Genomic DNA, 72089 nt, shown 5'->3' on the forward strand with positions numbered 1-72089 from the left:
AGACTACTTTCTTGAATCCTCCAAGTATAAATATGCAGATAAGTTTTTGCCTTTGCATAATGCACCGCCATTCGGATAAACCCGCAACCTCCTAAATTACATTAAAAGAGTTCAAAAAATATAGTAATCCAAGTACAGTAAAACCTCTGTGTAGGAATACTTTATATAGGAATAATCTCTATTTTGTTATAAAAAAAACTCTATTACCAAACTCTATTTAGTAATAACCTCCCAATTGTTAGCCCGGTCCCAAGTGTATTTCTATACAGAGGTTTTAGTGTAATTTTTGAAGCTAAAACATATATATCTCACATACCATTTATGTCCACTGTAAGTCATTGTTTTCTATCACTAGCTGATGATGCTAAGTCAACAAGTCAGCATTGTAAGTCGTTGTTGTTTTCTATTACAATAATGATGTTGGGTAATCAAGTCAGCATAATTGTAAGCCAACCAGTCATCATGAGTATTTCAACAAGTCGGTATAATGCTGACTTATCAAGTCAGCATGGTACTGAGGTGTTAATACAGGTCAACATGTTCGTGCTGTGTTCAGGACAACATGGTCTTGCTGTGTTACCACTGGTCAGTAGGTCTTGCTGAGTTAGTACATTTTGAGTAAGGATATTTTGGGTATTTTCACAATCTTGTAAAGGCTATAAAAGGTCTGGGTTGGGAAGTAGTTTCATATGAGAGATTATTCTTAGACTAAGTCATTAGTGTACACTGTGATATACTGAGTTGGGGATTGGGAAAACAGAGGGTTTCTTGAGAGGAAACTGTTTCAATCTTGTTGTAATCTCCATTGATTAGTGAAGTTGCTGGATGTAGGCAGTTAAGCCGAACCAGGGTAAATTCTGTGTGTATTCTTTTGATTGTTGTTTCAAGATCCAATCTGTGATCTTTGTGAACTTTGTTTATCTGTGTGGTTGATTGATCGTTCGAAGCATAGTTCAATAATTGGTATCAGAGCTAATCAAGAACAGAGCAATGGGTTTTACAAAGATCGAGATCGAGCGTTTCAATGGTAAGGGAGATTTTGCTCTATGGAGACAAAGGATGAAAGCAATCTTGGTTCAAATGAAGGTTGCGAAGGCTCTGAAGGGCGAGAAAGAACTTCCGGCGACAATGACAAAGGAGGAGAAAGAAGATCTTCTTGAATTGGCTTACAGTATAATCGTCCTGTATCTTGGCGACAAGGTGCTGAGAGAAGTCTCGAAGGAAACCTCAGCTGCTGGGGTTTGGCTCAAGCTTGAACAGTTGTACATGACGAAGACACTCACCAATCGGGTTTATCTTAAGGGAAATCTTTTCGGCTTCAAGATGAACGAGGACAACCCAGTTGAAGACTATCTTGATGATTTCTCAAAGATCATAATTGACCTAGAGAACATAGAGGTAAAGATAGATGATGAAGATCAGGCCATAATGATCTTGAATTCTTTACCCCAGTCTTTCAGTCATTTCGTTGAAACCATGAAGTACGCTAGAGAAACACTAAGTCTGGAAGAAGTTCTTATGGCTCTAAAGTCAAAAAAGATTGAGGCCAGCACCAACACTGAAGCTGCAGAAGGATTGTTTGTTCGTGGAAGGTCTGAGAAAAAGGACTCTCACAAGCCAAAGAACAAGAACGGAAAAAAGTCCAAAACTCCATCCTCAATCAATAAAGAAGGCAAGGTCTACAAGTGTTTTCACTGCCATAAGGAAGGACATTTCAGGAAAAACTGTCCTGAGAGGAAGAAGAGTCAAGGTCAGCCTAAAGATCAAGGCGAAGCCGCTGTGGTAGAAGAAGGTTACGAGAGCGCTGAGGTCCTTGCTGTCACTGATAAAGATCCAAACACTGACTGGATCTTGGACAGCGGATGTACGTTCCATATGACTCCCAACAGGACGTAGTTCGAAGACTTTCAAGAAGAAGGTGGGAGGGTTCTTCTAGGCAACAACAAGTTGTGCAAGGTACTGGGTCAAGGCTCCATCAGGCTGAAGATGTTCGATGGTCAAGAAAGGATTATGACCGGTGTGAGGTATGTGCCAGAACTGAAAAGAAATTTAATTTCTTTGGGTACGCTTGATAAACAAGGATACAATTATAGAGCCGAAGGGGGTATCATAAGAATAGCTAGAGGATCTTTAGTTGTTATGAAAGGTACCATGAGTAATGGCCTATACACACTCTTAGGTAGTACTGTGTTAGTCTCTACAGCAAATCTCACCGAGTCTAAAACTGATAGAACCAATCTTTGGCACCTTAGACTAGGTCACGTGAGTGAAGTTGGTTTACATGAACTTAGGAAGCAGGGTTGTTTTGGTAAAGATCACATAGGAAAGATAGATTTCTGTGAGAACTGTGTCTTAGGGAAGTCTAGTAAAGTCAAGTTTCCTAAGACAGTAATACATAGAACTCAGGACATTCTTGAGTACATTCACTCTGACCTATGGGGGCCAACAAGAACTAAGTCTCATGGTGGGAGGACCTATTTTATGACCCTTATTGATGATTACTCTAGAAGAGTATGGGTTTATATTCTAGCTTATAAGAATGAGGCCTTGCAAACGTTCAAGGATTGGAAAGTGTTAGTGGAAAACCAAACAGGAAAGAAAATCAAAAGGTTGAGAACCGACAATGGTTTGGAGTTTCTTGACAAAGATTTCATCACTTTGTGCAAGAAGTCAGGTATAACCAAACATCACACCGTTCCTGGAACTCCACAGCAGAATGGCCTAGCAGAGAGGTATAATAAGACTATCCTAGAGAGAGTTAGGTGCATGTTAATCCAATCCAGTCTCCCTAAGTCTTTCTGGGTTGAAGCAGTGCAAACTGCGTGTTACCTAATCAATAGGTGCCCATCATCTGCTATAGGTTTTAAAACACCTATGCAAATGTGGTCTGATCACCCTGAGGATTATGAAAAACTTAGAGTGTTTGGTTGTTCAGCTTTTGCACACGTTAGACAGGAAAAATTAGAACCTCGGGCTCTAAGATGTGTTTTTATAGGCTACCCTATAGGAGTCAAGGGCTATAAGTTATGGTGCCTAGAACCTGGTTATAAGAAATCCATAGTCAGCAGAAATGTTGTGTTCAATGAGATGGATTTTCCTTATCAGAAAAACCAAGAGAAAACTCAGTTAGAACCGAGTAGTCCTGAGTCCATTCAAAACCTTGAGAGTGTTAAGAATGAGGTGGAGCTTGAAGAAAATAGTGAAAACACCCGTAAAACCGAGCAAGAAGTCAGTGATGGTAATTCTACTGAGTCCAGTCAAAGCTATAGACTTGTTAGAGACCGTGAAAGAAGAGTCCCTAGGGCCCCGGTTAGATATAGTTTTGAGGACCTTGTAGCTTATGCATTTAGTGTTGCTAAGGAAGTACAAGAATCTGAACCTGTAACCTATAGGGAAGCTGTGAATTCGGTTGACAAGGAACAGTGGCTTAACGCTATGAAGGATGAGATAAAATCCCTTGATAAAAATGAAACTTGGATTTTGGTAGATAAACCTCCTGATAAGAAGTTGGTCGGTTCAAGGTGGGTGTTTAAAAGAAAGGAAGGGATACCTTGTGTAGAGAAACCTAGGTTTAAAGCTAGGTTGGTGGCCAAAGGGTTTACTCAGCAGGAAGGTATAGACTTTAATAAAATCTATTCACCGGTTGTTAAACATAGGTCTATAAGGATTATTCTCTCTCTTGTAGCTCGTTTTGATCTAGAATTAGAACAGTTAGATGTCAAAACATCTTTTCTTCATGGAAACCTGGATGAGGTCATATATATGCAACAACCAGAGGGTTTTGAAATAGGAGATAAAGACCAGCGGGTATGTTTGCTTAAGAAGTCTCTATATGGTCTGAAACAGTCCCCTAGACAGTGGTACATGAAGTTCGATGAGTTTATGATAAGTCGGGATTTTCATAGGTCTAGTTATGACTGGTGTGTGTATAGTAGAGACCTTAGTGATGGCTCTAAGATTTATCTCTTGTTATATGTTGATGACATGCTTATAGCTTGTCACAACAAAGCAGCCATAAATCAGTTAAAGGCACAACTAAACACACGGTTTGAGATGAAGGATCTCGGGTCAGCACGGAAAATTTTAGGGATGCAAATTTCTCGAGACAGAGGAAGAAAGAAGTTGTTCCTAAGTCAGTCAGTTTATCTGAGCAAGGTGTTAGAACGTTTTGGTATGACGAATTCAAAGGCCGTTCTCACTCCACTTGCAAGTCACTTCAAGCTGAGCAGTAAGCAAAGTCCTCAAACTGATGAGGAAAAGGAAGACATAGAGAGGGTGCCATATTCTAGTGTTGTAGGCTGTCTAATGTACACGATGGTCTGTACACGTCCAGATTTGGCTCATGATGTGAGTCTCATTAGCAGGTTCATGGCAAATCCAGGAAGAGCACATTGGTCAGCGGTGAAGTGGGTGCTGAGGTATGTCAAAGGCTCACTGAGTAAAGGTTTGAGTTATGGTGGAGCTGAAGCCCTAGTGGATGATGTAGCAGGTTTTGTTGATTCTGATTATGCTGGTAGCATTGACACCAGAAAATCCCAAACCGGGTACGTATTCACTGTGTTTGGAACAGCAATAAGTTGGAGGGCAAGTCTATAGTCAGTTGTGACTTTGTCAACAATCGAGGTAGAGTTTATTGCCGTCACAGAGGCAGTAAAGGAAGCTATGTGGCTGAGAGGAGTCTTAATGGAACTTGGAGTGACACAGATTGATGGTTTGAAGATTTACTGTGATAGCCAAGGAGCTATACATCTGTCAAAACACCAAGTATTTCACGAGAAATCCAAACACATAGATGTGAGAATGCATTTCGTCAGGGATGTGATTAGCACTGGTACTGTTCAGGTGGTGAAAGTGGGAACTGAGGATAACCCAGCCGACATGCTGACCAAATCTGTTTCAAGTAATAAATTTGAACATTGCTTGAAACTGGTTAGGATGGTCAGTGGTCCTTGAGTGTATTTTCTTCACTAGTTGATGGAGTGATTAGAAAGACAAGGTGGAGATTGTAAGTCGTTGTTTTCTATCACTAGCTGATGATGCTGAGTCAACAAGTCAGCATTGTAAGTCGTTGTTGTTTTCTATTACAAGAATGATGCTGGGTAATCAAGTCAGCATAATTGTAAGCCAACCAGTCAGCATGAGTATTTCAACAAGTCGGTATAATGCTGACTTATCAAGTCAGCATGGCTGTGGTCAGCATGGTACTAAGGTGTTAATATAGGTCAACATGTTCGTGCTGTGTTCAGGACAACATGGTCTTGCTGTGTTACCACTGGTCAGTAGGTCTTGCTGAGTTAGTACATTTTGAGTAAGGATATTTTGGGTATTTTCACAATCTTGTAAAGGCTATAAAAGGTCTGGGTTGGGAAGTAGTTTCATATGAGAGATTATTCTTAGACTAAGTCATTAGTGTACATTGTGATATACTGAGTTGGGGATTGGGAAAACAGAGGGTTTCTTGAGAGGAAACTGTTTCAATCTTGTTGTAATCTCCATTGATTAGTGAAGTTGCTGGATGTAGGCAGTTAAGCCGAACCAGGGTAAATTCTGTGTGTATTCTTTTGATTGTTGTTTCAAGATCCAATCTGTGATCTTTGTGAACTTTGTTTATCTGTATGGTTGATTGATCGTTCGAAGCATAGTTCAACATCCACCAATATAAAAAGCCTCAGATTTATAGTGTTCGTCTTTCAGCTTTTCCAAATTCTCAATTATCCAAGTGTAGGTGTTGTTACCAAGTTCTTTCTCAATTATCCATTGAAGACATTGACTGGAAGCATTTCATTGAAACCCTAATTATCAATCTCAAATGAACAAATGTTAGAAATTGATGTTAAGAAAGTACCTAGGACAGTCAATTGTTAGAATTTGATTATTAAGAAACAGCTTAAAGTTAGGGCTGTAATCGAGCCGAGCCGAGCTTTGGCCTGTTCAAGCTCGGCTCGCTATAAAATTAACGAGCTCGAGCCGAGACGAGCTTGCTATAAAATTAACGAGCCGAGCCCGAGCTGAGCTTTGGCTTGCTCAATGAGCTTGAGCCGAGCTTCGAGCTTGTTTCGAGCCCAAAATCTTCTTTTGGACCTGGTTTATTAAGAAAATTATCTAACCATGAATTGTTTGTGAGTAAATTGTTAATTATATTTGTGAAGTTTGCTCGCAAATAACTCTTTAATTGTGTACATAAACAAGCTCACAAGCAAAGTTCGTGAATAAATAAACAAGATACTTACAAATAGTTCGTCTATTACTCATTTATTATGTTTGTGAACAAACTCATCTAATAGCAAATGAAATAATATTAAGTTTAGATATTTGTGAACTAACACAAAACTATATAGTTTTCTATAAAACTAAAATTTGTTCATAAATGTTCTAATCGAGCCTGCTCGCGAGCTTTCGCCTGCTCAAGCTTGGCTCGTTTACGAACCCGGGCAATAAATCATATTCACGAGTCGTTCGTTTACAAATCGAGCCAAGTCGAGCCGAGCTTTTATCAAGCCGATCCGCTCATGAGCGGCTCTGTTCATTTACAGCCCAGTAGACATTAACTTGTTGATAGAGAGAGATATGGCCTTTCTCAGAGAGAATTAAATAGAGAGATATATGGGCTTTCTCATTTGCTAATAATTTCCACTTTCCATTACCATAAAGATGCAATCTCAATCTCCTACACCATAATTAACAATTAAAGTTAAATTTATTTCAATCTCAATCTCCTGCACCATAAAGGGCGACCTTGTGTACTGGGGCAAGCCTTCCCTTGCCAATTTATTTGGTAAGAGGTCGCTCCTAAGACTCGAACCCGTGATCTCTTGGTCACACGACAACAACGTTTATCGTTACGCCAAGGCTCGCCCTCTAATCTCCTGCACCATAATAATATATAAAAAAAAGGAAAAAGTACCATTTGTATCCAAGGACTTCAAAATCAGTTAATCCAAAGTATGTTGTCTTTGCATTAGAGAGTTGGGTGAAGTTTTGGATTTTAAATAATTAATGAATAGGTGGAAGATCTCTTAGTTCCCTTATTACTTCTTCTTCTTCATCATCTGTGGATTATGATAATTGAGTAATTAATTAGTAAAAATTAAAACTTAGAGAGACTGAAAGCAAGAAATTGGTACCATTTTGTTCATCTTCAGGATCTTGAGCAGGAAGGAAGCATTTAGTAATTAGTGACAGGAATCGGCTCATCTATTAGCAATTAGTAATGAGGGAAACCAAATTCATAATTAAGCAAATTATTCATTAATGTGTTAATTAATAAATAAAGGTCTCCTATCCCTAGTAATTCTCTAACTACGTAGTATAGTATTGGATAATCTTGCACCAACTTAAATTTAAATTCAAGTATTTTCAAGTTTATATCAAATAAAATCCATTTAAAAATTAAGCAAATCGTGATTTAGACAAGTTTAATTATATTATTAACTTTTTTTATGTATTTAACAATAAATTTATAATTAAAGAGAAACCATCTTCTTCCAGTAAAGAAAGGTAAATAGAAAATATAATTCATTTTAACTTGTAAGTGTATTCAGGTATGATTAGGTATAAATACAGGGATAACATAGTTATGAACTATAACTGAAACTCTAAGTGATAATTATAGAGATTAATCTAACAGATAATAACAAGATATACAAAGATACAAATTCTCTTCATTCTGAAGTTTTGTTTGCTCATTTTCATTTTAGGTGTTTGGTTAGTGATCTATTATTTGCTTTTTACATTTGACAAACAACATTAGGTGTTTGCAGGGCCGTCTCCAGTATTTTGGAGGCCCTAGGTGTATTGTGCATTTTTTTTTCATATCTAAATCTAATAGTACTATTTTAGAAATAATAAATATTAAATAGTAAAATCAATAAATTATTAACTACAATTCAAGTCATATAATAATAACATAAAGCTAAGAAATTATTATTCTTCTTACTTTTGTACATGTAAAATCGAGTTTTCTTTTATATATTTAAAATAAAGTAATTTCTTCTCACCAGTCATGCGAGAAGCAAGCAGACGACAAAGTATTAATTTCTGGAAATTAATGTTAGACGGCTGAACTCGAACCTAATCGCAAGATTCTATGGAAAGAAAGAGAAGAATTTATCTTCGAGATTAAAAATTGGTTGAGTCGCGTATTTATTATGAATTATAGGCTTAAATCACTATTTGGACATCGATTGATCCAAGGAATCTTGTCATTTTGATCTATCCAAAATTTTATCACTTTGCCACTGAACTATCCCAATTGGTGAAATTTCAATCCAATTTGGATGAAAACTTAATAGAATTATTGACATATGATGATATTTTGATAACTAGACTTGATAAATTTTAGTTTAGATATTTGTTTTCTTGTTTTAATATCATTAATTATTTGGATAAATCAACTTTAAAATGTACGGCATGTCAAGCTCATATGTCAAAATATTACCACATATCATAAGAAAACAATTTTATTAAGAATTCATCAAAATTAAGTAGAATTTCATCAATTTGAATAGTATATGGTCCAAATGTGACCAAATGATAAATTAGTGGTCAAATATTAAAATTTTAAATAAATCAGAGTCTAAATAACATTTTATACCATATTACAAATTGTAATTTATAAGTGCATTTCGTATTGTAATTAAAAAAATAAAAAATTTAAAAATCACTACAATACCAAAATAATAGTTTATACATTGTTTCCAAATATGAAAAAAAATTCAGAAAAAATCAGTACATGTGTTGTCAAAAAAAAGAAAAAAAATAAGAGAAAAAATGAACCAATAAATATTCATTCAAGGAATCATCAAAATTGAGTGAAATTTCATCAATTTAAATAGTTTATGGTCTAAATGTGATCAAATAATAAATTAGTGGCTAAATATTAAAATTTTAAATAAATCTGAGTTTAAATAACATTTTGCACCAAATTACAATTTATAAGTGAATTTCATATTGTAATTTATTAAAAAATAGAAAATTTAAAAATAACTACAATAACAACGTAATAATTTATATATTCGTGTTGTCAAAGAAAGGAAGAAAAAATAAGAGATAATGTGAACAAAAATATGCTATTCCAGGGAATTCAACCATTGCCCTTGTAAACATTTCTACTATGTCATAACCATTCAGCCTAGTAGTATCTTTTGTTATGTAATTTTTTTTTTTGGTAGAAACAGGAAAGGAAAACAAACAAACAAACAAAGAACAACTATCCTGGAATCAGCCTAGGAAAGCTAACCCCAATCCTATCCTCTAAAAGAAGAGAAGAGATAAAGATAGGGGGATCAGAAAGGGTAGTAACACCTAACATCCCCTCATGGCCAGCCGCAGCCAAGCGATCCGCAACTCGGTTCTGCTCTCTGAAAATGTGACTGAACTTTAAGAAATCAAAAGAAGAGCAAAGCCTTTTAATAAGGTTGCGGCTATTAAAACAAATAACATGATTATCAGAAATCATTTTGATGGCCTCCATGTTATCAGACTCCACAGATAGCCTCTTAACACCCAGGCTTTTAGCAAGCTTGATACCAGAGAGAATACCCCAAAGCTCCGTAGAAAAGGAAGAGCCCAACCCCAGATTCTGGGTGAACCCAGAAAGCCAGGCACCCCCCGCATCTCTAAGAACACCTCCGGCAGCAACCTTACCATTGATAAGGCAGGAGCCATCCGTATTCAACTTCACAACCCCATCTCTCGGCCTGCTCCATCCCACGAGATGGACATCTCTTTTCTGGGTAGACCTGGTAAGGGAATCCCCTTTGAAACTCTCAATAATAATAGAGAGTTTTTTCGAGAAGAACTCAGCTAAGTTAGGAATAAAAACAGTTTTATTACCAAAAATCTCCTCGTTTCTCCACTTCCAAATTTGGTGACAGATGATAGCAAAGAAAATGTCACCATGCTCCATGTTAGTCAGTAAATTCCCACTAATACCATCAGAGAACCAGTCATTCTCAGAATGGGCCAGGAAGGAAGAGAGAATGTGGTGTGGGAGAATTTTCTTCCAAACCTCTTTACTCTTAGAGCAATCCCTAAGAGCATGGCACAAAGTTTCATCATGGCCTATGCATCTACTGCAAGCTCCTGAGTTCGCCAAATGTCGTCTGTGCCTATCCAAATTAGTAAGCAACATGTCCTTAACTCCCAGCCATAGGAAACTCCTAATACGGTAAGGGACTTTGAGGGCCCAAATGGATTTCCAAGTATCCGAGGGAGGATCGGACCTGTTGAGGGTAAAAGCTTCAAAGGCAGATTTGCAAGAATAAACTCCATTATTAGTCAGGGCCCAACAATGCCTATCCATGTCTTCCTCTTGATTACTAACCTTCACTCCCCGAATTCTAAAGAGAGTCTCCAGGCTAAAGAAGGTATCAAACTTTGACCAGATCCAGTCCCCCTTAGAGTCCACCATATCGGCAATCCTCCAGTTACGGATATCACTAGGCGGGGGGGGGGGGGGAGCTACACACATCTAATAACGGTTTATCACCAATCCAGGTATCATACCAGAAACTGATGGACTTACCATTACCCACCTCCAGACCAACCCCCAAGCAGAACTCTGCAAACACGGCGCTAAGCCCTTTCCAGAGGAAGGAACAATTGACAACTCTCTCCTTAGGGCCCCCGAAGATTTTGTCTTTCCGATACTTACCACAGAGAAGGCGCACCCAAAGAGAGGAGGGACATTGCCACATTCTCCAGAGAAGCTTCATTAATAAGACTTTGTTGTTGTCCTTAGCTTGTCTTATGCCAAGACCCCCCATGCTTTTGGGCTGGCAGACCTCCTTCCAAGGGACAAGGTGAATCTTCTTCCCCTCTCCAGACTCTCCCCAAAGGAAATGCCGGTTAATTTTGTCAAGCTCATTGAGAACTGGCTCAGGCAGCCTGCAGGCTTACATGATATGATTAGGAGCTGCGCAATTGACAGACTGAATTAAAGTTAGGTGGCCTGCCAGGGAAAGAGAATTGGCTTTCCAACTAGCACACAACCCATTCGTTTTATCTAGCGTCTATTTAAAGGAGGCTTTGGACACTCTGTCGCTGTGGAGGGGGACCCCAAGATACTTACCCAAAGAGTGAGTAAGAGGAATGCCAGATAAATCACTTAGCCTTTTACAAACGCCTTTATCCATGTTCTTAGAGCAAAGCATCCGAGATTTATGGATATTGATCTTCTGGCCAGAAGCAGCGCAGAAACAATTAAGGATCTCCATAACCACACCAACTTGCTCCTCATTCCCTTCCACAAAGATCATCACATCGTCAGCAAAGAACAAATGGGTAATAGGAGGGCAAAACTTGTTGATGGACACAGGATGGAAAATCCCCTTGTTCACGGCCTCTTGGATCAGGTGAGACAACCTCTCCATAGCAATAACAAAAAGGAAGGGGCTCATAGGATCCCCTTGACGGATACCCCTGGAAGGAGAGAACTCATCAGACATATCTCCATTGATCAAAACCTGGAAAACAGGAGAAGAAATGCAATCCTCAATCAATCTCCTCCAGGTATCCGGGATACCAGCTCTCTTTAAACTATCCAGAAGAAAACTCCAGTTTAAACGATCATAAGCTTTCTCCAGATCCAGCTTGAGCACCACAATCCCTTTCTTACCTTTCCTCATCTTCATGGAATGGACCACCTCCTAGGAAATCACCACATTGTCCATCATTTGCCTGCCAGGAACAAAACTACCTTGATTCTGGCTTATAATCTCTGGAAGAATACGCTGGAGTCTATTAGCCACAATTTTAGTGATAGCTTTATAAAGCACGTTGCAAAGACTGATCGGCCTCATTTGTAAAAAGGAGGAAGGTTTTTCAACTTTAGGGATCAGAACCAGGAGGGTTTTATTAACCAGCCTAATATCGTTGGATCCGTCAAAAACACCTCTAACAAAACTGTAAATGCCTTCCTTCACAGTTTCCCAGTGTTTATGGTAAAAACTAGCAGGAATACCATCGATCCCCGGAGCCTTAGTAGCTCCAATACTGGTGAAAGCCAGATCAATCTCTTTCTGGTCAATAGGATGGAAAGCTTCCTTAATAGAATCCTCCTCCAACCTAGGAAAGGAAAACCCAGAGAGGGCTTTATCCAAATCCACCTCATCCTCTTTAAAAAGGTCTTTATAGAAGTCAAGGGCCAGACGACGAATATCTTCATCCTCATAGACCTAATCACCATTGGAGTCTTTAATAGCATCGATCTGATTCCTATGTCTCCTAATAATAGTAGAAAGGTGGAAAAATCTAGTATTCCGATCTCCGTCCTTAATCCAAGCCTTTCTAGATTTCTGGAACCAAAGAAGCTCTTCCTGTCTAAGCACAGCTTCCAACTCGTTCTGGAGAGATCTAAGCTGACAATTCAAACTGTGATCGAATCGGGTCTCCAAACAACGTTGAATGCCTTCAATTATTCTTAAAAGTTTATTTTTTCTTCTGATAATGTGGCCAAAGATGTTTTTATTCCATCCCACCACATTCCTTCTAAACCCCTCCGTGGCAAGGAGAACATTATAATGAGGTTGCTAATTGTCTTTAACAAAAATTTTAAACTCAGGATGGGAATCCCAAGCAACAAGGTACCTAAAAGGTCTATTCCCTTTAAGCCTATTACCTTTAACCAGTTTAACGAGGATAGGACAGTGGTCAGAATGGCGGAAAGGGAGGTTAAGCACGTTTACCTCGGGAAATCTATAAATCGCAGCAACATTTGCGTAAACTTTGTCCAACCGAACAAACACGCTATTCCTTTTCCAAGTAAACTTGTGACCAGCGGCTCCCAAGTCAGAAAGCCCGCATAAATCCATATTCTGCTTGTGATTAAGGCACCGATTCACATAATGATTACCCCCCCTTCTGATCGCTCATAAGGGCAATATCATTAAAGTCCCCAGCCACCATCCAAGCATACACCATGCTTATACTTATATAATACAGGATCTCCCACAGCCTTTTTCGATTAGTCAAAATAGGATCGACATAAATAAAGGTGACAAAGAAAGGTTTGTTACCAGGGTAACAAACCTTACTATGAATGAATTGTTTATCCATACTGATAATATCAATATTAACACGACCTGGCTTCCAAAAAAGCCAAATCCCCCCTGCCCGACCAGTAGCCTCCGATCTGACACAACTCCAATTCTTAAACTTTCTAACCACCTCATCAGCAATGGAACCACTAACCTTGGTTTCTAGAAGAGCAAAACAAGAAGGATTAAATTGTTTAATTAAATCTTTAACATGGATGCGGCTAGCCTTGCTAGCCGCACCTCTAACATTCCAAACAAAAAAGTCCATCAGAAAGGAAGACTACTAACACAGGCCCACACCCTAGATCAGGTATTTATTCGGGGCTCTTGAGAGCCTTGAAGCGGTACCAAAAGGCCCCCTTTTATCCCAAAAATCCAAAGAACTATGGGTCTTTTTAGGGTTAGCCTTAGGTTTCTTCATATTCAACTTATTGACTCCCATAGACTTTCCAATTGGGGCATCAACAAGAGTTTTCAAATTACTAACCTCATCATCACTTTTCCTGTTGAGCCAAAGATTTGGGAGCTCCCCTTGGCAACAGCTTTGGAGTCGAAAAGAGGATTAATAGAGTCACCTAGGATGGTAGCTGGCTCGGCTGATTCCAGGCCTGGCATGCTTAGCTCCATATGCTCATTATAAAGATCTGAATCCTGACCCTCCTCAACAGTCAGGACTCTGAACCTTGACCCTGAACCGGATGCTGAATCAACACCAGCACCAGTCTTGATGTCAGGGGGCCTGACCTTGATCTCGGGAGCAATTTGGAGAGAATTCATCTCCTTGCTGATATCTAGATATTGATTCCGAGCAGCATTAGCTCGTGGCTTCCTTCTGACCGACCTTTTGGCCAGCATCCATGGGCCAAAATTCCTCCCTTCACCTTAACTCTCCTCAGCTCTACCTATGTTAGGAACCACCACCTCCTCAACCACCTTCCTTCTTTTAGGACATCCATCATAAGTATGGCCAACATGCCACACTCGATATTGTGAATTCCTTCGTATTCAATATGAAAGACCTTATTCTGAACGCTGAATTCAGACAGAAGAGGCTTAGCAAGATCAATGTCAATACAAACCCTGGCAAACTTGTCCCTCACTGCCCCAACGGTAGTTTTGTCTACATAGTGAACTTTCCCAACAAGGCCACCAATCTTATTCAGAAATCTTTCATTGTAGTATTCAATAGGCAGACCTGGAAATCTAACCCAAGTAAGGATCCTATTCACAGAGCAATCATGAGGATTAAAATTGGGGACTCATAGTCTCAAAGCCAACACATGATTGGAAATAATATAAGGACCACCATTAACGACTGCATTAAAATCTTCTGCCCTTGTAAATTTAATGACATAATAGTCATTCTCAAGGTCTGTAATGGTAACCTTCCCTTTCTTCGCCCATTGTGCCTGGATCCTTTGAGCAAAGTAATTAAAGCTAATCCTTTTCCCAAGCACAGTGACAATTAAGGATAATTTCCACTTCGATCTGAGGACGCATTTATCTTCAGAGGAAAGACGGATCACAGGACACAGCGGGTCCTCTTGTTCACCATCCTCCACATCAGAGTCGGAAAAGACTTCCTCAGACTAATCCTCGATCATGTCCTCCTCCAACATGGGTTCCTCCTCGACTACCCTAATACCTTATCCCTCCAGGATGATTTCCCCTGACCATTCTCCAAAGTGAAATTATTTACCGTATCCACAGCTTTCCATGCGCCTGGATTAACAATAGAATCTATGGAAATCTGACCCGCAACCCCCTAGGCCAAAGATCCGCCCATCAGGATTGCCTCTGCCTCAACCGCTGCCCTAGAGCAAGGGGCCACCGCCAGCTTCCGTGCCTGGGCAGCATCCACCGCTGTTGGCACTCCTGCGGCAGGAAAGCCCTGAGTCACACAAGAGGCAGGCTGCCTCTTACCAACATATCCATCTGGATCGAAGCTTTGCGAGGCGCGAGATACCTCCTCAACAGATCCCGTGCGCCTTTCACCAAACCCACCGCCTGAATCCCTAGCCAGCCCCCCTCGGCACACGCCGGCCCTCCGCTCACAGCCTCCTTCCTGTCCCCGTCTGCGTCTAACCCGCCCTCCACAGAGATATCCCACCATTCCCTAGCCTTCACCGCCCTCAAATCTCCCGCGCCTACCATCCCAGAAGCCAGATCCGGCCCCTCACCCCCCTACAAGCCGGCCTATCCCGCTCCCGTGAGCGCTCTCTCACTCTCTCCCCGCTACCACGCCTATCGCCCACAGACCTCGTCGAATCCCCATCGCCTCATGTCATCCCTCCAACCGGCCCTAGATCCGCCCCCTGCACTGCCCCAGCCGCCCATCCCGTTACTCGCCAACGTCGTCGCCCTAGCCCTGCTCTTCTCTCGTTCTTTCGCCATAATTGTCTTATTGTTATGAGTTTTTTGTTTGTTATGTAATTAAATCTATATACCTTTTAACCATAATTGTTTTAATAATTATCAAATTTTAAAAAAATTCCGATCGGAGGCCCCCGTAAGTCGGAGGACTTAGGCGGTCTCCCCCTAAAGCTGGCCCTGGGTGTTTGGTTAGTGACCTCCTGTTTGCCTTTTACACCTAAAAAGCAACCTTTTACAAAAGTAGAGAATCTCTGCTTTTTGGAAAAGCTGCTTTTTATAATAGCAAACTGTAACAGCAAACAGCAACAACAAACAGCAGGTAAAACAAATGGGTCCTCTAAAGTAATCTGCAATCGATACAAAATAGGTGCTCTATCTATCCTTTTGCAACTAATTTTTCTTTTGAAATGGGGTTTGGGTGAATGTTTGAAATGGATTAAGAGATAATCCATGTTAGCCTAAAATCTTAAGTTTGTTTTTTATTCAGACTTAGTAAACATAAAAAGTTAATCCATGTTATCAGGACTTTTAATATCTACTTTAAGAGATGATTTTCACATTATTTGCAGCCTGCTATAATGGTTAAAATTAATTCTCATTTAGGTATAACTGATGTAGAGTCACCCGGATTCAAGCAATAGATTTTTAGCTTTCCATTTTTTCCTAAATTTCTAACCTGGGTACAAGGTACAAAGTAAGTTTACGAGCAGGAAGATTGAAAAGCATTAAGAAAAGTTGAAATAAAGTCTGTCATAGTGTTCTTCTCTCTAATGAGATTTTATAGTAATGTTCATTATTGAGTAGTGTCTTATTATTGTTTATATTTAGTTATCCTTTTAATTAGGTTCTAGTTGTAATTAATGTGTATGACATGAGTTCCCAATTACACAAGATACATGAAAAACATTTGTTTTCGTGTCATCTGATTATTTTTCGTTACAGTATATTAAAATTCTATCATCTAAAAGCTTTAATTGAAAACGCATTCGATTTACATTTGTTTTCGTGTCGTCTGATTATTTCTAACACTGCGAAGCAAAATCGTGAACTGCCAACCCATGGGGTTGATAATATATTTTGGTTAAGTCATAATATATATACTAAGAGTATTTTAAGAAAGTCACAAATAAATGGTCTAGATATATAATGTGTTGGGTAATTGGTCTAAATATGTAAATAGGCCACCAATTTGATCCCGTTTTATAATTTTCCCCAATTATTAACTAATTAAATTTTAATTATTCATCCAAATTGATTTGTTGAAATTGCTTGTACATGTGAGTTGAAAATGAGAGGATATAAATCTAAATATGTGAACTGTAAGAATTATGAATGAACAATAATGTGTATACGAACTTATACTGGAGAGTCTGAATGTCTTGCTCGATCTTTCGGATTTAACTTGTAAATCCGGCGAACCCATTCTGATGCTTTTAAGTCATTGGGTGCATTAAAATTAGTAGTTTGGAGGTAGGAGTTGGGGATATTTGCCATTTACCATCTCATTGTGCTCAATTTCATCATCCGAAATACAAAAGTAATAAGCTTCTTTTTGTAGAGTGTTCTTACGAGAAAAATAGTAAGGGAGAGTTGAGGTTTGGGAAATACTACATTGCGCGTGTAAGAGTGTAATTTGAGTGTTTCAATTGTCTCCTAAATTATTATCTACCTCAAGTTTGGTATATTTGAGAGGGTCTTAATTTTTGTATTTCCACTAATATTATTAGTAGAGTTATTTTCAGTACCTCGTGGTTTTTCCCTTACAAAGGGTTTCCACGTAAATGTTTGTATTTGTGTTCTTGCTTTATTTTTATTCTGATTATTTTATTATTACTCTATTTTATTTATATACATCACCTAGTTACGAGTTTAATTTACGGGATCCTAACATAAGTCAATAGGTGCTTAGGAAGGGTTTGAAAAGTAGGACTAGTTGTAAGTTGTAGTGTTAACATAGGTATGCATGTCTATATATATAAGGCTGGACTGAATCCCTTATCTTCTAGGAATCCTTTGTGTGTTAGTATTCCTTCTCCTATTAAGAGACCGAGTCTAGGAGAAGTCCTTCATAGTGTGGAATCTTCGACCTAGCCGTGTGGAGGTTCCTTTTAGAAAGGAGATGTTCCATAGAAGCTTCACACTGAATACCTATTTTGAGACATGTGGTGGTTGATCTGGAGGCTCCTAAAATACTATAGGTATGTGTTTCATTTTATACGAAATCATGAATTAATTAATATGGATTTGTGATCTCAATTTTATCATTAAAAAAACAATGTTATTACTGATTTTCCATGAACCGTATATTCACTAATTAATGATGACAGATATTAATTAGAACAATAATATTTCTTACTAAGTTACTTTAAGAAGAAGAAAAATGTATCTTAATGATCACAAAATAGAACATGTACCAAATTCATATATAATATAAATCAAATTATAACCCTGATATATTTATATTTGGCACAAAATAGAACATGCAATAAATCAATGATAAAAGCTTGTTTCCTCTTATGTATATTTAAAATTTCTAAGGAAAAAGGTTTCAACAAAAACAATTAATGCAAAAAGTATATTAAGAAGTAAAAAAGCATTAGGGTAAATTACATCTATAGAAACTGAACTTTACTCATTTTAACATTATGGCCACTGAATTTCAATTCTTAACAGTATGACCACTGAATTTTTACACTTTTTTACACAGGTGCCACTCAACGTCTCAAAGCGACAGTTGACAGTTTCAAAATAAAAAATTTGAAGAATTAATGATATTCTAATGAACTTTAATTCTTGAAAATTTTCGTTTTGAAATTATTTAGGTGTTGTTTGGTTAGGAGAGATGATGAATTTTTAGAGAGAAAGCTCCAAAAACGTGGTTTCATGGTAAATGTCACTCTGAACAGTTTTAATTCTTGAAAATTTTCATTTTGATGTAGTTAACGGTCATTTTGAGGAGTTAGTTAAAATTAAGTGGCTACTGATGTTTAAAAGTGTAAAGTTCAGTGATCATACTGTAGTAGTAAAAATGGGTAAAATTCAATGGCCAGGTTGTAATTTATCCAAAAGCATTATGAGACTTGGTTTTGAGCTTTTTTGTCACATTAAATTTTTTCCAGATAGTTCAAGAAAAAAAAAAAAAGGAAAAACCTCTCATCTTGTTGCAGAATCAAAAATATAATCTTTTACACTACGATGACATATCTGCAACTATTCCAAGCAAGTTTTCTGTAGTTGCTTGCACTCCATATTTCTTCTAATTTAATTTTTCCCATGAGCAAGACAGCTCCAAATTTAATGTCAATTACTCCTAATTAATCTTATTTTAATCGAAATTAACATCAACTAGTCCAAATTAATCTTATTAATTATAATTTTATGAAAAACTGACACATGCTAAAATAAATTATAAAAAAAACAATATTTTAGCCTCTAAGTTGGAAGTACATTATAACAATAAGCTAATGGTTTCCATGTGCCTAATAAAATAATATTGCATAATATTCATTTCGCTCCCTAAATTAAGACTTTAAAATCAATTAAGATCTTAAAATATTAAAATCATTAATCAGATTCTTTAATCAAATAAAAATCATCAATTAATACCTCATCGAAAATCATTTAGTTGAACAGTTTCAGACCCTCTTTTCTAAATTCATTTTGAACCAATACAGATATTATTACAGTTCATGTTAAATAGTTCATGTTAAATAATTACAGTTTTTTATTTTAAGATAGGATAGGGACTCAATGAATGATTTTTACTTAGTTCAAAGATTTGATCGATAATTTTTAATAGATTAAGGTTATAATGGAAAAATATATAATTTAATTGAAAAGTTCCTCACAAAAAAATATATTTTATAATAGTGACATTATATCCCTAAAAATGATGCAAGAATCTTGGGTTGTGGGAGCCAAATATTCCCAAAAAGTACACCTTTTTACCAAATATGCAATTTTTTACCCAAAAAAAATCCAAAAAATTCTTTGGTTTCACATATAACTATTTATTATATAAACCCATATAATATGAATGAAAATATTGGCATTTTCTTCTATCAAAACCTTGACATGAAAATGAAGAAGCTAATTGGTTGTTCAATTTTGATTCTTGCATTTCTATTCCTTGAATCAGCTGTTTCCATAGTATCAGCTGTAGAGAATCAATTAGAAGAAAAATGTGATATATTCACTGGAAAATGGGTTTTGGATTATAAAAAACATCCTTTATACAAACAAGAAGAATGTGAGTTTCTTCAAGATTGGGAGAATTGCATCAAAAATGGAAGGCCTGATTCTTTATTTCAGATATGGAAGTGGAAGCCAAGAGATTGTTCTTTACCCAAGTAAGTGTCTGTCCGTTTGGTTCTCGTTTTCATATCTACTTTTAGCTTTTTTACTCTAAATAGCAGAACAATAGTGTTTAGTTATGATTGAGAAAACAATTGTTTTTAATTCTTATGAATAGAAAATTAGTCAAATTCTACCAGCTAGACTTGGTCACGGGCCTAAGTATCTGTCCAGCCCGCTTAGGTCCATGTCCTTTGAACAGAGCTAGGACAAAAATAATTAACCCTAAATCTAGTGTGGCTCAATCTCGTTAAAACCTGCCTATTTTTTTGGACAGGTTTAGGATTTATGAAAATTGTACAGGCAGGCCTTGCCCGGTTTAATATTAATTAGTAATCTATTATATGGCTGGGTTCGAGATTTAATTTTTTAACTCGAATCCAGTCCGGTCCAATAAATCTAAATTAATAGCGGAATGGGTTGAGCTGGATTTTTAACCGAGTCCGGCCTATGAATAGGTCTACTACCTGCTATCAGTAATGACTAACAATAACAATAGACCCCTAAAGCATGATTATTTGCTTTTTCAATTTGTGGGTTTTTATTAATATTATAGTGTATTAAATTGAGTTTAGTTGGAATGATTAATTAATTAATTGATAAATTAATAATAAGGTTTAAAGCAAAGAAATTGCTGAAGAAACTAAGGGGAAAGAGGCTAGTATATGTAGGAGACTCAATACATCAAAATCAATGGCAATCAATGGTTTGTATGGTTCAATCTGCTGTTCCACCAGGAAACAAGTTCATGGATTACTCTGCCTATCCTTATGTCTTCAGAATTCAGGTTTTCTTATTTCTTAATTTTATTTATAAATGGTGATTTCATAATTCTTATTTTTGAAAATTCAAAATAAAAATTATGAAATCACAAATGTCAAAAATAATATATTTTATTTAATTATTGTGATAATATAGGATTACAATGCGAGCATAGAGTTTCATTGGGCACCATATCTAGTAGAATCAAGTTCAGATCCTCCAGAAAGGAGAGATGGGAAAACAATCTCAGTGATAATGCCTAAATCAATTTCAAAACATGGAGATTACTGGATAAATGCTGATTATTTAATCTTTGACTCTTATGCTTGGTGGATCAAGCATCCTACTGTCAGAATATTGTAAGTTTTTTGTGTTTTTTCTACATTCAGAAATCCCTAAAAAATAATCATTATTAGTTAATTAAAATGATATATAAAAATTTACAAAATACCCAATTTTCATAAATGTTTAGTTTATTTTTAAAAAATGTATCTTACAATATGCTTCTTCTTTTTTATGTTTATATTTATTTTAATATGTATTTTTAAAAGTAATTCTGTTGTGTGATTAATGAAGAAGAAGAGGATCGTTTGAGAAAGGAGATACAGAGTATTATGAGATGGAACAGCATGTAGCATTTGAGAGTAGTCTCAACACGTGGGCCAATTGGATTGATACAAATGTTGATCCCACTCGTACTTCTGTTTTCTTTAGCACTATGTCTCCTATACATGACAGGTTAGTTCTCATTTAGTCATGTAATTTCTTGTTTTTATATATGCAAATAGAATAATTCAATTTAAACTGTGGTATGGATTATAAAAAAGGGTTATGTTATTCGTCGCCCCTATTTTACTTACCGTCGCCTCCTCTTTGACATTTTTGCCCTTTTCATTTTTCATTCAAAAAAGTGAAATTCTCTCAACCGCGAAGAACAAAACAAAGAAAAATCATGCCTCCAAAACAAGGAAAAATAATTGAACATCTAAGTTTCGTATTTACCAACAATCTGAAATTTAACGAATTGAACTTAAAAAGAATTTTTTTTCCGTTGAATTTGCTCTAAACGGATAGCCCATACGATCCAATCAATGGACCGGTAGCATGAACTACCCTATTTTGCCTAGGCAAAATAGGGTAGCCTACCCTTTTTGCCTAGGTAAAAACGGGTGGGCTACCCGCTTTCCTTTAGGGAAATGGATTTATTTATTTTAATTATAATAAATATTAATTATAGATAAATTACGTATTAACGCGTGCAATACATAATTTACGTATTTTTTATTTCCAATCAATAATTTATATATACGTTTTTTCTATCCAGTCAATATATAATTTACGTATAATTAAATTTACGTTCTAAAAGGTAAATAAATATAATTTACCAAATAAAAATTAATTGAACACTTCAATACGTATTTTTTATTTTTTATTTCCAATCAATACATAATTTATCTATAATTAATATTTATTATAATTAAAATAAATAAATCCATTTCCCTAAAGGAAAATGGGTAGCTCACCCTTTTTTACCTAGGCAAAACGGGTAGGCTACCCTATTTTGCCTATGGGCTACCCGTTTAGAGCAAATTCAACGAAAAAAAAATTCTTTTTAAGTTCAATTCGTAAATTTCAGATTATTGGTAAATACGAAACTTAGATGTTTAATTATTTTTCCTTGTTTTGGAGACATGATTTTTCTTCATTTTGTTTTTCGCGGTTGAGAGAATTTCACTTTTTTGAATGAAAAATGAAAAGGGCAAAAATGTCAAACAGGAGACGACGGTAAGTAAAATAGGGGCGACGAATAGCAATCCACTTATAAAAAAACAAGGATATAGTCAGAATTTGGTTAATTTTTTAATGAATTTTTAGTAATTCGCGTTTTAATGTTATAGTTATGTAAATTAAAAAAAAATATATATTTTAGAATATGAAGTGTAGAGATAAAAAAAATATATATAACACTTTGATTCACAATTATAAATTTATACATTCATTTAGTTATCTTTTAATAAAAAATTATCCTGAATGATAGTAACTCCAGATTCTAAATAGTTAACTGCCAAACTATAATTTTATGAATTTTGAGAAATCCCATTTCCTTTCTTTTTAACTTGATATGCAAATTAATGGGAAATTTACATGATAAAAGCATACTTTATATGTAAGAAAATCCGCAAAAAAAAATGTATATTATTTATAAATAAAAAAAATAAAAATTCAATAATGATGTTTGATTTGTTACTAACATTATATGTTAACTTTACTAATGTACTACATTAAATTGTTGACTTTTGTTTATGTATTACGACTTGACTTCATTACTCTCATAAGAGAAACGAAACATGTCGTTTTTGTATTAAAAAAATACACGTCGTCTCCTCCTATGAAGGGGTCTTCTAAGAACCGGACCCTTGCAATAAATACCCCTATTTTGCAATAAAAACAAAATTTACTAATATGAGTTGGGGGCAATGATACAGGAGTGCAGGCTGGAACAACCCAAGAGCCATAAAATGTAGCAACGAGACTCTCCCAGTTATGAACACATCAATGCCACTAAATTTGGAAACAGACTGGGAATTCTACAAAATAGCTACAAAAGTGATAAAATCAATGAAAGTAAAAGTGCAATTTCTCAACATAACAACATTATCAGAGTACAGAAAAGATGCACATATGTCTGTTTATGGAGCAGCCAAAACTGATCCAGCAAATGCAGATTGTCTACATTGGTGTCTCCCTGGACTACCTGATATATGGAATGAGTTGCTCTATGCATACATCCATTAATTAAATTCTATTATATAACTACTCATGTACTCCTCGTAAAACCGGTTAAAAAGCTTTGGACATGAGATTCATTAAATTTTATTTATGTCAATAATGTAATTCAACTTTGTAATTTGTTGTAATGAAGTCATCTTAACTAAGGGAGTATTTGTTTCAGCTTTTCGGAGCTGCTAGCAAAAAATAGTGTTTGATTACTTCTATCAAACCACAGCTTTTCATTAATCCTCTATATCAATGAACCATCAATTTTAACATGATTCAAATAATGTATGTAGACGTGCTTGTTTCAGTAACCATTTGCCATCACCGGTTCGGAAGAAGGCTGGCTAGGCTGATGACATTTTGACGAACTTTTACTATACTTTCGACTAAATAAACTAGGTTGAATTGATTATGAAACGACCACTACAGCAGAGAGAATTTCAACCACCGCAGCTAAAAGTTTAAAAAAGTTTACATTCTGGAAAATAAATAAATAAATAGATAAAAAAAATGTTAACCCCCAAATTGAAGAGTAGTAATTTAAACTTTCATCCCTTTGACAACTATTTTTCCTCATTTTCACTCATCCTGGGATTCAACACTAAAACATCTGAAATTCATGAAACAGAAGCACTTTACACAACATCTTCCACTGGCCGGTGGACGGCTTCTAGGCTATATATGAGAGACAAAATTGGATTTAGTAGGTTGAGGAGGAACCAAGTTTGAAAATAGGTTGGTTCTATTGGGTCATTTATGGGAATAATCCTCATGAAAGAATTGAGGATTCATGGGAATACTTTCAAACAAAGAAATTGCATTACCATTTAGTTGATTCTTAGGAATGAACAGAGCTAAATGCAAAAAATCTAGGGAGAATTGCAAGTAATAGTACAACTCCTCTTAACATACATACCTCATCTGCTCCCTTGAGAAGAAAACAAGCATTTATCTATCTCGCCAATGGCATTGATGTGCGTAGTTGGGAACAGCAAATGCAATAGCGGAACTAAAGACGACGATAATTGCTTGGTTTTGATTTTGTCCATCGCCATCCAGATCACAGATGGATTTGGGACTCCATACCACTGAAGATACCATGACAGCAATATCGAATTCTTCTCTTCGTTGGGCCATCTTGCTGTATTCAAGTAGATGCACAAATCATTTTTCAAACTCTCGGAAAATACGAACAACTCTTCCAGCTTCTTCCTGAGAGACCCCAGAAACACAGATTGAACAACACCGCCTCTTGAAGTGGTCAATCTTCCACTGAGAAGAGCTTCGTTGTAAGTTAGTGCAAGCTGCAACCACAACACACCAGTTGTATTTTTCACTCAAAAAACTGTATTCAGATAAAAAAAGAAACAGGAGCACTTACTGATTAATTTATCAGCCAAAGCTTCAGTAACACGATTGACAGAAACAACTCGTCTAACACGACCCGTTTGACACGGTTATCAATTGTGTATTTTTTTATTATATACAATCATGTGGAGTATATAGATCACATAATACCATTATGACACGATAACCTTAACCCGTTTTGACACTAAAAAAACAATAGATATCATGCTTTGCAAACACATGAAACATTGTTTCTTAAACATGGCATGATTGAACCTATAATGATATTTGGATACTTAATCGTTGTTATTTTGGTGGCGGGAAGTTGCATAGCATTAACCACTAAAGAACTTCCATTCCATCTGATGTGTTGGGCAGGAAATTTCTATTATGGTATATGGTCCATGTAACCCTAGCAATTTATTATATAAAACAAAGTGTTCCACTCAACTGCAAGGTGAAAAACAAAGTTCGTGTTCTAAAATCTACGAAATCCAACAAACAAGTCAGAACGGACATTTTCAAGCTTCATGCTTTAGGTTGAAAAATATTGAGAAATTGGGTATATAGCTCAGTCGGTACAGCTTCACAAAGTGAAGGTGGGAGGTCTTGGTTTCAAATACCATCCCCTTAAACAAAATATCATATTTATCAAAAAAAGATAAAACTACGCACAGCCCTGGGTTGGATATTGTCTCTCGGCCTCAGTAATGTGTCGTGTGAGCAGCAAAATACTACAATTAATATATTCTTGATTAAAATATCCCAATTTACCTTCTTCCTTCCAAATTACTACATATGTGTCACTACAGTGACCTACTGCCAGAGCTATTTTCAGTTGGATGAATAAGGAAAAGAGACTTTATATAACTCAAAATGCTGTCAGTATCAAATCATGCGAAAAATGACCGAGTTTTATCAGAAAAACAACGAGCAGAGAAAAGACAAAATACCTTCAAACTAGAAATATGGAGCGAGTCTTCAAACACCAAAGTGCTGTTTCTGACCTGATCAGCCATGCATTCAATGGTGGAGTATAATGATATATACACCTGCAAAATATTTACAATGTCGAGATAAATATAATAAGAACGGCATCAACCTTAACCTTAACAGCAATGCAACAACTACGAATAGCTAAAAGAGAATGAAGCAAATACTTTTTCATGTTTTATATTTTGGACAATGGATCCCAATGATAGAAAGCAAGGTCATCTTAGTAGAACAATCACATTGACTTGTGTAATTACCTGTACAAGAGCTGGTCTGTCTTTGGTAATGCACTCATATAGAACTTGCAAGCAGAATTCCTGGAAATCCTCACCATATCTGCAAATGAAGTAAAAATAAAATAGTTATAACACCACCTATGCAGGTGAACAGAAAGAAATCCACTTTGCTCGGAAATAAGCAGTACTATGAGTCTGAGAATAGATAAATTAAGGCATGCAAGTCTGCCAACTGGTTATACAAATTTTAGAATTTTTTAACACAAGTATTAAAAAAAAAAATTCTCAAAACTGAATATATTCTAAGCCTGAGCACTAGGACACTTCGAGATAATCTGCATAAGAGTGACAAAAACATCTTAACACAACAATCCACACAGTGAACTCAAGACATTGCCAAAGGTCAGGCACTAGAGAGAGTAATTTGGACAAACTGATTATAAGATTTTCTTTTTATCAATTCTCCTTCAAGTTTCTCATCTTCTATGTTGACCACAATACAAAACAAACTAAAGATATTTCTTTTCAATATCTTCTATCTCAAGATCCCACATATTTGACAAATTTATCTATTATCCTAATATCAGCATCTATCAACTAGCAGGATACAAGTGTACAAACTATCAGATGCCACTAAGCTGAAGATCTATCACGGATGCTGTGAGATGATGGTAGCATTAAAAGGAGACAGGAAGATCTTTACACTCACCTGCTATTCCATGAAGGGTCACAGCAGAGTTGTGCAAAAGCAATTAAGCTTGGATTAGAAGAAAAAGTACTGACCAACTGATCAACTGTACCAGAACCCAATTCACTTTGACCTCTGGCAATTTGACTGCATGTTCTTGTATTTGTCAAACCAAATACCTGATAAAAGAAAATTAGGCACATGCTCCATAACAACGCATGGATTTAAGGTAAGGGTCAACTAGTGGTGGAAAAAGAGAGCATAACTACCTTGTGCATTGCACGTGATAGCAGTGACTGGCGCCCTATGGGATCATCCACATATGAACAAGCTCCAACTTTTCGTTTAATATAGAGAAGACCAGAATTAAATGGGTCTTTCTTGTCTCCAAAACTCCACCAAGGTTTATCTGTCAATTAGTAACCCAGGATTATCCCAATATCTTCCAAATAATGTGAAATAGAAGTAATGGCACAACAGTATCCTCCAACCTTCAGGAAGAAGCTCTACTGCTTGAGTCCAATAACGAGGACCACAAACGCGTACACGCTTCAACTGTAACCAGCATTTTAAATAAATCAGTGGTACGAAATATGCTATTCTGAAGGACTGATATAACAATGTATCTATTTGTACAAAATATAATCCTGCATCAATTAGGAATAGCTTCACTTTGCTGCTTAGGCTTAGCAAAAAAAATTGGAGGGAAAAAGCGCTATTGCGCAAACATACAGTGAAGCAACAGTCATTTTTTAGTATTTGAACTTACAAGAGCACGTTCAGGTAAGACGCAAGGAGTAACTTCACAAAACGTTGTTTCTGCATAATGTTCAGTTTCCCTGATCGTGACTTCAAGAGGGGCATAAACAGGCAGACCACTGTCAACATCAACAGTCTGAATTGAACGAGCCTCTGTCGCAAGCACATACAAATGCCTAAATGCCTGAAAAATACAACTCCATAAACACATAATATTGGAGAATGCAGGAGAAGCAAGATACCAAACTATCAACCCTTCCATCTGTACATCACTTTTGTTTAGAAGTAAATAAACATTTTATGTTTTAAAAATTTGGTCAACTGAAATGCTTTAGTTTTAGCAAAAATGTCCCCATAAGATAATCAGAAATGATGCATAAGAACTGATAGAAACATTTAAAACAGGACTTTTCTGTCTTCCATGAACAATATATGAGTGGTTTCTTTGGGTATATATTTCTGATATGTAAGTTGCTAGGTTAGAATTATTATGTACCTGAAGGTGGCAACGATTATCGTTTGGTCCAGTAGGCAAACGTGGATAAAGAGTAATTAGTAAAGCAGCAATAGAACTGTTGCTGGTTGAAAATGTCTGCTTTCCTCCCCCGAGAAACAAGAAACCAATTGCCAAGCTCACCTAAGGTAGTTTGAAAATATCAAATTTTAAATAAATATATTTCTGATACTTTTACAATAAGGGAAAGCTAGCTAATGTAAGTTCTTGATTTTCTGAATGAGCACACAGAATATTAGGTCATTCAGCTCCAAGTAAAAGCTATCAGAAATCATATTTCTATCCAATGCCTCAAATTAGATCAAACTTCTAGTCATGCATAACTGAGATATAAAAATAAAATGAAGTGCAGCAATGCCTCCGTACATCTAATTAATCAATTTGATAAATTAAGCAGATATAATGCCCTTAAATTGAACAGTGAAGTGCCACATTACCATCAGACTAAATGACCTAGAGCATTTGAAAGAAGAACATGAGAAGTCAACACATAAGATCCCTTAGGCAATAGAAACTCCAATGGAGTAATATGATCACTTGCAAGGAAACTTACAGCCATTTGAATACCGTAATTAGCATGGCTATCTGCAGAGTTACGGTTCCGGAGAAATCGCAATAACCGAAATGTTTGTAGATGTCCAGAACCAGCCATAACCTGTTGTTCAAAACAACCACAACAGACACTTACAAGTGCTTTTTCATAATAGCATCAAGATATTGAGCAATAAACAACTTCTGCATACCACAGATAAGGAAAGCACAATGAGGTGCAGGCATATTTCCAATGTTCCACGGTCAACATACCGAGACAATCCCTTGGGGAAACTATTTCCACTTGTAGAAGAAACAGGCTTGATCTGAAAACAATTGGATAGACAATTTAATAACAATCAAAGACAGATATTAATTGAGAACCACTGCATATTGCCACTTCCTAAATGTAGACCTCGTTTAAAAAGTGAAGCGCGTATTCATAGAGTAATTCCTGCACATTTCCATCCTTTGTACCAGCAAATCTCAAACCTGCCAATAAACAATGACAACAATCACATGTATCCGGGAAAAAAAGTAGATACTTCACCAATAATGCTGCAAATGCAATTAAGGAAGCACACATTATAAATCGATGTGGTCATGTAAATGTCCCAAGATTAAAAAATAACATCAACCAGTGAACATTCCCTCCCATTGAAACTACTGAAGAATAGTAGAGCTTAAATTGCCCCTCATTTGATATTGCATCACCATCTAGATGTCATAGAAGATGCCAGAGTTCAAATATCAACTCCACAGACATTAAAGCTGAATCCTTCAAACAACTAAAACATTGGAGCTCAATGAGTTTGGTTGTTACCAGTTTCTCCAAGCTAATACTTGGATGATAGAACATGTATCAAATACATATGTTTTAAATTAATACTCTCTCTGTCCCAAGTTGATAGACCACTTTGCCATTTTGGTGCGTCTCAAATAATAGACAATTTTCCTTTTACTAAAATTAGTTAATTTCTAACTTCCTAATACACCCCTTAGAGCATCTCCAACAGCCTCTTAAATTGGCTCTTAAGTTAAAATTTAAGGAGGGAGAATGAAAAATCAGCTCCAACAGTCTCTTAGCGGCTCCTCAAATCACTAAGAGCCTCTCCATCCTCTCTACTAATAGAGAGCCTCTCTCCACCTCTTAGTGCCTCTTAACTTCTTTTTTTATTAATAATTTATTATTGAGGCTCTCTCTCCTGACACTATTGGTAAATACAACAACAACAACAACAAAGCCTTAGTCCCGAAATGATTCGGGGTCGGCTAACATGAACCATCATATAAAACCGTGAAATCAAGTCGTGTCAGCGACACAAATTCGCTCCCTCCACTCCGTCCTATCCACTACCATATTTTCCTCAATTCCCAGTAAACTCATATCACTCTCGATCACCCTCCTCCAAGTTTGCTTAGGTCTTCCCCTACCCCTCACCACTGCATCCCTTTGCCACTCTTCGGTTCTCCTGACCGGCGCATCAAGCGCTCTACGTCTCGCATGGCCAAACCACCTTAGTCGGTTTTCTCTCATTTTATTCTCAATAGATGTGACCCCTACTTTTGTCCTAATTATTTCATTACTCATCTGATCCTTTCTCATATGACCACACATTCATCTCAACATACGCATCTCCGCCACCAACATCTTATGGATGTGACAGTGTTTCACTGCCCAACACTCCGTACCATATAGCAATTTTGGTCTAATTGTCGTGCGATAGAATTTTCCCTTCAATCTATTAGGCATGCCGGAGTCACAAAGGAAACCCGTAGCAATCTTCCACTTCGACCAACCAGCTTTAATCCTGTGAGCAACATCTCCATCTACTTCTCCATCCGTTTGGATAATAGATCCTAAATACCGGAAGCAATATGAGGCCTGAACAACTCTCCCATCTAGGGTGATTGTCCCTGCCTCCCTACTCCTATGGCCGCTAAACTTACACTCCAAATATTCTGTCTTACTTCGGCTCAACTTAAAGCCTCTTAAATCACTAGGAGTTAATTATTTATATTATTTATAGAGGGCGAGCCTTGGCGCAACGGTAAAACGTTGTTGCCGTGTGACCAGAGGTCACGGGTTCGAGTCTTAGGAGCGGCCTCTTGCCAATTAAATTGGCAAGGGAAGGCTTGCCCCCAATACACCCTTGTGGTGGGACCCCTCCCCGGACCCTCGCTCAGCGGGGACGCGTAATGCGACCGGGCCGCCCTTTATTTATAGAGAGTGTACTAAGAGTCTCTTGGAGATGCTCTTATTCATCATGCATAGTAATCAACAAAGTACATCAAATTAATTCGAAAATATAAATATTATCTACCAACCAATCCAACACATGTTATTGAGAATTGTACTAATTTAATATCCAACTACTTAAATTAGTAATTTAATTAAGGGTAAATTAAGAAAATTGTTTCTCCTAAAACTATTTAAACTATATTTTTTAAACCACTAAAGGCTGAAAGTAGTATCTATGAGTTTTACATGTTGGAAAGATTCTGTTTTGCTAGACCACAGCCTGGATCAGCTGAAGTACCACATTTGGTCACCAATGGTTTACATGTTCAGACCATGAGAATATACTATGAAAAATAATTATTTTGAATGACATACATTTTCTGGCCAAATCAAATTTCATATATATACATATATATATGGTTCCAGTTAGACTAACATGAACTGCTGAACTTTTTTCAAGTTATTTTAATGCATGCCTTATTTTCATACATCTTAATTTCCTCCACCAATGATCTTTAGACACCAGATAATGGAGACCCCCCACCCCATCCCACTGAAAGAGAATCAGATCACACTTATAATCATTGTGCACTGAGTTCAAATTAAAAGGTCATCAAGTTAGGTATCTCGTGAATTATACAAAACTAGATACCTAGAGAAATGCATGCTCCAGCCACTATATTTACATATGCCTGCACAAACGTTTCTGCATCCATTTCATCAATATCACTAATGTCATCTCTGAGGCCTGCTACACCCCCTTTGACAATCTCAGGAATCTGAGACAGAATCCAGTCGTTGGAGGGATGGACCCTGTTATAACAGCATATTAAACTTGAAATTAAGTCCAGCACAATGGAGCAATATTTAACTATTCAACTAACGTGATCCGCACAACCTGCTCCACATTATCAAATTCCGGGCAACGACTCGAAGCATGATGAAGTCAGGCCTCACGTATCGCAATTCAAAACGAGTCTGAGGAATGAAAAGCCTTGAAACAATCGTCTTCGATTCTGTCTGTATATACAAGGAGAAAAGAAAAATCCTATATGACCCTTAGGAAAATTACCAAGATATCTACCTTTAGCAGGGTTAGGCCAGTCAGACATTAATGGAACATTCGTATAGGATCAACATCAAAATACCTTCAAAAACATCAAAGCAAGAGCAATTAGAGCTCCTGGTGCAGTGACATCAACATTGACAGAAGTTCCATCCATCATCTACAGCGCAACATTATCAATTGTCATGACATTTGATTGGACCAGTAAAAAGATTTAAATTTATGTTACCATCAGTCACTATCATGGATATATTAGCATAATCAAGTAGCCAAACAAACCTGCCCAACACCACGATTGTGTTCATCTGCTGGTGGTGTCAAGAAAAGGGGTCTTTCCTGATCAAGAGTAAAATAGATATAGAGTGATCAGAAAATGCATACTAGTAGCCCATTTAACTCATTTAGATGCATACATTATGAACTTCCTTCCCGCCAATGTAGTGAAACAATCGATCAACCAAGGTCCCCATTAAACCAAGTGCTTCTTCCCCTCGACCTGAATGACCAGCATAATTAGACATAAGATAGTTTTTGAGGAGTTAAGCAAGCAAAACACAAAAGAGTATTATGTGGTTCTGAAAGAGTGCTACATCCACAGTGCACAAAGGATTCTACTCATATACCCAAATACCATAGTAGAGCACTTATATATGTGTGAAACTAGGGCATCATTATATCACCAGGCTCTACTGGGCTTCCAAACACCGTGTAGGATTCAAGCCGAATCAAGCTCCACATCTCAACAAAAGAAAAAAGCATAAAAATTTCTAGTTATTTGAATAGTGCAAGTATTTACTCCTACCCACTGCTACAAGACCCAATGCAAATCCTGCAGAAACAGCATAGCCCTCCCTTTCCAGTACATTATCACCTCCACTTCTTCGGCCCATTTCACCCTGAAAAAATTTATATTCATACACATCAAAGTATAGAAGGAGGAGCATACATCAGAAAATTGTATAATGACTTTGGTGATGAAAAAATCACCAAATTATCTTGCACTGATCAACTGAAAAAACAATAAGCAATATTTTTTTCCCAATCGTGAAATACAAAATAATTACAAAGTTCATATGGTACAGACATCGGACAAATATCAAAATTCACCATCAACTTTTATGAAGATTAATGAAACAATGATAGGTGTAGTCAGAGACGCATAAGGCACTTGCCTAGGCACAAATGTCTCGAGATCCACTGCAGTTCCAAGGTGCCTCTTTAACAAGGCTCTGGCATTTTGCACCTGGGTGTTGCCTCATAAAGAAAATGAAAGGTGCAAAGCCATGAATTGTCATAGGGGCATTTGTTTTCCTAAATAATAGCAGCCTATGTGCTAGTAATTTACGTTATATTAGGAAGTCTAAAAGTCTTTTTAGGTACTCTAAGAATCTTCAAGGGTTTTTAAAAGTCTATCAACCACAATCCCTATCAAAAGAACCATTTATAGCATAGCACTACTCAAACCAAAAGAACAAACAAAATAAAAGATACCTACGTCGTCACTATCTCTTCATGAATGGTTCCCAAGAATGACAATGGTAAGCATTTTACTACTACTAAATTCGCTGTTTTTCTTCAATTTAACATCCCTAATGTCTTTTTTTTTTTCATATTCACCACCCCAATGTTTTGTTCAATTCATCTCTGATAATATAATTACTTTTTCTCTCTGTCAGGTATTAATATGAAGTGAACCTTTAACTATGAGCTTAAGCTTTTAGTTCAAATGGTTCCATGACATGGTAATATGGGGTGTGTCGGATATTAATATGAAATGGACCTTTATCTATCACCTTAAGCTTTTAGTTCAAATTGTTCCATGACACTCTTCAATTTAACTTTTTAACATGTTTTTTTCTATAATTATTGCTGACTTTTTGAAAAGCTGAAATCCATTGATCTCAACTTCTTTTCAGTTCTTATTGATTGCTAGTTGACGACATAGTTGTTAGAATCGTACGAGGTCGACTCGTACGATTCGATTCATGAAGAATTCGAGTCGTATCTATGGTACGACTCGGAAGGTTCATGAATCGGCCGATTCACCGAGTCACCCGAGTCGGTCGATTCAGGCCACCATTTAAAATAAAAAAAATCAATTTTTAACAACTCAAAAACGTACAGCAGAAGAAGATGACTATTCACTTTATAAAAACAAAAAAAAACGTGCAGAAGAGTACGAAACACAAATAGTTTCAATCAGATGACTTTACAAATTCCAAAACCTTCCATCTTCTTTTCTATTTATTTGTTATTATCTTCTTCTACTTTTTATTCTTTCTATTTTCTATGTTCTGTCTGCCTCTACTTTCTTTTATAACTTGATATAATTTCTATTTAGATATTAAAATTGCATTTTTAGACTACTATTTAAAGTTAAATATGGTTAATATTTTATTTTTTATAGCATTTTGAATTTGATCCAAATCTTACGATTCGATTCGATTCACGAGTCCCGATTCGCAAAATGAGATTTCGAGTCACGAGTCGAATCTCGATTTAACAACTATGGTTGACGTTGATTCTTAGATTATCAATAATCTATTATAGTTTTTTTTTTTTTTAATTGTGCTTCACTTCATTCAGCCAACCCTTTTTTTGCCCCTTACCTCACCTAGTTGCAGCAGTCACTTTTAACTAAAGGAATATCAATATCAAAGTGTGTCAGCAGATGTGCAATAAACAAATAGTTAGTGATCTACATTGTTAAGAATTAGAAACATACTATATAAATTTGACATTGATTATGTGTGCATTGAAATTGAAAATAAAGTGATGCTCACAGAATCAAGAATGAGAATGTTACCAATAGAATTTGCATTGTTTGTGGATGAACTGATCCTTCATAAAGAAGCCCAACCGATACTAATGCTGCTGACTTCAAATCAAAGAAGTAAGCACAAGATCAAACCCAAATTTGATTGAAAAAAATCTCAAGAAGGACATTCCTCATTTAACAAACAATTGTACCCCAACTCAAGTTAGCAATTATTTAAACTATGACAGCAGTCAAGCCACATAGACTATCACAAATCCGAACTCCATCCACGAAACCAATAAGAAGATAAATGAAAGTTAAATTCTTCATGCAAAAGCAATATGCTGTTGAAGGTAGAAACACTATGTGATGTGGATTGTATGCCTATAGGAAATTGAGGAAGAACAGATCAAAAGCAATCAAATATTCGTGCACATCAATATGCATCTTAAAAGTGATATTTAGTTAATAAATATAAATGAACTTTGAATTGCTGCAACATGAAACATAAACAAACACATTCTGTGTAGTTTGATGATAGATACCTGTAGAAGCGTTGGTAATTCCAACTCTGGAAACGAAAATGAATGCCGGGCAGGTATGTGCACATAAAGCAACTGAAATAAAATAATAATTATCACATTGTATGGAATTAATGGAGATAATAAAAATAGAAAAAGAAAATGTTATGGAATAGAATAAGCATAATGTCAAGTAACATCCCACGCATGCAAGATTTAAAATGAAAAAGAAAAGGAATTTACAGTGCATAATGAAGTTAAAATCTTTGAAAACCTTTACAATCTACCCTCTAACTGCCAATTTGGATTCGAAGTAATGGAGTAGTTAAAATCTTTGAATAGATAATAAAAATAGAAAAAAAAAATGTTATGGAATAGAATAAGCATAATGTCAAGTAACATTCCAAGCATGCAAAATGAAAAAAAAAAAAGGAATTTATGGTGCGCAATGTAATTAAAATCTTTGAAAACCTTTACAATCTACCCTCTAAGTGCCAATTTGGATTCGAAGAAGATTGAGTACTAGAAGATCAATACACATAAAAGTTCAACTTTTATTGAGCTTCATTTACATTAAGATGAACTGACAAACAAAATAAAGTTACTAATTGTTTTTATATAATACCAATTAACTCCCCGTGAAAGTCTCCCATGCATAGCCAAAAATATTTTATCAAATCCTTCAAAAGAGAAGTTTAGAAAGATATAAAAGAAGAATTAAATAACCCAGATGTTACCTTTGATACCCCTGGCTCCATCGTTCCCCTATAAGAAGCAGCCAGTCCAAGCATTAATCCTACAGTTGTGGTCTCATGTTCCTATTAAAATGAAACATAAACATAGCCGAAGATCAAAAAAAGAGTATAAGACGCAATCATATAGAATAATGTAAAGAAAAAGGTCACCCTTCAGCTGGTATTCACAATCCTATATTCTCTCTCTTGTTCTCTCTTCCATAACTCAAGTACGAAACATTAACGAGTAAGGGAACTTTTTCAAGTTACATCGCAATCCAACAAACTGACTCCTAAAGTGAACTTTTGAAAGAAAACAGGAAATAGGGGTCAGACCTGTGTGAAATAAGTGTATATGTCAGTAATAATCAAAACACGCAAAAATCCATGTAATCCCAAAGCAAAAAGAAGTCCAGCATGAACAGCATTTGGTTTCTTGGGTTTGTTATATATAATCCAAGTTCTTGACACTTTTCCCTGCAAGAAGGTTAAAACAAATTCACGAAAATTATGTTTCACATGGTAAGGTAGTAAGACACTGGTAAGGAGAGAGTTATAGGAAAATAAAATGAAGTATCGAACAGGAATCACGAAAATGAAAGATAAAAGAGAACTAAAATGCCTAAATTACAAGGACATTGTGCATCCATTACTTTGGGTATGTGAAGGAAAAAAAAGTCTGCAACATAATTTTGTCACACAATGGAGGACTGTGTAATACAACAAGATTTTCACATCACAAAGTTACATGTATGATCTAACCTGAAGTGGGGCCAGCCTTAATCCAGCAGCAACAGCATTGTGAAATTCTGGCCAAGATTTAAGTTCTTCTATATTCCTTATATTAGGGTCCAGATTCACCTATAAAGCCAGAGAGATGCAATAAGGATCCAAATAATGTGAAAAGGAAATTTTGAATAATGATCTAAAGGGGCAAAGAAGATACAACAGAAGACTGTAATTGATTCAAGAGTTTAAAAAGGACAAAAAACAGGAGATGGTAGCAGCCCGTTCGCCAAATAGGAAACTGGGGGATTTTCCAGAAAGCAAAAAACAAAGACTTTTGTGCAAATGCGATAACTTTCTAACAGATGGAGAACTACTTAATCGACACTGACGCGGGAAAACACCAAAATATGTAAATCACAGTTTTCCAACATAAAATTTAATTTGATCTTCGGTTTTTCTCTAATAGGAAAATACAACCATATGTTATTTTTTACTGCCACCATGTACAACCCCATCATCATTCTGCCATACTATGCACTAAAACTATAATCAAATTACTGCTACCAGCACTACTATCCATACCAACAATCACTTGTAGTCATAACCACACTGGTTAATTTAATGAAATAAATACTGCTTAGCACCGTCACAAACCAGCACCCTCACCCACCACCTTGAGCGTATACCCCCCACTGTAGCTGCAATTCCTATTATCACTGTGTGTGCCTTGAAATAATAAGGTTCCTGAATATTTACACCTTCAAAATATGATTCTTCTAAAATTTTACGTCATTTGATCACCCTCAATCATAGTTAATGATAGAAGTCATGAAAAAACCAGTGTATGGCTTGGCAAAGGCCATTTGAAGTTGAAAATGAAAGAAGAAATTTTTTCAAAAATTAAACAGGGCCTAACCTTTTCTACCAAAATATGAAACCAGCAATTACTGTCCTATATAAACGAAGGCCTAAACAAAATTTCAACAAAGAGCACCAGCAAAATTCTTCTTCTGATAAAATGATAATCTCAACAGCATACGGACATTACATCCCCAAAATAAAGACATGAAGCTACAGTAAGAATTAAATTATACTTAAATGAACGTAGGCAATGGCCTTGGATCTGGTTATGGGACGGTGGCAATTAATGGATTTATTTAAAGTTCTTCCTTTGGAACCTATGGTGACTAAAAGCAAAAGCTCATTAAGATAAAATCCTTTGATCTCTTGAAATACATTTGACGGAAATTCTTTCTCTAACCCCTTCTTATTGATTCCACCAAATATAATACATACAGCTCGGTAGTAGAGCTTGTAAATGCAGCATAACTGCTCTGTTATGCAGTTATAAATGTGAATGGCAGTGTAACTACAATAGAGGACATTAAGACACTTGGCACACTTAGTAAGACAGGTTCACAGTTACATATATGGAACAAGTGTTCTGAAGGGTCCAAAATGAGAAAAAAAAAACATATATTAAAAAGGAAGAGAGAGATTATACATTTGAATTAATTAGAAGAGGCAACCACAAAATCTTATTATAAGAGGAAGAAGTTTAGTAGAACAAAACACAGAAAAACGAATTCAAACAAAAACAAAGCAGCCAAGGGAATTCAAATTCAATATGAGTGATTAATTTGGAGAGTTTTGATGAGTAGAACTTAGGATTTAGTATTCAACTTTAGCTTTCTAATATGGGGTTTATTTTGCATTTTAAAACATATACATATTTATGCTTAATATTGTCCTGATTTAGTATTCATTGCATTTTTATGTTAGTTTTATAGTTTTATAATTTTTGTTTTTGTAAGTACGCCATGTCTCGCTATGGCGCGCGCCATCGCCGTGCGCCATGCGCCAAGGCTCCAGGACCCCTAGCGCCTTAGTGCGCCATGCGCCTTTAATAACTATGGACAGGTTCATACTTGGAACACTTAGTAAGACGCACACTAATCAAGACAAATTAATAATATTATGGGCTGCCTAACGGCGGCGTATAGCAACAAGTATACCAGAGAAAAAGAAAGAATTAAACATGAACATACAGTTGCATTTTGTTGAGCAGGCAACCGACCTGCTAAAACAAGCTTTGGAACAGTGAAGGCCTGCAGACACACAACAACAAAAAAATATCAAGATTTCAATGAAACAACCATGTATTTTTAAGAAAGCAGTTTCAAATCAGAAGAAAAGAATTATAAGTATAGAGAGCAGTTATAATATAGTAGGAACACCTCTGTTAAGAGAGTAGATATTGTTGCCAAAGTAAATGCCCCTCGCCCAAGCGGAAGAGCAGTAGTCCTTTGCGCCAGGTGCCACAATTGAGCCTTTTCAAGTGAAAATAAATAGAAGAGGAAAATTGAATGACAAGATGACAATCCACCATCATTACAAATGAACCCAAGCAAAACCATGATATCAGAACAAAAAGAAATGATGATAACTATGCAAAAAATATCCAATCCAGAAATTATTCCTCAACTTAGAAACAATCAAGCATGTCATAAAGTTTATACACTCCCATTTTTGCAAAAGCAAAAGAAATGCAGAGCCAATACCAAATATTTAATGAATTACAAGCGTTCAGTATTAATGGCCACTGTGTTTGCAATTCCTGTTACTATTTTACTTTTATTTATAAATTATAACAGACAGAGGTAGAGAAAATTGTATCAAAATACAATTGCATTTCCCTGATTTCCTCCTTTCTAGTAATCCGATTTCAAAAGATTATAAGAATTTTTTATAAAAGAAATAATTTATTAAATGATTCAGTCCGCTGTCAAATCCCAGGGCTCAACCCTGAACAGCTTATGCTTTGGAAGAAGCTTGTACAGTTTGGCGTTCCGAGGTATGAAGTGGGAGAAAAGGGATTTCATAATTGGAGTTTTGAATAAGACGACCTTTTCATCCTTTTTTCATATTGAAAAATGTTGGTGGAGCATAAGTCACTGTTATTAAAGAATAGCATGCCTGAGGCTGCTGTAGGGCTACTAGAGATGCTGGCAGGGTCCGTTTGTCTCCTTGATTGAAGGAGAACCTTATATATATATATATATATATATATATATGTGTGTGTGTGTGTGTGTATTGCTCTTAAATAAAACATATCAATGTAGTCTCTTAATCTACATGTATCCCATGTATTTCTAGTGTATTACATGTATCAAAGCCTTGTTTTGGCTTCTGTTTTGGGTTTCTCGATTGAGATTCCAGTATTTGTTTTCTGCCTTGTGAGCAGAATTTGTGGGTTTGTATTTTCAGCTGTTTCTTTCAACATTACTGTCTGTCTTGTGAGAAGAGTCTGATTTCACCTCAACGTACTGTCGCCGTTCCTCTTCCGCCTCCGTCGCCTCTCTGTTTCCCACCAGTCTGTCCAGTTAGTTTGCCGGTGAATCTCCTTTTGTGCAATTACGTTGCTGGCAGCCTCTTGCGTGTTGTGCTTCGACTGAGTTTTCCTTGTCTATTTCCGATGAAGCTTGATGTTCCTCTGTAGTCTCTCCTGCCCGATTTGTTCTTCTAGGTTGCATCTCCCGAATTACGTTTTATGTTCCAAAGTATCTTGAGTTTCTTGTTTTGAGTTGTATTGTCTTTAAGACTACATTATAAGTATCTATAGCAAGCTGAGCATGATTAAAATCCATGCTTCAGCTTGAGGGGAGTGTTGGAGCATAAGTCAATGTTATTAATGAATAGCATGCCTAAGGCTGCTGTAGGGCTGCAGGCTGCTGTAGGGCTGCTAGAGATGCTGGTAGGGTCAATTTGTCTCCTTGATTGAAGGAGAACCTTGTACGTATATGTGTATTGCTCTTAAAAAGAACATAGCAATGTAGTCTCTTAAGATACCATGTATTTCTAGTGTATAACAAAAAAGTAATAAAAATCCATAAACAAAAGATTGCTAGAGGGAGGAATATTATGATGATTTAAGACCTTGTGCCAAGGGTCAATAAAATTGCACTTCCTTGATTCCAAAATTCAACACAGCAATCCATCACTGAACTTACAGTTGCTGAAGGAAAAAATCCCATCACATAAATACTCACAATAGGTTTGCATATCCTATGTAGTAGAAATAAGTTGATATGACAAAGATAGAAACTGTCAACACCTCAGCATCACATATATGAGCAACCATCACATGATTTTCAAAAATTTCAGTTCTTTCTACAATCAAAGTCCACAAATTTCCTTTATGTTGGAGCTTCAGATAAAAGATGCAAGCTGACAACTGATATGTTTCAGGTATGTTGACAGAAAATCAAAGCTAAAAGTAAAAGTAGTTGCTAGCTTGGACTTGTTGTTTTTTATTCCTTCAATGATTGAAAACAAGGGCTCACAAGAGAGAACTCTTCAATCACATAGATCTCAACTTTTTCTGAAATTAGAGCTTGTTTCCTTCTTGTTTCCCCATTTGTTAAATGACACAGCAGTTATGATAAAAGAAATCAGTGCCCTTACTAAAGAATAACTGCCACTATGTAAATAACATACACAATAGGCTCACACCTGAAACTACCTTGGTTCTAATTTAAAATGGACAAAACAGAGACATAATAAATGAAACACACAAATTGACGGATCAGAAGAAACCATGAAACAGAACCATGAAACAGATACTTTAAGCACATACAGAGGGTCAATGATGCCATAATATCTCTCCAAAGACCACCTTTTTAACATATTGTCAAGAGTTCCTATTCAAGATCATGAAAGATGAAAATAATTATACAACAGAGCTACAGTTTTAGGATTCCAGGCAAGAGTGTAGACTAACAAAAAACATAATATGTTCTAATGTATTCAAAGAAGCCAGTAATCCAGAATAGTTTGAGTCAAGTATATAGACCCTTGATTGAAATACCAGATTAACTAAGGTCCACATCTATTTAAGGTTTTCTCTTCCATTTTGCTCTCTGTTGTGTGAATATGTTTTCCTCTATTCTGCTCAACTATATATTTTTACAGATTTTTAAATGTAAAGAATGTTATGGACAGAGAAGTAAATTTTGAAACACAGTGCATAGAATAGCACAGTAAAAGAAGATATGATTAGAATTTAAAATAAACAAATAAGAAAAGTTAAAATTTCAGTATGCATTAACACACTCAAAGGGCTATTAACACAAATAGGATATAAAGTGAAATGTACCTGCTGAATATCCTGATCAGAGCTATTAGGAGTAAGACATGCTTGGATAGCCATGGGTCTTGCAGAGCACAAAATGCGTCTAACCTAGCAGACGACAAAAGTACACAGTAAAAGAAGAGAAAGAATTGAAATTGTAGCAAAGCAAGAAAGTGTAATCGCAGTTTATGATGAAGGGTGTTAATAACCATATGTAAAATTAAGCCATACCAAGCAAAAAAAAAAGGGCGGCCCGGTCGCACTATGCGTCCTCGCTGGGCGAGGGTCCGGGGAGGGATCCCACCACAAGGGTGTACTGGGGGCAAGCCTTCCCCTGCCAATTTATTTGGCAAGAGGCCGCTCCTAAGACTCGAACCCGTGACCTCTTGGTCACACGACAACAACGTTTACCGTTGCGCCAAGGCTCGCCCTCGTGTAAAATTAAGCCATACCAAGCAGACACCAAAAAAAAAATGAACCATATACATTAAGCAATATAACTTCATAACACCTTAACAGTACATCAGAAGCATTTCATATAACAAAATAACAAAGATTCATATACAAGGGCAATTGACCATAGATCAATTCGAAAAGTTACAATTGCATCATTGAGGTATTGATGATCAATCGCTAAGGACAAAAGCAAACCTCATTAAGTCGTAGATCTCGACCATACCGCAACTGACTGCTAGAGTTAAAGATGTGCTCCATACCATCCATCATCGACCCATCAGCAGAATCACTATCCTCAAACTTGGAACTCTCTGATCCAGTTGATTCAGAAACAGCGGAAGGAATTGTCACTGGATGCAAATGTAACATGTAAGGTACAGATATGGATATTAAATTCACATTTGGGTGGGTTTCAAGATCCTTGGATTTGTGAGAATGATCTAAATGTGGCAAAGCTAGATCTTCTCGACCAAGAAGCGCATATGCAGCTGCAGGCCAGTCAATCGGAGGAGACTCCCGGCACTTATCTAACACCTACGAATAAATGACAATCATTTCAGTATATAACGGTTTCCCATCAAATTAAAAAAAAAAAAAAAAAAAAAAAAAAAAAAGGAGCTGATGCAATCTTTCAATTGATGCCACTTATTATACCAATTGAAATAATTCTAAAACTAAAAAGATTTTACATTCCCCACCATGTTCACACAGAATAATCTAATTGTGTGAAGCATGGAAACATTGATTTTGAACAGATCGCAAGTTTTGGAAACTGAAACCTACAAACTTGTAATGTTTCTCTAATTTTTAAAAATTGGAAATTCATATCGTAAAACGAAATGTGTTTCTTGAAACAGAATTTTAAATGTTTCTGTTTCCTATATTTTCTAAAAATGTCGATTCTTGGTGTCTGTTTGGGCTTCCTTGCTACATAGTCTAGTACTACCTTCTGTGCTGAAATAATCATCAATTTTAATTCCTTTCCTTTTGCTACTAGAAATTATAAAATCATTTGAAAATCAATAAAATCTGCATTCGAATTACAAATGTGACACAATACAGCCCAACTTACATGTCGGAGAGGAAGAGATACACCAAACGGAAGGGAGTCAAGCTGTTGAAGTCCGAATCTTTCCCCAACCATTGCTAAAACAGTTAGCTCCTCGTTTGTGCAAAATGAACCCGTAGCAACATTACAGTAAACACCAGATGACAGCTTCTTCCCTATCTGCTTACCACCACATAATAAACTATAGAAGGATACTATCTTCCGTGCTGAGTTAACAACTGAACTTCCATCTTTGCAAATTAAAGGTGGGAGATCACTTATATTAGTAGAACTACAACCAAGTTGTAAACAGTTCTCAAGCCATCTGAAGATACTAGGAGGAGTTCTTGCGGAGAAAGTTTTTGTACATCTCCCGAATTTCTTAAATAGGCTGGGAAAATCACGTATATAATGTTCCAGATAACTTTGCTCGCCAAGAGACTTGGCAATACTGCCTAACAGAATGGCCAAAAGTTCCAGGTCCCTACAAGACGAAGGTTGTGGTTATCATCTAAAAAAAAAAAATTAAATGGCACATCAACATAGTATTGGAAAAAACTTAAGCAAATTATTAACCAAAGAGAAAAACCATTTTCAACCCCAAATCGGCATGCTACTACATAAGTTAAATAGGAATCAACTGGAAATCTCACAAGCTACAGAATAACTTACAGGTCATTTCAGTTGATAAAAAAGTTTACAAGAAGTAAATATTGGACCTAGTTGCCGAGTGAAGCAGTCAAACTAAATTTCCTACTTAACTTAAATTTTTCCTCTGCTATATGGTCTGAAAACCTGATGTGCTTTAGGGGGAAGGAAGAAAAAAACACACACAACACAGGACTTATATGCTATTGTTTTGCACATTGTAGCTTACAGAGTTCAGTAAGTCAGTGAGTTGAAAGAATGCCATTCCAATTCATAATGCCAAATTTGATTTTCTGTCATATGGCACAGATACCAGAAGAAACAGTGGGAACAACATGGAAAGGAAGCAGGAGATTTCAGGAACCAACAACTACTTTACAGAATAGTTTTATTTAAGCAGACTACTACAATTTAGCATCAAAACTAAAATTAAACTCACTGTTTGCGAAGACTATCCAGCTTCAGACTTTCATATAGTGCATGCAGCGAACCCAAGCTCTCCTGTAATATCTTAGAGAAAAATGCTTTGTTTGAACTTTCTTCACCTTCCATATTCAGTCGAGAACAATCCCTTTCTTCCATGTCAGTTGATATTTCAGAAGAAATTACAGTAATGAAATTAAAGTTTGTGTAGTCCTTATGAAATTTGCTGTTAAGAAGGAAGTCCCAGGATGAGCACGGAGGTGAACTCAAATGCTTCTGAGAGCTTGCACTAGGTTTACCACACATTCCTAGAATAACACTACAAAATGAGTCCCACTCTGAATCAACAGTAGAATTACCCCTTGTCAGGTACTCAGAGTCATTATCTCCCCATAGAAGAAAAAGAAAGTGATTATATAAACTGGAACTGAGCCCCTCAGCCATTGCTGTGATACAGTCGTTCACCAACGAAGATGAAGGATTTCTTCGTAATGCACATCGAAACATCTAGGGAAAAAATATATATATAGTGAAGGATCAAAAATAACCAACAAAGTAATTTTGAATGAAACAAAAGAAACAAATATTTCGAGATACTAATACCACCTAACATTGAGTTTTCAAGAAACTGATAGATGCAACAAATCTGTCATTTTCCTCTAATCCTACTTGCCTAGGGAGAAAAGTAACTGCAACATAAAATAGGAAGCTAAAATCTGGAATAAAGTTATCCAATAATGAACATGTTACAGTCTTAAAAATTAACTAATAGACATGGCAACAATTCAAGAAAGTTTGAGATAAACACAACTTGACAACAACCATGAAAATGAAATTATTAATAAATAAAACTAACTGAATATTGTAATTAATATTTAATAAGTTGCCCTAATAAACCTTTCCAGATACACAAATTAATTTACCTGCCCATTATTTGTTATTAGATTAACACGCCCCTCCACAGCATCAGCGAATCCTACAATCTTTATGTCATGGGGAACGGAAACAGCCTCAGAAAACTCTGTATTATGCACATCACCTTTACCCAAAGTAGACGGCACAAAATACTTGCATAGGCACTGCTTTCCAGACTGCATTAGGAAACAAAAACCCATCAATCGTACACATCAGGAAAGGAAGATTATACAAAGAAAAGGTGAAAAGAAGTTTAACAAACCAATATTCACTATCCCAAGGAAAAATTCATAAACAATGTACATGTGTGGAATGATGTATTCTATAAAACAGCCTGTTGCAGATGGGTAATCGTAACCTAACTTATTGTCGTAGAGAAATCCAAGATCTCATAAGCTCAATAAAGAGATAATTTTGTGGTTACAAAAACAATGAATTATCGATCAGAAAACTTATTCTACTAAAATTTGAAATTCTCCTTGAACTATTACTAAATGTTACATCATAGATTTAGCATATAATCCCAAGAACCAGGTTTAACCAAAGTAAAATCGATACAAAATTGCAAAGAAAGGGGCAGTGGTTATAAATAGTGTAAGATGATCAAAGCAATAGTTGGCTAGCTTAGGATTTTATATGCAGATAACAAATCTTAACATACTCTTACAAAAATTAGATTCAGATTAGATAATAGGAGCAAGAAACTGTCAGTACTACCATTTATCAGAATCCGTTGCAAAAACAATATTACAGGACCGTTAGCATTCAAATAAGTCATATTATTATTGACATAATTAGCATTCAAATAAAAGTGCAAAAGGACTGTTAGAAATGATTAATATACTAAAACTTACATAAAGAAGAAGTGTACTTTCTGGAGACAAAACAATGATGTCCGTATATGGCAAGAGTCCTGCTTTCACTCTGAGAAGAAAATAGGCGGATGAAAATCAAGTGCATGCTGCTCCATCAGTGAATAAGTGCTCAAAATAAAAATCAAGTGGATGAAAAAGGAAAAGTCAGCTCTACCTCGGACGTGTTACAACCACTGGTGCAGCTGCAATTGCGGGTATGCTCCAGCTCATGTCAGGTTTAACATCAAAGATGATTTCATTATTGATTTCAAGACTTTGGAGCCTTAACGACAACAACTTCTTCTGTTCTTGAAGAAGAAAACATACAATAAGAGCTGCATCATCATCAGTTGCAAGAAAAACCTGGTAAACATGAAAAAGAACAAATTGCATTATGGCACCATCTAAACAACTATCCAAAACACAAAGACAAGAGCAGAAAAATTATCAACCAAATTCACCAAATGCAGACAAGATGCGCCTAGAATGCAAAGAAGCATTGAGCTTCTAACATAGTACAGAAACGGAAAAAACACATAACTGGAAGAGTATACATGGCGATCAAACTAATGCAAAGAAAGATTTGATTTTCAAAGGAAGAAAAAAAGGCTAAAACGCAAAACTATTGAAAATTAAATCACCAAAAAAGAAAAAAGGACGAAAAGAAGTGGGTCAATTATACCAATGGTCATTGAAGTTTTTATTTTATAACATAATAGTCATACAATTTTATTTCATAACAAGAAAATAATTAATCATTAATTCTTTTCACCTAAAATCATCATGGATAGAAAGCAGCCAACACCTAGCTGAAAATGACAGCGTAAACAATGGCATTGTCATCAGAAGTTCACATTACAAGTCATCTCTCTATTATTTAATCCATAAAATCTCTCTTACCAAAACTTAGTTGGAAAAAGAAATCTGCAATAACTCCATAATCTCTCTTGGGCAGAAGCATTGATTTCGTGAAATGGAGTTATGACAAATTGATCCTCCACCAGTAGCTTCCCAGCCCTGCACATATCTTTGGCTACCAATTCAGTGCCTTCCTATTTGGTTGATTATCATTATTATTTGACTTCCAGTTTCCACCATCGTCTATTCTTCTACTTCAAAGCCATTCACTACTCCATTTCTTATTTAGCATTAAGTTTTTTATAACAAATGAATCCCTTCTCACAAGGCTTTATCTGTAGGCATTAATTGTTAGTAGGAACCCAAGACTTGCTCTAAAGCAGTTGTCCAAAGTGGAAGCAAGCTATGGAGGATGAACTTATTTCCTTAAGTAACAATAACACTTGGGAGCTTACAAATCTTCTCTCTGAAAAATGTTTTGTTAGTTGTCAAGTGTATCATATCAAGTATGATTTTGATGGCAGTATTGAGCGCTATAAGGTGGGTTTGGTTGCAAAAGGTCTACGCAAGGCGAGGGATTAGATTTTATTGATAAACTATCACTAGTTGTGAAAATTGCAGCTTCCAGTAGACTTCTTGATGCCGCTTCAGCTTATAACTGGCATTTGGAAACTTGTGACATCAACAATGCCTTTTTGCACAGTAATCTCACAGATGAAGTATACATGCAATTGTCCTCAAGTGTTGTTGCTACTTATAACTGGTATTTTATTAATTATTCTCTCTGATACAGCCCCGCACGAGAATGTTCCTTGAAGCGTGTACAACCCAGACCCATAGCACCATGTGTTGAAATTCCATTAACAAATGGAGTTGACAGGATTGGAACCCTCTACCACTTGGTCTAAGATACTTTAATATCATATCAAGAAAAGTCTTAACCACCCGAGAAGGTACCTTAAAGGAGGATTGCCTCACATATATAAGGAGCCATATAGCTTCTTAATTAAGCAATATGAGATATCTAACACAAACACCCCTCACGCCCAAAACCATCTAGAGCATGAAGCAAATATCCAAAGGGGGTCCAACATTGAATATAAGGCTTCGATACCATGTTAACACATAGAAGATAGGAGAATTGTATATTTTGTATTATGAATTGATACACATAAAACATATACATGAGTATGCTATGCATGGAAGAAATTAAATCTAACTCCTATGATTATGGAATTCAATCCTTATTTATATGTAATCTAATTCCTATAATCAAGGTACAAGTTGTAGCAGTGTATACACACATAATCGATTAATTTTATGTGTTTTTCGGTTAACAATCAATTTCAAAATGAAAAACCATTCCCTAGTCCTTCAATTTCAGTTCATCTATTTTCCAGTTCGATTTCAGCTTCCAAGGTCGGTTTTACAATTAGTTTTGTGCAACCCTAAATGCTTTGACAGATTAGATAATCATTCTTAAATCTTAATCTCAAGGGATACATGATGCATACCCAACTTTAGGCTGAGAATCTTCAAGAAGCTTCGGGAAGTTATAGTTGTTAGAGTTTGTTAATTTTAGAGAAGAAGTTAGTTAACCAGATAGTTTCTATTTTCTATGTACATAATATTCTAAATGTATAGATGCAACTCAACTATATACACAAAAAATTTACAATTTCTCTCCATTTCATCAAGGCATACTATTAACTAAAACCAAAAAGATGAAACCTCAAAAAACTGTGTATACTATAAGGCTAAATTCTAGAGTTTGAAAGACACCAAATAAACTTTAAAAAGGCACCTTAGAAGCAGCTACTTGGGCACCTTTCCCTTGCCATATTCTACGGAAGCAGATTCGCTCAGCTATTACACCAGCTGGAAGAGCATCATTTGATCTAACGTTTGGCACTTCAAGGTTATAATTGGCAACTTCAGCAACCCACACAGAATGTTGCAGCTTTCCTGCATTAAAAAATCAATATCATGCAATAGAACATGGGAAAGAAAAATGGAAGAGATCAATAAATACAGTTTTATCTAGAAAATGAAAGGGTAAATAATTTATTAGTCCCTTAGTTTTTACCTAACACACTGTTTAGTCCCCTATTTTGAAAAACACATTTTAAGGTCCCTATCTTTTGCCAATATTAACCTTGTGGTCCTTTTATCTATATTTTTTAGATTTTTAACCGAATATATCTTAGCTTTTAGGACAACCACAATACAATACAAGTTGACCATGTTACTCTTTTATTTTATATATATCTATTTATGCTACTCCCTCCATTCTCAAATAAGTGTCGTTTTAGATAATTGTTTTTGTTCTTTTTTAAGTGTCGTTTTCGTTTTTCAATAAAATTTAGTATAGTTTTTTGGTCTAAGCATTTAAATTTCGTCTTGATTTGTGTGTTTTTTAAGCTTTCAAAGTTTTTTCTCCAACCATTATAGGAGAGAGAATTTTTACTTAGTTAATCCATGTAAATTTATTAATTTAAGTGCATATTAATTGAGTTTCTTAATTTGTGTGAAAAACTCTAAAATGACACTTATTTGAGAATGGAGGGAGTAAAATATAACGATTACAAGTCTAAAAAACTAGACAAAAGGACCAAAGAGTTAATATTGGCAAAAGCTAGGGACCTTATAATGTGCTTTTCAAAATAGGGGGACTAAATAGTGTGTTAGGTAAAAAGTAAGGGAAGGGACTAATAAATTATTTACCCAAAATGAAATAGGATATACCTTTATTAAATGACACCATTAAAGGAATTTGATGACTAGTCCAAATTGTTCTTTCATCAAAATCCTTCATTAAGCTCAATTTTCCTCTCTCTTCAGTATAAGTCAACTGACAGAATCAAGTAACATAGATGAGAGAGAATGAGAACTTGCCTTCAAAACTAGAAACTAAAACAGAAGAATGAGAATATGTATAGGTACCTGGGGCTCTTCTAATAAATCCTTCAGAATCAGGTGTGAAGAAAGTGAAGTTGTGTCCACTTTGTTTACATGATCATATGTACCCAATAATGTAGAGTTGTGTTGTGGACTGACCCCAACATCTCTCCTACGACGTAGCATATCGCGTGCACCCAATAAAGGACTTGTGGATGAATAAGTAGAATGCAGTGTTGAACTCCCTCCAGTTGCTGGCTGGAGTAGTAAACCATACGGAAGAGGCCATATCGATGTAATAGTACATGGGAGCGGAATAGATACTACTTCACCTGGTAAAATAAAAAGATTAAGATGGTTTTGTTTTTTATTTTTATTTTTTGAACATTAGGAATGAATCAAGTTCAACCTATGAAACGAAATGGATAATCTAAAAATGCACAGTTTTTTTGAGTAAACAAAATATATTATGGCAGCATTAATACAAAGGTATATACCAAGCATTAATAATTCGTTCTCAATTTACCACATAAAAAAATCTTTATTAGACATATAGATCTCTGATGTCGCCCTCTTCAATGAATTTCAGCATTATGTTTAAAATGAGAAGCCAAGCAATTAAAAGGAGGAATTTGTGCACATTGCAACAAGTAAGAAATACAAATCTAACAGCATTGAGTTACTTAGTACATGTTACGAACCATGTGAATACACTGGAAACACATGGGATACCATATAGACTAAAACTATATGAATATATTTCATTCAAGGAGAATACACACATATATACACATTAAGGATACTACCTAGACAGCTACAGCCCATACCTAGACAGACCCATACCATGCTTACATTATTACACTCCCCCTCAAGTTGGCGCATGGATTTTAATCATGCTCAGCTTGCTACAGATACAGAATACATAGTCTTAAAGACAATACAACTCAAAACAAGAAACTCCAGATACTTTGGAATATAAAACATAGACGCAATCTAGAAAAACAAATCGGACAGGAGAGATGGCATTGGAACATCAAGCTTCATTGGAAAAGGACAAGCAAAATCAGTTGAAGCAACACACACGAGGTGCCAGCAGTGTCATTGCACAAAAAGAGATTCACCGGAAAACTAACTAGACAAACAGGTTAGAAACAGAGAGACTAAGGCCGCGGAAGAGGAACGGCGACAATCCGGTGAGATGAACTGAGACTTGGAACCCTAGGTCCAAACAATCTGCTCACAAGGCAGACAATAATGCTGAAGAAAACAGCCCAAAAATACTAACCCAGAAATTCTGCACACAAGGGCAGAAAATGAAGCCAAACTAGGCTCTTATACCATGTGACAAACCATGTGAATACACTGGAAATACATGGGATACCATATAGACTAAAACTATATGAATATATTTCATTCAAGGAGAGTAACATATATATACACATTAAGGATACTACCTAGACAGCTACAACCCATACCTAGACAGACTCATACCTAAGACCCATACCATGCTTACATTATTACGCTGCTTACATTATTACAGTACAATATACGAGAATATGATTTTGGCAAAAAGCAAATCCTCACAAAAAATGTATATCCATACTATTGTATTAATACTACTGCATTATGGAAGGAAACCCTGCTTACCCGATATTTTGTATATTGTTAGAGAATCCATTTGTAAGATACAAAGCATAGCCTCCAAAGTATCATCCAGACGACACCAGCATGCCTATAACAGACTTAGTAGTAATCAACACAAATCCAATGACATAAAGAGAGTTATGAAGTAATGCTACTCAAGGTAAATACATATTGCCACCTACAAATGAAGGAAGTTCAATGTTTGATGGGATGAAGAGATAATAGTGTCAGGATTCTCAAAAAAAAAAAGAGTAGGGATAAGAGTCAAATTTGCCCCTGAAGTTATTCGAGAAGTTCAATTTTACCCTCATCATACAAAATAGTCCAATTTTCCCCCATGGTAGAAACTTTAGCTCAATTTTACCCTTTATAAGCAAATACCAATGAAAATTAGAAACAGGATTCCTTTGAAAGGGATACAATTGAGCTAGGATTTCTACCATGGGGGCAATTGAGCTATTTCTTACAATAGGGATAAAACTGAACTTCCACAATAACTTTAGGGGCAAAATTGACCCTTATCCCAATAAAAGACAATAAGTCTTAGATATGCTCCAAAATTCTTGTACAAGGGCTAGTAATTGTAAAATACATTAATAATTCTACAGAAGAACTTGACTAAGCCTTACAGAAACAAAAGGATAAAAAAAAGGAAGGAAAAAGTTACTAAGTCTGGAATCAAATTGCAGAACAAATGTTTATACAGTTTCAAGCATGAAACAAAAATAAAGCAGCTTTCTTTTTATTCTGAAAATTTTGGTTGGAACAAGCTAGCAATTGTACACAGACCAACTTTACATGCCATTAGCCAATAGATCATATCATCTCGAGCGGGCATCTGAGAAGGAGCGTGATTAAGCAATAACATAAGCGAATTTTGATGCAGGAAAGGGATCAATATAAAAGGAGATGCAGGAAATTTCATGATGGAATCAGATTTACCATTATAACAGGAGATGGAGAGGTGAATCTCTTGAACACTCGTGATCCTGTGGACCATATAATCCTGTGATCGATAAGACAAAAGTCATAGGCGCACCAAGCATATAAAGGAAATGGGGTTAAATGTACAGAGGATCACTTAATTATTAGTAATATTTCATCATGGTCATATAACTTCAACTTGTGCCAATAAAATAACTAAATTTTATTTTTGTTACACATGTTGAATTGGATATCTAAGTAGTATATCAAAGATTTCTGAAATGTATTGGCAATGTAGTTCCATATATATCGATACTAAGACAAACCACATGAAGCAATCTGCATTCCTCACTTCATTACACTTGAAGCCTCAGTGAAGCTATGAAATTTACAGTCTAATTAGAACAAATTTAGCTACTACTAAATTAGAACACTATTGACTACACTGTACAGAATGTATAAGGGAAAGAAAATATTATTCATGGAGAACAAAACAGTTACAAGCAAAAGGATAGATGAATTCAATTGATTGAATTCATGGGATACAAGTTGCTTTTATACACATATGGATAAATGTCAATTAGTTAGAACTGACTAACTGCAGTTAACTAATGTGGTTAACTATTAACTAATGTGGTTAACTATTAACCAGTCTAGCCTTGGGATGCTTTGAATATCCACCTTACGATTAACACTGAATGAACAAATTCTACATTTATCACTTAAATTAAAATATTAATCACTTATTTAATTTAAATGTGTTTGATAAGTATTATTTCTCTATCAATTAAATTAGTCACTTAAGTTAAAAATCACTTATTTTTTATAAGTCAAAATATTTAACTTAACAATTACATCATTTAATACTTTCAGGCACTTAATATTCATGCTTGTAACATTCATGCTTAAAATTCAGTATATTTTTTCAGGACTTAATTTTCACACTTATCAAACAGCACTGGGATTAGTTACTTCTATATACACCCTCATCCAAATCCCAATTTCAGTTCAATTTTGGTACAGTACCTACCTCGCTGGATACTAAATTTAGCTGAATACAGCATTTTCATTTCCAATTTCTAGTTTAAATTAATTAAAGAAAGGCACTAAGCAGCTTATATCAGTATAATTTACCTATTTCCCCGAACGAATATCTCATGGTCAGAGCGATCGCTTAAGGGGGAAGCCGAAGCATCATTGTCGTCTGTATCATCTTTATCTCGGACAGTTTCGGGGTCAAAAAGGAAGTAATCGTACTTATCCGCGACATTATCAAGAGGCTTGCCATCGAGAACTTCAGCAACCAAGCCAAATGGCTTGAACTCGCGGAGTACGGTGAGTTCACGTAGTCCAGAAGGCATTTGACGAGTGGAATCGGTCACTGAGTCAGCCCAACTAGTGAAGGAATTCAAATGGAGGTTAGATTATTTTGAGCAAGAGATCATTCCCTTGCTCCCGCTCTTTTTTTTCGTTTGAGCAAAGGGAAGGAAGGGAAAAGATGTTAAGAAAAGGGTAGGAAGGGATTAACAGGGAAGGGTTTACAAAGGTTTACAAATGGAAATGAATTAAGGGTCGGCCCATAAAGATTGGAAGTCATTTAGCCCAAATAAGAATTTAGGTAACGGGCTATCTAACTCACTTTGCTTCCATCTCACCAAATTAGACACTTTTATTCATTTTGGACAAAATTATCCTTAGTTTTATTAGATCGATCCATCTGCTCCTGCTTCTTCTTCTTCGTTTCAACTTCTTTTTCGGTTCATCTTCTTCAATTTCTGATACCAATCGTTAGCGATTTTTGAGATTATTGAAGTATTATGTTCAATTTCCCATAAAAATTGTATGTTTTTAGCTTATACGTCTACTTTTCTCGTTGATCTTGCCTCTTTCTTCATCTGTAACGGTATCGTTTCAATTTTCTTTATTTTCCTCCATTTTCTTCCATTGTTGTCGCATTTGTGATGAAATTTATCGTATTTCGTCACAAATACGACAATAGTTGTCACATCTCGTCACAAATGCGACAACTCTTGTCGCATTTGTGACTCGCAACAGTTCAATTGTTAGATTTTTTTTCTTTCTCATTTTTTGAGCTTTCCATCCTAATCCTCTTCCGCAAACACTAATTCTTTAAATGTTGAACGAAACATACTCGCTTCTCTCTATAAACCACCGTCGATTCGTCGATTTAGGATGGCAAAGAAGACGTTGAGAGTCTGAGAAATAAGGTGAAATAAGGGTATTTTTGTCCAAAGTGGATGAAAGTGCCTAATTTGGTGAGATGGAAGCAAAGTGGATCAAATATGTTAATGGATCCCTTCAAATGGACTATATTAGTAATTAGCCCTTTAGGTAACTAAAGTTAATGAAATTTGATAACTAAATTTTGATTTAGGATAAACTAACCAGTTTGGCAACTTCACTGGTCATTTTGACCTTTGATTCAATGGAAAATAATAAATTACTTAAATGTTCATTTCAAATAGATTATATAAGTAATAGGCATTGATAAGAAGTTTGATCGAAAAGTCATTTACCTCGTATGATGTGTCAGAGCCGGGAGCAGTTCCTGAAATACGTTTACCAAGTTAAGTTAGTAACTAAAGAAAATAGTAATAAAGTAGGTTGATAGAGTAGAAAGAGAAAGTTGGATCTCTTACTATGAGACCCGGGACGAGAAAAGTCTTTAGGAAAAATTATAAAATTGGGTCAAATTGAAGCCCTATTTACATATATAAATCAATTACCCAACATATTACATATCTAGACTATTTATTTGTGACTTTCCCAAAATACTCTAAACCTTTCATCTTCCCTCTTCCTTTCTATCATTTCATCTTCGTCTTTTCCTTTCTTTTTATTGCGCGAACAAAATCCAATTTTTCATCATCATGCCTCTTCCTCCTCTCTTTGTCTCTCTGTTCTTGTGTTAATCGAAGGCATGGTTCTTCATCTCCCTGATTCTTCTTCCTCTCTTTGTTTCTTTCTTCTTGTGCGAATCGAAGGCATTGTTCTTCGACGTTCTTCTGTGTTTATCATATGTTTATTATCGATTTCAATGGCAAAAGGCGAAAAGAATGTAAGTATCTACCGTATTTCTATGTTCATCTTCCTCTCTTTCCAGAAAAATGACTTCGCATAATGAGTTTGCTTCACATTTTGTGAAGTCTGCGAAGCAAAATCATCCTCTGAAGTAATATTTTCTCTGACTTTGCAAAATGAGTTTGTTTCACATTTTGTGAAGTCTGTGAAGCAAAATCATCCTCTGAAGTAATATTTTCTCCTGAAAATGACTTTGCAGTTTCGCAATATCCGAAGCAAAATCATCCTTTGTCAGGTTGTATTTCTCTTCGGAGACTTCACAGTTTCGCTTTCTGTGAAGCGTTTCTTTCATTATTTCCCTAAAAATGGCTTAATTTTTGTGAAGGTTGAATACAAATACATCATATTCAAGTATCTGTTTAGCTTGAATATAAAGGCATCAATCATAGTGAGGGGTGATTGGTATATGATGAAGAAAGTGAAGAGCAAATATTCTAGTTCCTTTTGCTTATGAACTTCCTCCCAAAGCCCATTAATTTTGTATGATGATGTCGATTTTTCTTGCTTTTGTAAAGCATGGAAGCACTCCATTAGGGTTTACTGTGGTACATTGGTGCTCATGTCATTGTTGGGGTTTAGGGTTAGGGTTTAGGATTGGGGGTTTAGGGTTTGAATTATTGTTGCAATCTTGTTGTAAATTGTGATAATGTTATGTTTTTTATGTCATTTTGCTATACATGTTGTTTACTTATGTATATTTTAGGCAAATAACAAAATATACTACTTCACATTTTCTCCAAACTGTGAAGCCTGGGCAAAAACTGTGAATGTAAATACTACTTCAGTACATGAATTTGCTTCGCAGTAAACTCATTCTGTGAAGTAGTATTTCTTATCGTAGGCTTCACAGTTTGCGAAAATGCGAATTAAATCATATTGTATTATCCTGGGGAAAGCATAAAAAAAACTAAAAAACAGAGTGCCAAGTTCACAAGAAGAAAGGTTTTACGTACATATGAGTCGGTAATTAAAAAACCAGTGCCAAATTCGCAAACTGATAAAGAAATAAAGAGAGAAAGAAGAAAGAGTAAGAAATTTCCAAGTCGTTATATATATGAAGGGATTTTGGAAAAGTCACAAATAAATAGTCTAGATATGTAATGTATTGGGTAATTGGTCTAAATATGTAAATGGATATCCAATTTGACACAGTTTTGTAATTTTTCCAAGTTTTTATTGCTCATGGTTATTCTCAAGTCGTGATACCTTAGTTGGGTCTCAAGGCGACTGGAGGGAGGTCTAAATCTTTTATGATGCGCAGTTCGTGGATTCCTAAGTCTTTTATGATGCGTAGTTCGTGGATTTCAAGGTTCAAATGCTTCATCAAGCATGATCGATCTTACACTTTTGTGATAAAGAGTAATGTGGTAAAATAATTTTTAAACCTTCTAAATCTCTCATCCAATCAAACTTCTAGTGTTTCTCCTGTTTAGTTATCTAGGCTCTTAAAGTTGTCTAACTTAAGTCGGGACCCACATTAGTATGAACAGATCGGTCCATAATTATGTCTCGTCGTAGTTAGAGATTAATTGGTTAATTTCTAATAACTTAGGCTATGTTTGATAACAGCTTTCAACACTTAAAATTAATGCATTAAGTGTTTATTAATTTTAAGTTTGTTTGAAAACATAACTTAAATATTTTAGTTAGGTCACAGAATCATTTATTATGGTAAGTCAAAAAATATAACTTAAAATTTTAAGTTCAACAATATCAAGTAATGTTTTTAAATTCAGTACTTGTTTTTCGTATTTATCAAACAATTATATTATTTAATACTTTCAACATTTATAATATTTAGCACTTAAAATTCAGTATTTATTTTTTCAGCACTTAATTTTAAGTTTTATCAAACACCACCTTAGTAAGGTGATGTTTAATAAAACTTAAAAAAAATGATGAATCTTAAGCATTAAATATTATGATAGCTAAAAGTATTAAATTATAAAACTCTTTAGTTTATATTAAAAGTCAAGTTTAAAAAAACAAGTGAAATACAAACAATAGAATTTAATTTTTTGGGGAGAGCAATGAAGGAGAGAGCGAGATCGAAGGAGAGGGTGAGGGAGAGGTCGTCGGAACGGGCGGCGCTGGGCGGGGGAGTGGATAGATCGGCGGTGGATCGGGTTATTCCAGAGGCGGGGATGGGCTTTGGCGGGATTTCGAGGCCGGATGGGATGAGGGAGGGGGGAGAGGAGATCGGCAGTGGTTGATTGGGGGGACCGGCGGATCTTGTTTGGGTGGTGATGGGGAGTTCTGACGGGCTCGGCAAGGGGGCGAGGGGAGAGATCTAGGCGGACGAGAGGTCGGGATGGGGGAGGTACCTGCGGCTGGTGTTTTTAGCAAGGGCGGAGGTCTTGTGTCTAGGTCTGGGGGAGATGGTGATGGCCAGGGGGGAGAAGAGGCAGGTCAGGTGAGTTGTTGGGGGGGTGCGGATGTTAGTGGCCCTGTGGCTGTTGGCGTAGACAGCAGTGGTGCTGCGGGGGTTGGTGCAGGCAGTAGGGGTCCTGTGGCGAATGGCGCAGCCCTGGCTTGTTGTGGAAATTCAGCTATTCCCTTAGCTGCTGGGGGTAATCGGGACATGGTGGCTGAGGGAATTGTTAAGGCCCCAACTATGATGAATATGAAAAACTCGTGGAAAGATACGGTCATGGGAGTGATCGAGGAGGAGTCATTATTTTCTGATGGACTTTTAGATGGTGAATCAGAGGAGATTTATTCTGATTCAGATGAGGAGGATGGGGAAAAGGACGATCCTTTATGCCCTGTGATTCGGCTTTCCTCAGCCGATAAACGAAGCCTTAGGGCTAATTGGAAATTATCTTTAATAGTGACGGTGCTTGGGAAAAGAATTAGTTTCAATTATTTTGCTCAGAGGATCCAGGCGCAGTGGGCCAAAAAAGGGAAAGTCAGTATAACTGACTTAGAGAATGACTATTATGTAATTAAATTTACCCGGGCTAAGGAATATAATGCTGTGATTAATTGGGGTCCATATATTATATCCAATCATGTTCTAGCCTTAAGGCCATGGGTCCCTAACTTTAATCCATATGATTGTTCGGTGAATAGAATTCTGACTTGGGTGAGATTCCCGGGCCTCCCAATTGAATATTATAATGTGAGCTTCCTTAATAAGATAGGTGGGCTTGTTGGCAAAGTTCACCATGTGGATAAAACTACCATTGGGGCAGTTAGAGGTAAGTTTGCTAGAGTATGTATTGATATTGACCTTGATAAGCCCCTTTTGTCTAAATTTTGTCTACAGAATACTGTTTATTTCATTGAATATGAAGGTATCCATAATATTTGTTATGAGTGTGGGATGTTTGGTCATACTTTTGAGGGTTGCCTGAAGAGGGAGAAGGTGGTGGAAGAGGTGTTTGAAGCTGTGAAAGTGAGAGATGAAGGGATTCAAGGAGATGGGAGGAATTTTGGCCCTTGGATGGTTGCTAAGAGGATGGGAAGACGAAGGACACGTGAGTCAGTTGTTCAGAATCGTCCTCCATCATTAAGGATACTGATATGGTCCTAATGAATCCTGGAGTAAAAGAGAGGCCCTTCCCAAAGAAGAATAAAGGTTCTGGTGATACTTCGGTTATCAGCTCAGGGTCTAGATTTGGGGCTCTTACTATTGAGGATGATCATGTCTCTGACCATTCGATCGAGCATGTTGAGCTGAGCATGCCAGGGTTGGAATCTGTTGAGCCGGCAATTAATATTGTGGAGGCAGCTAATCCTCTTTTTGTATCCAAAGAAGAGGTCCAAGGTGGCTCACTGGCTCAAGCCTCCCAAAGGAAAGAGAAGCACCATGAGGTTAGTATCCCTAAGTTCGGTGTGGATCCTAAAAATGGAAAGGCTATGGGTATTAATAAAACAAGTATGAAAAAAACCTAAGGGTAGTCATAAGAATAACCAAACTTCTTTGGAGTTCTTGGATAAAAGGGGGCTAGCTGGTACCTCTGCTACGCTCGTAGGAGCCCCTAATAAGTACCTGGTTTAGGTTTGGGCCTGGGGTCAGTTGTCCTCCTGTTTGATGGATTTGTTTGTTTGGAATGTTAGAGGAGCGGCTAGCAAGGCTACCCGTATCCATGTTAAAGATTTAATTAAGCAATTTAACCCTTCTTTCTTTTCTTTATTGGAAACTAAGATCAGTGGAGCTAAAGCGGATGAGGTGGTTAAGAAGTTTAGAAACTGGAATTGTGTCAGATCGGAGGCTTCTGGCCGGGCTGGTGGGATTTGGCTTTTTTGGAAGCCGGATCGTGTTCATTTTGATATCGTTAGTATGGACAAGCAATTTATTCACTGTAAAATTATCTTTCCGGGTAATAAACCTTTATTTATCACTTTTGTTTATGTTGATCCTATCATGGCCAATCGAAAACGGTTGTGGGAGGTTCTTTATACTATGAGTATAAATATGGTGGATGCTTGGTTTGTGGCTGGGGATTTAATGATATTGCCCTTATGAGCGATCAAAGAGGGGATGGTAATCACTATGTTAATCGATATCTCAATCATAAACAGAGTATGGATTTATGTGGGCTTTCAGATCTGGGTGCCGCTGGTCATAAGTTTACTTGGAGACGAAATAGTACTTTTGTTCGTTTAGACAAAGTTTATGCTAATATTTCGGCTCAAAGTAGTTTTCCTGATGTGTTTGTGTTAAACCTCCCTTTCCGTCACTCTAGTCATTGTCCTATCTTAGTCAAGCTGGTGAGAGGCCATCGTCCTAGAGGGGATAGACCTTTTAGGTATCAGGTGTGTCACGTCCGTATCTAAATTTCTACAATTTTATATTTTGATATTAGTATATCGGATAATTATTGGATATGTGCGGTTAATTTGGTACTATAGGAAAAGTTTGGAGTTAATTTGATAGTTTTAGATGTAAATTAAAAGTTTAGGATAATTGTAAAAGATTATAAAAAGATGGAGGATCAAATGTGATATTTGTCAAAAAATTCTCAAATATTCCAGAGTTGATCCGATACCTCCATCATATATATATATATATATATATATATATATATATATATATATATATATATATTATTTTCTTTTCTTTTCTTTATTCCTTTTAAAATTCATCAGTTTTCTCTGAACCGTTTCTCCACCGTTTCTTTGATTTACGAAGATTCGACCGTCCGAATCACTTGAAATTGGAACCATAGCATCTTTATGCATAGATCTAAGTCCTAATCGAAGAGTTTTAGAGTTTCGATAGTGTTTGGAGGGAAATGTCTTAGACAGAATTTAGAGGCAAATCGATCGGGTGTATTTTGTTTAATTAGTGACCAAGGTAAGTAACTATCAACTATATTTTGAGTTTTATATATATATATATATATATATATATATATATATATATATATATATATATATATATATATAATCAAAGAAGTTTCAGAAATTGATATTTTAGGGTTATGCAGAAATTTTGTAAAATTGGGGTTTTTCATGATTTTGCTTTTTATTGTGAAATTACGGTTCAAATGAAGCTATTGATTATGCTTCTATGTGAATTTCAGATTTTACTTGATTATGTTGATTTAAGGCTTAATTTGGTTGATTTACATATATACATATATGTTTTTGGTTTCAATATATATCTATATTGAACAAAATGAATTTGATGATTTATTACGAATTGTTTTTGGATTGAAAAATCGGTTGCGGTTATTATTGTTATTATTTTGGATTGAAGTCCAAATATGATTTTTATGATACAAAAGGGCTAATTGTAGCCAAATGATTTATGGTTATGAAATAGTTTGGAATTTGATTGTGAAAGGAAATTTGAGTACCTTATGATTTTATATCCATCGAGAGTTATCCGGATCGGTGGTTTTATATTTGAAGACCATGTTCAGTGAGGGACATGGCCTGTGTACACAGTCTGAAGACCTATTGGGTATGGCAGTGAAGTGTTGGGTAAGACCATATGGGATAGGCAATGTTAAGAGACGTCTCGACTATATATGTGGTTATGGATTGATACAATGTTTTAAGTTCATTTGGATTATGTTTTCGGTTATGATTGATTTGATATAAGGTTTTACGTTTGATTGATTACGAGTTGGTTTGATCAAACACTTATTTGATTCCAAGTCGGTTTGATAAAACATTTACATTTATTTGATTACGAATTGATTTGATGAAACGTTTATTTGTTTTGATATATTTTATAAGGTTTTGATTAAATCCCTTTATAAATGTATATATGTAGTTATGTTAAATAAAGTTGGTTTTTATAGCTGATAGTTTCTTACTGAGATTTTTGTCTCGCCTTTTTAAATGTTTTAATGTTTTTAGGTGAGAAAGCACAGGATATAGAGAAGGTTACCGACCGTTTAGGCGGGGTTTGGAAGTTGACTGCTTATTGTGAGAATTATGGTTAGAACTTTGGTAGTTCAATTGTAATATAATGGCGTTAGATAATTTGGAGACTCTTAAGTATTGATTATTATCTTTCTATTTCACGCCCGATGCCGATTGAGGTTGTCTAGGGTCGGGTGTGACAAGGTGGCTTGGGATTCTCATCTTGAGTTTAAAAACTTTGTCCAGGATAATTGGAAGCCTCAGTCAAATGTTTTACAAGCTTCTGAGAGTTTTAGGAGTAATGTGGTGGCCTGGAATAAAAACATCTTTGGTCACATTATCAGAAGAAAGAATAAAATTTTAAGCAGGATTGAAGGCATCCACCGTATGTTGGAAATTAGGTTTGATCATAGTTTAGATGGTCTTCTGAGAACCCTCCAGAAGGAATTAGAAGATGTGTTGAGACAGGAAGAGTTACTTTGGTTTCAAAAATCTAGGAAAGCTTGGATTAAAGATGGAGATCGCAACACCAGGTATTTCCACCTTTCTACGGTTATTAGAAGGCAGAGGAATCGAATTGAGGCTATCAAAGATCCGAATGGGGATTATGTTTATGAGAATAAGGATATTTGTCATTTGGCCCTTACTTTCTATAAAGATTTATTCAAATAAGACATTGTGGATCTGGATAAAGCTCTTTCTGGGACTACGTTTCCTATGTTGGGAGATAAGGTGCTGGAAGCTTTCCAGCCTATTGAGAAAGAGATTGATCAGGCGATCTTTAGTATTGGGGCTACTAAAGCTCCTGGGGTTGATGGTCTCACTGCCGGTTTTTATCATAAACATTGGGAGACGGTGAAGGAAGGTGTTTATAGTTTTATTAAAGGAGTTTTTAATGGGTCTGAGGATGTTAGGCTGGTGAACAAAACTCTTCTGGTTCTGATTCCTAAAGTGGAGAATCCGTCTTCCTTCTTACAGATGAGACTTATTAGTCTTTGTAATGTGCTTTACAAGGTTATTACAAAAATTGTGGCTAATAGATTCCGGTGTATTCTTCCTGATATTATTAGCCAGAATCAAGGCAGTTTTGTTCCTGGGAGACAGATGATGGATAATGTGGTTATAGCCCAGGAGATGGTCCACTCTATGAAAATTAAAAAGGGGAAAAAGGGTATTATGGCTCTGAAGTTGGATCTGGAAAAAGCTTATGACCACCTTAACTAGAATTTTCTTATTGATAGTCTGAAGAGAGCAGGTATTCTGGACAATTGGATGAGACTAATAGAGGTTTGCATTTCTTCTCCGGTTTTTCAAGTTTTAATTAATGGAGATATGTCTGAGGAGTTTACTCCTTCCTAGGGCATCCGACAAGGGGACCCTATGAGCCCTTTCTTATTTGTTATTGCTATGGAAAGGTTGACTCACCTTATCCAAGATGTTGTTAGTAGTGGGATCTACCACTCGATTTCCAATAATAGATTCTGCCCCCCGATTACTCATTTGTTCTTTGCTGATGATGTGATGATCTTTGTGGAAGGGAATGAGGAGCAAATAGGTGTGATCATGGAAATCCTTAACTGTTTCTGCTCTGCCTTTGGTCAAAAGTTTAATATCCAAAATCCCGGATGTTATGTTCGAAAAACATAAGTCATGGAGTCTGCAAAAGGCTGAGTGAAATCTCTGGTATTCCTCTAACTAATTCTTTGGGTAAATATCTGGGGGTTCCCCTCCATAGTGAAAGAGTGTCTAAAGCTTCCTTTAAAGAGACTTTCGACAAAACTAATAGTAAATGTGCCATTCGGAAAGCAAAATCCCTTTCTCTTACGGGTCGTCTTACCTTGATTCAGTCTGTCAACTGTGCGGTTCCTAATCATATTATGCAAGCATGTAGACTTCTTGAGCCTGTTCTTAATGATCTTGATAAAATCAATCGTCGTTTCCTATGGGGGGGACTCTGAGAAGGGGAAAAAAATCCACCTTGTTCCTTGGAAAGAGGTTTGTCAACCGGAAATTATGGGAGGCCTGGGGATTAGACTGGCCAGGGATAATAATAAAGTGTTACTTATGAAACTTCTGTAGAGGATGTGGCAACTTCCTTCTTCTCTTTGGGTTTAGTTATTGTGTGGGAAATATAGAAAGGATAGGATTTTTGGGGGTCCTAAGGAGAGAGTTAGTAATTGCTCCTTTCTTTGGAAAGGTCTTAGCGTTGTGTTTTCAGAGTTTTACTCTGGGATTGGTTGGGCAGTGGGCAATGGCAAATCTATCAGTTTTTGGAATGATATCTGGATTGGGGATAAGCCTTTATTAGAAACTTATAGAGTTCCGCCTCCTGTTGATTGTCGGAATTGGAGGATTGCCGATGTTGTAGATTCTGAGGGCGAATGGATTTGGTCGAGATTCGATTCTTATCTTAGTCTGGAAACTCTCCTGAAAATTAAAGGAGTTAAAATTAGTAGTAAGGAGGAAGACATGGATAGTCACTGTTGGTCTTTGACCAATAATGGGGCTTATTCTTGTAAATCTGCTTTTGAGGCCTTCAATCTTAATTTGGAGACTCCGCACCCTGAAGTTTGGAAAACTATTTGGGCCTTGAAAGTTCCGTACCGCATTAGGAGTTTCCTGTGGCTTGGGGTAAAAAATAGGTTGCTGATGAATATGGATAGAAAAAGACGTCATTTGGTGGACTCTGGAGCTTGTAGTAGATGCAGAGGTCATGATGAAACCATTTGTCATGCTCTTAGAGATTGTGCTAAGAGTAAAGAAGTTTGGAGGAAAGTTCTCCCTAACTAGTTGTTGTCTTCTTTCTTGTCCCATTCTGATATTGACTGGTTTTTAGATGGTGTGAGTGGGAAGCTATTGGAAGGTCTTGAGCATGGTGTTATCATTTTTGCGGTTGTCTGTCATTAGATTTGGAGGTGGAGGAATGAGGAGATTTTTGGAGGAGAAACTGTGGTTAGGCCTAATTTTTTGATTTCTTCGCTAAGAAGATTTGTTCCATTGTTGATAGCTTCAAAAAGGATTGTTTAGATAGGGCTATCCAGAAGAAGGCTATTCATCTCATTGGCTGGAGTAGGCCTAGTGAAGGGGTGGTGAAGTTAAATACTGATGGCTCTTGTCTAATGGATGGTACAATTGCTGCTGGAGGGGTTCTGAGAGATGCTGGTGGCGGTTGGGTGTCTGGGTTTGCTCAGAATCTGGGTATGGGGTCTTCCTTTTCTGCAGAGCTTTGGGGGATCTTCTCCGGTATCAGGCTTGCTAAGAACATGGGCGTGAAAAAGCAGATTGTGGAATCTGATAACCTTGAAGCTATTAAAATGATGTCGGAGAAGAGTGCTATTTGTTTGAATAACCTGAATTTAGTCAAAAGGATTAGAAGGGTTTGTTCTTCTTTTGATTCCATTAGCTTCTGCCATATTTTCAGGGAGCAAAACAGGGTGGCGGACCGTCTTGCAGCTGAGGGCCATGGCAGGATCTTGGGTGTCTCAACTTTCTCTTCTCCTCTTGAGTTACTGGTTTCTTTCTTTTTGGATGATGCGGTGGGGGTTAACTTTCTTAGGCTAATCCCGGGTTAGGTCTTTTTTGGTGTTTTTTCTGTTTGTCTTTTCTTTCCTTTCCTACCAAAAAAAAGTTAAGTTTTAAAAAAACGATAAATGTAATTAATTTATTTGATAATTATAAGACTATGAAAAAGACAATTTTATTACTTTAAAAAAAACACAATTTTATTATTTTATATTTATTTAATTCATTTAAAGAAAAAAATATAATAAATTTGATGCACATACTATATTTATTAATTATTTTATTTATATATTATATATTTTTATTGTATTTCAATTTTATATATTATATTTTGATATTTTTTATAGTTTGTCTAATTTTTGGGTTCAAGGTTCATCAGACACCCTTTACGTGGATTCTGTCTCAGTTAAAGTTTTCTGCATACACTCGACTCGAACTTGAGACTAACTTAAGCGATTTGAGGTCCTTAACCACTCAATCCAACCTTAATTGGTTTATATTTCGATTTTCATTATATTAAAATTCAAATAATTCTATTATTTTGTATGGCTTTATTATATTCTTTTAAACAAAAAAAAAACTTTTTATGGGTGTGTTTTGTAAGCTTCCATAGGGCATTTTTTCCTACATTGCTTTTAGCTATTAATGTGTATATTTAGAAAATATGTTATTATTTTATAATTAGCCTTGTTTAGGCGTGTTTCTTATTTCCTAGTTAGCGAAGGACTAGGTTTCCTATATATATACATGTTCTTTGTGAATAAAGGGGACACGAGATTTTTATAGAGAAATATCATGGTATTTGAGCAACGATCATCGATAGTGTTATGCTCACAATCAAAGAACTAAAGGGGATAAATTTGAAAATATGAGTCGGAAATGTGTCTTTCTTGGTTATCCGTTTGGGAAAAAAATGTGAAGGTTGTATGATTTATTGGTAAAAGAGTTCTTTATTTCACGTGATGTAAAATTTTGTGATGCGAAATTTATGTTTGACACTCTACCACCCCATGTATTTGGGGGTGAAGATGCTCATAATCACTATTTGGAATGTTATATGGATGATTTGGAGGAAAGTAATAACAATCAAGAAAAGTCAGTGTTAGAAGAAGAAGGTGGGGATAACATGAATAATAGAGACGACAATGCTGAAGTAGTCGTTACCGGCGATTAGTGGGAGGATGAGCAGTCGCAGGTTGACGTCGATGAGATAGGTGTGCTAGTAGTGCCTACGGGGCAGCAAAATGGTGGACAACCAATGGATAGCTCAGTCTCGACCGGATAAGAGGTTCATATAGGTCGTGGGATGCGATCCAAGATTTCACCATCGAAACTTCTTGATTTTATAACTCATACCATATAGAATAAGAGTCCCATCTAGAGTTCACTGACTTTATCATCTCCCTCAGGTACTCCATATCCTATAACTCATTTTGTTAATTGTGATAATTTTTTCTAGAAAACGTTGAAAGTTCCTTGCAGCAATCAATGCAGGAAATGAGCCAAAGAATTTCAAGGAAGCTATACAAAGTAAGGGTTGGAGAAAAGAAATGGCTGAGGAGATTCAAGCTCTTAAAGGTTAGAGGACTTGGACACTTGCGGATTACCCCCAGGTAAAATGGATCTTAGAAGTGCATGGGTCTTCATTGAGAGGCGTGATGAAGAAGACAATTTACAGTGATTGAAGGTGCGGTTAGTTTGTGTTAGGAATCACAAAGTTGAGGGGATTGATTACAATGAGACATTCGCTTCTGTAGCTAAAATGGTCACCATTCAGATGTTTCTAGCCATAGTTATAGTTAATAAATGGTTAGTTTATCAATGGATGGTCACAATGCCTTTCTTCACGGGGATCTTGGGGAAGAAGTGTATTTGAAGGTGCCTCCGGGGTTTAATATTAAATGTTCAGGATTAGTCTGTTGGTTAAAGAAGTCTTTGTACGGTTTCAAACAAGCACCAAGGTGCTAGTTTGGGAAGTTGGTACATGCATTGAATAGTTTTGGTTTTTCACAGTTTTATTCGGATTACTCTTTGTTAACTTTAACAATAGGAAAGATTCAAATTAATATGTTGATTTATATTGATGATATGATAATTGCAAGGAATGATGATCTTGCTTTGAGTTCTTTCAACACATATTTAGGACAATGTTTTAGTCTGAAGGACATGGGTGTTTTGAAGTATCTATTGGGGCTAGAGGTATCCCATAATGTTTACACATTTATTTATTTATTTTTGTCAAAGAAAATATGCTCTTGAAATTATTGTTGAAACTGGCTTGTTGGGAGCTAAACCTGTCAAGTTTCTAATGGAACAGAATCACAAGTTAGCTTTAACTAAAGGAGAATTGTTAGCATATATCGTCAATACTGACATCTCTTTAGGCAACTCATTTATTTATTGATTACGAGGCATGGTCTTGGTTATTTGGTCCATATTCTGTCTCAATTTATGCAACAAGCTCGGGAAGAACATTGGGAGGCAACCTTGCAGGTGGTGCGTTATTTGAAAAAACATCTATGTAAGGAAATTTTGCTTCGGTTTGATAGTGATCTTAGTTGAGAAGGATGGTATGATTCTGATTGGGCTAGTTGTCCGCTTACACTACGTTCCTTAACTAGATGGTTGGTTTTGCTAGGTTATTCTCTAATTTCGTGGAACACTGAGAAACAACATATATTTTTACGGTCTTCCGTTGAGACCGAGTATTATTCGATGGTTGCTCTTACTTGTGATTTGAAATGGTTAAAGCAGCTTTTGGGAGAGTTGGGGGTGAGTCACCCGATAGGGATGCGACTATCTTGTGATAGTCAGTCATCTTTGTATATTGCACATAATCCAGGTTTTCACGAGCGTACGAAGCGCATTAAAGCGGATTGTCATTTCATTCGAGATGCAATTCAAGGTGGACTTATTTCTCCTTCGTATTCCCAAGAAAGTGCAATTGGAGAATATCTTCACGAAGGCATTAGGCAAAGGTCAATTTGAAATTCTATTTTACAAGTTGGGCATTCGAGATTTACATGCTCCAACTTGAGGGGGGGTTAGCAATTAATGTCTATATTTAGGAAATATGCTATTATTTTGTAATCAGCCTTGTTTAAGTGTGTTCCTTGTTTCCTAGTTAGTGAAGGACTCAGTTTTCTCTATACATATACATATGTTGTTTGTGAATAAAGGGGACACGAGATTTTTACAGAGAAATATCAATTACATTTTCATATGAAACGTGTTTATTATTCTAAATATATATTTGTTTTGGAATTTTTACTTTTATTTTTGTTTATTTTTTCTTGTTTAAAGGAAATTTAGGATTGTCTCTTTTACTCATTTTAATTCATATGGCCTTAAAAACATGGATATTGGTAAATTCATTTCTCGACCTACAATGAAATTGGAATTCCTAAGAAATTCATGAAGATATTTCCAATTTTCATATCTCTAAAACGTTGCAATGAGATTTTAGATAGAGTTTATGAGAAAGGAGGGAAAAAGAAGACATTGAAGGTTAAGAAGTTACATATTAACAAATTGGAATGTGTTCTGAAAAAGTAGGGATATAATAGTTAATAATTTTAAACATAATTAAAATTTTCTCACTATATGTGTCAAGTGAATATTTTAGGTCAAAAATTTAACTCATCAATTTAAGTGAATAACAACTTAATTGAGTAAATTAAGTGGTTAATGAAAAGTCATAATTAAAAGTACTCAGTCTAAATAAGTGCTTTAAGTTTTTTTTAATTAAACAAGCCTAAGTTTGCATTTTTTTTATTAATATAGATACTTTTTAAAATATAAAAAATTGAAAAGATTGATGGAAGTTTCTAATCTTTTTTCTTCACTCACCCATGTTTTTTCTTATTTATTAGAATAATTTTTTCCTAAGTTTTCTAACGAAACTTTCTCCTTCTGAAACCTCTTTCCAGAGAAAAAAAAAAAATAGAGGTTATGTTAATTCTTTAAAACGTTTTTCATGAATAAACTATGCGAATATGTGTTAAATCCATCATGGAAATCTCGACAATGTACAATATTTACGCAAGATGCGAAAGTGAAAAACATGGTTTAAGGGAGAATTAGAAGTTATCAACGTCACCTATAAAAGGTAGAACTATAAGATGGAAAAGTCTGCAAACACACATATTATAAATAGAAGATAGACCTTAGCAGAGTTAGACTATTGCAAATTCAGCTTTTTTACTTCGTTTTCTTAGTTGTAATCTTGTCATTTTAATTAGAGTTCAAGTTCATCATTTCCTTAGTTGTCAGTATAATATTTTTTGTTGCTCTTCAATTGTTCTGTAAGATTAATATTGTTTTGATAATTAAAACCTCATGAATTTTATGATCTCTTTATTCGTTATAATCGTTTAATTTTAGAAGTTAGTAAGAGCAATTTAATTTTAGAGTTTGAGAATACTATAATTTTTCACGCCTGTATTTTTCAAAAAAAAAAAAAATGGCAGGTCTAGTGGGACAACATTTATACAACATTCATAGATAGTTTATTATGACAAAGTTTTTAAAATTTAATAATTTGTCTGAAATTTAGCTGCACCAGAGAACAACCAAATATATATCATTTTTAAAAAATCATTTTCATTTTTCATAGTTTCCAAATACTGATAAGATAAAATATCATAGTTATTTAAAATGCTTAATATAGTTCTAGACTCTGTATTTGTCTAAAAACGTTAATTTTTCCTATAAATTTAAAATGTTTTTTTTATTGAATGTTAAGTAATTGATAGTATCAATTGTAACTCATGCATAATTATTAATTAAATATTTGGAATCAAAATATTTTACTTCATTAGCATTTCACACTTAATTTTAAATATAAATCATTTGAGATGTTTAATATCTAATTGTTCAAGCAAACCATGTTTTACATTTAATTTGGGTGTTGTTAAACCCAGCCCCATTTTCCCACCCCGGTCGGGCGTGTGGCTGTCACGACCGACCACGCGGTGAGGCGTGGGGCTATCACGTCCGACCGCGAGGTGAGGCGTGATGGCCACACGCCCGCGTGTCGATTCCGCAAAAAAAATAGCTTTTCCCCTCCCAAAAACCCGTAAATAGTATGTTAAACACGTAAATAGTCCGTTAAACCCGTAAATATGCGGTTAAACCCGTAACTACAGAATTGTACTTAAAACCAAAAATAATATAAGTTAATTAATAAATATTATTAATCACAACATATAAAACTAATATAATCTAGTCCAAGTCTCTCTCCTTTCAGCAAATAAATTCTCCAAATGACGAACACTCTGATGAGAAAATAATCGCCATTGGGTGGCAATGGGAGGCACTGGAAACGAAGGATGTAAATAAAGACGTATGTAGTGACGATAACTCCCCAAATGACAAATCACAATCTCTCGCTCAGGTGGTCTTCCATCGTCCGAACGCATTGGCAGTATAGTGCAACATCCTAATTGTTCTGTAGTAAAAAGGAAAATTACTGCGTTCAATACAGATGCAGCAGCAAATAAGTCATCCGGACTCACCATCCAGTGGGACTCACCACAACCCGCTCCTGTCCATTTAATACGTGTGAGGGCAGCATCAAACCCGTTCCCGTACACTGGCATATACAGATCACGGTTTGCCCGGATCTCATTCTCTATGAGCACCCTCATCAGCTTCCACTCCTCTTGGTTATAGGTGATTGCATCGGCTAAAACACGAAATCCACAGTTATCATCCGCTACAACATCATGGAATCCAGTAATAAATGGTACGATGAGACCTTGAACCCGATGTAAATGGTGGTAACTGGCGATATCCGCATCAAATCCGACTGAAAATATTAATATATGAAATTTATCAATAAAAATATATTTACTTTAACTTCAACATATATATAAATGAAATAAAATATACCCGGCATCTGGCTGTTATGCACAGATGAGGATGAAGAACGTCCTCGACTACGACTACTCCTCGAACCCGAGGACCGTGCTCGACCTCGTGGTGACTGATTGTACTCCCATGCACTCGGATTTCATTTTGTTGATGAATTTCCCCTTGGTCTACCCCTAACAGTGTCTTTGACCTCAGGTTCTTTAAAGCCACTTTGTTCCGGGTTTATCTGATCATGAATCATCATCGATATGCTACGCACCATTGAAGGATCTAATTTTTCAACCTTTTCCACAAGAGATTGAAAAAATCGGTGATCCTCAAACCCGTCAGCATATACTGGAGCAGTAACTGGTATGTCACTCAACCCTTCAAACGCAAGAGATCTCCAAAAAGGATGGATGCGGTCAACACGGACCGATTCATTTGTGTCAATATATGTTTTCAGCTCACATGCACACGGAATGCCATGAGTCATGGGCAACACGCATCCGCATTCAGTTACCACATCCATACTCAATGCGTGCATACGCTTGAGCTCATCATTTAGTACAGCCAAACAGTAATGTGAAACGTGTAAGTCGAGATACGTGAAAGGTTCTCCACAGTGATTCACCGCGGATCTTCTTCTCGAGTCCTCGAGTGAGTATCTGATTATATACAATGACGGATTATAAAACTAATGTATTAAACCTTAAAAGATTAAAGAAAATAACAGAATAAATGTCTTACTTGATCGCCTCGATCTGAGCCTCAATGTCCTTGTGCACCTTCGCCCACACTGTATCAAGTGCACCAGTAGATGAATTCAACCACTGTTTCAACTGTGCATGTGAACTCTCCACTCGACAGGTTGTGGTGTTTCCTAAGTGCAACACCTTGTTCGTCCATGCTCGACAAAACTTCTCTTTATGCACTAGCCACGTGGTCTCCACGTACTGAATCACACCAGGCCAGTTGCTAGTAGTATTCTTCATAGCTACCACTCCGCCTCATATTCAGCTTCTGTCGGAGCTTCAATAATATGTTTCCATTTGGAATTTTTAAAAATTT

General features: G+C 36.0%; 2 protein-coding genes across 7 annotated transcripts; one reads left to right on the forward strand and one right to left on the reverse strand.

Moving 5' to 3' along the window:
* Positions 1-19477: 19477 nt before the first annotated feature.
* LOC136225971 (protein trichome birefringence-like 30) lies at positions 19478-23742 on the forward strand. Of its 2 annotated transcripts, none has more exons than XM_066014206.1 (5): positions 19478-19759; positions 20379-20550; positions 20682-20884; positions 21102-21263; positions 23012-23742. In XM_066014206.1, the coding sequence occupies exons 1-5, from the start codon at positions 19485-19487 to the stop codon at positions 23319-23321; spliced, it is 1122 nt and encodes a 373-aa protein (XP_065870278.1). In that variant the 5' UTR covers positions 19478-19484; the 3' UTR covers positions 23322-23742. The 2 variants fall into 2 exon arrangements, with proteins under 2 accessions (XP_065870278.1, XP_065870279.1); XM_066014207.1 differs by having other exon boundaries at positions 21105-21263.
* Positions 22769-53778, reverse strand: LOC136225970 (anaphase-promoting complex subunit 1). 5 transcript variants are annotated; one of them, XM_066014203.1, is made up of 38 exons: positions 53355-53778; positions 52239-52302; positions 51300-51384; positions 49698-49984; positions 49500-49605; positions 48559-48719; positions 46072-46259; positions 45897-45966; positions 45051-45218; positions 44144-44634; positions 43081-43540; positions 42204-42542; positions 41577-41660; positions 38659-38751; positions 38470-38529; positions 36455-36553; positions 36029-36169; positions 35696-35776; positions 34983-35054; positions 34486-34557; positions 32476-32575; positions 32093-32175; positions 31959-32015; positions 31762-31839; positions 31512-31633; positions 31266-31426; positions 28787-28863; positions 28584-28697; positions 28394-28495; positions 27823-27963; positions 27337-27510; positions 27059-27122; positions 26837-26976; positions 26589-26746; positions 25901-25979; positions 25604-25702; positions 24220-24607; positions 22769-23113 (listed from the first exon to the last, which is right to left on the reverse strand). In XM_066014203.1, exons 1-37 carry the CDS (start codon positions 53579-53581, stop codon positions 24221-24223), a joined length of 5484 nt encoding a protein of 1827 aa, XP_065870275.1. In that variant the 5' UTR covers positions 53582-53778; the 3' UTR covers positions 22769-23113; position 24220. The 5 variants fall into 5 exon arrangements, with proteins under 5 accessions (XP_065870275.1, XP_065870274.1, XP_065870276.1 ...); XM_066014202.1 differs by having other exon boundaries at positions 22995-23124; XM_066014204.1 differs by lacking the exon at positions 22769-23113 and adding an exon at positions 23780-23978.
* Positions 53779-72089: the final 18311 nt, after the last annotated feature.

Source organism: Euphorbia lathyris, chromosome 4, assembly GCF_963576675.1.
Source record: "Euphorbia lathyris chromosome 4, ddEupLath1.1, whole genome shotgun sequence".
Classification (NCBI taxonomy): Eukaryota; Viridiplantae; Streptophyta; class Magnoliopsida; order Malpighiales; family Euphorbiaceae; genus Euphorbia; species Euphorbia lathyris.

What these genes read in the sequence shown, in the direction of transcription:
- LOC136225970 (XM_066014203.1), bottom strand. Translation starts at nt 53,581, where the DNA reads ATGCCTTCTGGACTACGTGAACTCACCGTACTCCGCGAGTTCAAGCCA. An exon ending in GAGATCTACGACTTAATGAG is followed by an intron (nt 41,661 to 42,203) that starts GTTTGCTTTTGT and finishes GTCGTCTGCTAG; the next exon opens with GTTAGACGCATTTTGTGCTC. An exon ending in CGCTTCACTTTTTAAACGAG is followed by an intron (nt 28,698 to 28,786) that starts GTCTACATTTAG and finishes AATTGTTTTCAG; the next exon opens with ATCAAGCCTGTTTCTTCTAC.
- LOC136225971 (XM_066014206.1), top strand. Translation starts at nt 19,485, where the DNA reads ATGAAAATGAAGAAGCTAATTGGTTGTTCAATTTTGATTCTTGCATTT. An exon ending in CATCCTACTGTCAGAATATT is followed by an intron (nt 20,885 to 21,101) that starts GTAAGTTTTTTG and finishes TGATTAATGAAG; the next exon opens with AAGAAGAGGATCGTTTGAGA. An exon ending in ATGTCTCCTATACATGACAG is followed by an intron (nt 21,264 to 23,011) that starts GTTAGTTCTCAT and finishes GCAATGATACAG; the next exon opens with GAGTGCAGGCTGGAACAACC.